Source organism: Macaca thibetana, chromosome 4, assembly GCF_024542745.1.
Source record: "Macaca thibetana thibetana isolate TM-01 chromosome 4, ASM2454274v1, whole genome shotgun sequence".
NCBI lineage: Eukaryota > Metazoa > Chordata > Mammalia > Primates > Cercopithecidae > Macaca > Macaca thibetana.
In genome coordinates, this window is record NC_065581.1 from 40,853,576 (window position 1) to 40,925,664 (window position 72,089).

At 41.5% G+C, this 72,089-nt stretch overlaps 1 pseudogene; it reads left to right on the forward strand.

Moving 5' to 3' along the window:
- The first annotated feature begins 2,747 nt into the window (after positions 1–2,747).
- Positions 2,748–10,515, forward strand: LOC126952808 (tubulin beta chain-like; annotated as a pseudogene).
- Positions 10,516–72,089: the final 61,574 nt, after the last annotated feature.

The window sequence follows — 72,089 nt, forward strand, 5'->3', positions numbered from 1 at the left end:
GGTCAGGAGTTCAAGACCAGCCTGGCCAACATGGTGAAGCCCCATCTCTACTAAAAAGACAAAAATTAGCTGGGCATGGTGGCACACGCCTGTAATCCCAACCACTTGGGAGGCTGAGGCGGGAGAATTGTTTGAATCCAGAGGCAGAGGCTGCAGTGAGCTGAGATCGTGCCACTGCACTCCAGCCTGGGCGATAGAGACCCTGTCCCAAAAAATAAAAAATAAAAATAAAAAACCATATTGACGGTGTGAGATGGTAAGATAGTATCTCATTGTGGTTTTGATTTGCATTTCTCTAATGATCAGTGATATGGAGTTTTTCATATGCTTGTTGGCTTCATGTATGTCTTTTGAGAAGTGTTCTTTCCTTTGCCCACTTATTAATGGATTGTTTGCTTTTTGCTTGTATGTTTCAGTTCCTTGTAGTTTCTGGATATTAGGTCTTTGTCAGATGCATACTTTGCAAATATTTTCTCCCATTCTGTACGTGGCCTGTTTACTCTGTTGATAGTTTCTTTTGCCGTGCAGAGGTTCTTTAGTTTAATTAGGACCCACTTGTCAATTTTTGCTTTTGTTGTAATTGCTTTTGGCATTTTTGTCATGAAATCTTTGCCCATTCTTATGTCCAAAGTGGTGTTTCCTAGGTCCTCAGAGTTTTTATAGTTTTATGTTTCACATTTAGGTCTGTAATCCATCTTGAGTTGATTTTTATATATGGTATAAGGAAGGAGGTTCAGTTTCAATTTTCTGCATGTGGCCAGCCAGTTATTCCAGCACCATTTATTGAATAGGGAGTCCTTTCACCATTGCTTATTTTTGTCAGTTTTGTCAAAGATCAGATTGTTGTAGGTGTGTGGCCTTATTTCTGGGCTCTATATTCCATTCCATTGATCTACGTGTCCATTTTTATATCAATATCATGCTGTTTTGGTTACTGTAGCCCTTTGGCATAGTTTGAAGTCAGATAGCATGATGCTTTGAGCCTTGTCCTTTTTGCTTAGGACTGCCTTGACTATTCAGGCTCCTTTTGGTTCCATATGAATTTTAGAATAGGTTTTTCTAGTTCCGTCAAGAATGTCATTGGTAGATTGATAATAGTATCAAATCTTTAAATTGCTCTGTGCAGTATGGCCATTTCAACAATATGGATTCTTACTGTCCCTGAGCATGAAATGTTCTTCCATTTGTGTCTTCTGATTTCTTTGAACAGTGTTTCATGGTTCTCATTGTAGAGATCTTTCACTTCCCTGGCTAGCTATATTCCTAGGTATTTTATTCTCCTTGTAGCAGTCATCAAAAAGATTTCATTCCTGATTTGGCTCTTGGCTTGGGTGCTGTTAGGGTAACTGAATGCTACTGATTTCTGTACATTGATGTTGTATTCCAAAACTTTAAAGTTGTTTATGTGCTCAAGGAGCTTTTGGGCTGAGACTGTGGGGTTTTCTAGATACAGAATATCATCTGCATATGGGGATAGTTTGATGTCCTTTCTTCCTATTACATTTGGATGCCTTTTATCTTGCCTGATTGCCCTGGCCAGGGCTTCCAATATTTTATATACTTGCAAATGTTGAGATAAATGTCAATATACTTCAGCCTTGTACTATGTATGTATATGCAAAATTTTGTGTTTATTTTGCTCATTATTAAAAGCCTGTGACTTTATGATTATATGGTTTGGAGGACTTAACTCTTATTTGTGGATTTTATATATGTCTTTTCAAATTTTTGCCAAAAGTTCTGCTGTTATTGTTTAAGGAGATTAGTCAGGATGTTGAAATATTAAAATGTTTTTAAAAATTGAGAAAAATGTACAAGAGTAAAGTCATGAAAATACTCTTTTTTGAGACAGTCTTGCTCTGTCACTCAGGCTGGAGTACAGTGGTGCTATCTTGGCTCACTGCAACTTCCACCTCCTGCATTTAAGCAATTATTCTGCCTCAGCCTCCCAAGTAGCTGGCATTATAAGCATGCACGGCCACGCCTGGCTAATGAGCCACCATGCCTGGCCTAAAAATACTTTTAAAATCATGCACTGGAGATGCCTGGAATATTAGGGTAACACAAAACTGATTTTCCATCTGACAATGACTTAAACACTGAATATTGGCACTAAACTTTTAAGAACACTTATTATATTGAATAAAAAAAGAAATATCAATTTAATTAGCTGTTTAGCCACTTCAGTTTTACCTTTTAGGACTCACCTTCCTCACCTATAAATTGAAAATCTTAAATAAGATTTCTAAGGCCAGAAGGAAAGAAGGGTCTGTTTTTCAAAAATTCTTTAATGTCTGAGAAAACCCAGGTTCTCAAAGTCAATCATGTAACTGCTTTACCTTTACTAGCTATAGGTCAGGTCACTAGTTCTCAAAGTTGGCTGAACACTGAAATCACCTGGGGAGTCTTAAGCCAAAATCCAGGAGTGAGATCTGGACATTAGCCAGAAGGTTTAATTGGCTTTGGGTGTGACCTGAACGTTGGGAGTTGGAGTGCTCCAGGTGATTCAAATGTGTAGCAAAATTTGAGAACCACGAGTCTAGGTCATGTATTAAAATCATCTAGGTTGCTTCTTAAAGGTGTAGCTGCTTTCTTCCTCTCAACCTTCCTCTGCCGTGTTCACACCTTGCTGGCTCCAGCCTCTGTGGCACATTCCAGCCCTCTAGCCTGTGACCAACAGAGAAAAAAAAATTACATGTTTTCTTGCCCCATAGATACCTTGAGGTGAACAAAAAAATTAAATTTTAGCCATGAGGGAAATCGTGCGTATCCAGGCCAGTCACTGTGGCAACTAGATCAGTGCCAAATTCTGCGAAGTGATCAGTGATGAACATGGCATCGACCCCACCAGCACCTACCATGGGGACAGCGATCTGCAGCTGGACCGCATCTCTGTGCACTATGATGAAGCCACAGGTGTAAAGTATGTTCCTCATGCCATCCTGGTGGATCTAGAACCTGGGACCATGGACTCTGTTTGCTTAGGTCCTTTTGGCCAGATCTTTAGATGAGACAACTTTGTTTCTGGGCAGTCTGGGGCTGGCAACAACTGGGCCAAAGGCCACTACACAGAAGGGGCTTAGCTGGTTGATTCCATCCTGGATGTGGTACTGTAGTGGGAAATCAGAACTGGAGAGATAGAAAGGGTTACAGGAGGATTTATTAAGGTGTACAATGGCTCAGAGGACTTGCATCCAGAAAGTCTGAGCCCCGAGCAAAGACAGACAGACCCTTTTAAGTGTCTTGAGGTCAGAAAAATGTGAAGCAGGAAGTGGACTTACAGAAGCAAGAACAAAAGTAGTTAATCATGTGACAGGTCTTATATCTTAGAAAAGGTAAACATGTTTTGCAGCTCATGCTTGTCTGCCTTGTGACCTTGCAGCTGCTCAGTAACAAAAACAGGAACTTACAGAACTTACAAAATAAGCAAAGCAGAGATATGGTTAATGTTTCAGAGAGAGGCAGTTAATATTCTTTAACTTAAACTTTGGTTGGTGAGGGGTTGTGGGCGGGCGGGGAGGCATGGGGGGGCTGGCTAACAAAAGCCTGTTTCAGCCTAACTTTAAACAGCAATTTTAGGTAATCATAATAATTTTCTTTCATTCCCCTCTTTGGTGACTTTTATAGATGGATTTTAATAGAAGGCACCACTATCATTTGTTTCTTCCTGGGTTGGCACATATTTTTCCTTGGGTAGAGGCTGATATTTAGTTAAGGCCATTATTTGGGTGGTAGTATGTCTGGCCACAATTGCTTCTACAGTTGACTGTATACTCCTGAATAGAAGAGGCTGAAGACAAGGGAGTACTAAGCATCTGCCAAGGATAAGCATAAACCCTCCTATTAAGGTTTTAAATCCATTGAAAGATGAAAACCATCCTCTGAAAAGGGAGTCTGGAGATCAACCTTTCCAGGTTTGAACTGAAACATGAGCTAATTTCTGCATCCTAGCAGTGATTTCCATGACAGCTTGTCCATTATCATCAATTTCTAGACAGCAATTTGTTAAGTTAAACTTCCCACATACTCCTCCTTCTGAGGCCAGGAGGTAGTTTAGTGCTAACCTATTTTGATAAAGGGCATTTCTCATCTGTGTGGCTTGCACGGCCAGCAAATTCAAGGCCCTTGACGTTTCATTGGTTATAACTTCAAGAACAGCCTGTAACCATATGATACAATTTATCACATAAATGGAGGTATGATACCCCCATGTTTCATCCTCTGCCCAGGTGCCTGGGCCATGGTACTTCATTCTCTCAGGAGGCCATTATTTTTTCTGTCTCCTATATCTATACCCTTTATGTTTGTGTCCTTTTTTGATGTTATGCTTTTAAAAAATATATGGCTCCATGGGCATGTAATGTGGCAAAGGCATAGAGTCAGTAAAAATATTGACCACTTTTCCTTTGGCTGACAGCAGGACCCTTGTTAGAGCCATCAGTTCTGCATTTTGAGCTGAAGTCCTGGTGGGTAGAGGCTGTGCCTCTACCATGGAATCCCATGTCAGTACTGTATACCCAGCTCAACAGACCCTGTCTGAGACAAATCTGCTTCCATCCATGAAGTACTCAGCATCTGGGCCACCAAGGAGGTGGTCTTTTAAGTCGCTTCAGCTGGAGAACACCTCATCTACTACGTCCACATAGTAATACTGAGGTAGGGGGTGTTTTGGTCTATGGGCAGCAGAGTAGCTAGGTTTAGTGTATTTACAGTCTCTATAATGATGTGAGGATTTTCACATAAGAGTCCTTGATATCTAGTCATTCTTGGGTTTGATGATAGCTAATGATGTTCTCTGATCCATTAAGGTGGTAACGGTGTGTGCCACTTGAATAATCAATTTTTGTCCTATGGCCAATTGGTTAGCCTCTTGTGACACCAGAGCTGTGGCGGCTAACGCTTTGAAACAAGGAGGCCAGCCTAGTGACAACAGGTCTAGTTGTTTAGATAAGTATGCCACAGGTCGATGCCACGACCCCATAATTTGAGTTAGGACCCCTATAGCCATTCCTTTCCATTCATGGACATACAGAAAGAAGCCCTTGGTTTGATCTGGCAGTCCCAACCCTGGGGACTGAAACCAGGCCTTTTTGATTTTCTTAAAAGGTTTATTGGTCAGCCTCCCAAAGGAGGGACTCCCTTTTTCCCCTATTTGTGGCTTCATATAGGGGTTTTGCCATAAGTGAGAAGTTTGGAATCCAAATGAGGCAAAAACCTGCTGCTCTTAAAAACTTATTTGACTCCGGGTGGTTGGGGTGAGAAGTGACCACACAGCCCCGCTTTCGTTCACTGTCAAGTTCATGTTTCCCATGACTTATTTCAAAACCTAGATATTTGACTCCTTCTGAACAGATCTGTGCCTTTTTCTTAGATACTTTATATTCTGCTTTCCACAAAAGGCGGAGGAGCTTCTTAGTGCCCTGTAGGCAGTCCACCCAAGTAGGGGCTGCAAGTAGATTGTCTATGCACTGCAGCAGGATGCATTTGTCATTAGTTGGGTCAAAAGTTCTGAGATGTGATGCCAGCACTTCTTCAAAGATTGGAGGGGAATTCTTGAACCCCTGTGGGAGCCTTGTCCGAGTGTGCTGTGTTTCATCCCAGTGAAATATAAACATAGGCTGGCTTATTGGTGCCAGCTAGAGATAAAAGAATGTATTTTTTAGGTCTAAGCAAATAAGCCAGGTTGCACTAGCTGGTGTTTATCCCATTAAGGTGTATGGGTTGGGCACCACTGGGTGGATTATCTCCATAACCCAGTTTATAGCACACAAATTCTGCACTGGCTTGTATTTACCAGACGGCTTCTGAACTGGCAATGAAGGAATGTTCCAAGGTGACCTGCATTTAACTATGATTCCGTGCTTGAAATGCTGGTCTATATGCTTTTGAACACCTCAGATGGCTTCTGTGAAAATTGGGTATTGGTGAACTCGTACTGGGGAGGCTTCCAGTTTTAGCTCTACTAGGACTAGTGCCTGATGTACAGCCAGCCCTGGTGGGTTGTCCTTTGCCCACACTCCAGGTATGTTAGTAGTTAGCCCATATATTTCAAGAGGTTCTGGCAGTCTTGGCTTAAGTGGTACTTCTGCATAGAGTCTCCACTCCTTGGCCTTTGGGAGTGTGAGGGTTAACACCATAGCCTTTGGCTGACTGAAGTTTAAGGATATGATTCCTTGTGGCCCCAAGGAAATTTGTGCCTGTAGTTTTTGGAGTAAGTCTGTTTCTAGCAAGGGGACTGAGCAGTGTGGGAGGTACAGAAAACTTATGCTGACTTCCCATCCTCCAATAACGCACCTCCTGGACAGACAGAAAGGCCTCTTTTTCAGACATTCTGGTTGCCCCAATAATAGTTGTATAATTCTTGGATAGTGGCCCTACAGGTTGGGTCACTACCGAGTATTCAGCTCCTGTATCTACCATAAAGTACATCCATTGGTCCCTGCCTCTACTAAGACCATAGGCTCCTGGGGCTTGAAGAAATGGAGCCTGGTCTGCCTCAGTCCTCATAAGCCTAGCAAAGGCTGCAGGCTATCAGGTGAGCGTCTGGTTTTAGAACACAATGGCTGGCAGCTGGTGGCTCTAGCCATATTCCCTGGTCACAGCTATTTCCTCTGTCTTTCTGTGGACATTCATCCTTCCAGTGTCCGTTTTGCATAGTGCACATTGATCCCTCTCCAGCCTAATCTGGCCTTCAAATCTTGGTCTAGCCTGACCTCTTTCACGACCACGACTGCATCCCCTCATTATGCCAGTTTCTCAACCAGGGCTGCCACCAATAGCTTGACCTTTTTCTTAATCCTCTGCTCAGATTCCTTCTTTTATTGTTACTCACAGTTGACATACACCTTGGTAGCCACCTCTATAAGCGCAGTAGCATTTATGCCTGTGAAACCTTCCCATTTTTGAAGCTTTTGCTTAATGTCACCTTGTGCCTGGCCAACAAATGAGGTATTCACTATGTGCTGATTTTTAACAGCCTCCAGATCAAATAGAGTATAGAGCCAGTATGCCTCACAGAGCCTCTTGTAGAACTGACTTTGGCTTTCATTAGCCTTTTGTAGGGCCTCTGAAATCTTTCCTATTGTCATGGCCTTCTTCCCACCTGCTTTTATTCCATTTAACAGTGCTTCTCGGTACCCTTGCAGGTGTTGGAGCTCCCCTGCCTCATTTGGGTCCCAGTTAGGATCTGTCTCTGGGAACAGCTCCTGGGCATAATGCAGGACATCATTTGTGCCACCTGGCACATTGTTCTCTAACCACCAGAGAGCTGCTTGTGTCACTCTCCAGTGCTCTTCTGTATTAAGCAGTGTCAGAAGGAGCTGCTGGCAGTCTGGCCAGGTGGGGTTATGAGTCAGCAAAATGGACCTCATCAAGTCTGTGAGAGCCTGGGGCATCTCCATATGGGAGGAAGTATGTTGTTTCCAATTTAGGTGGTCTGTCATAGAGAAGGGCTGGTAGATGAAAATCCACTGCCCTCCCCCAACCTGGCCTTGCTCATTATAAGTTCGTGCTCACATCTCACAGAGGAGCATTTGTAAGACTCGGGTGTGGCCAGACTGGAGGTGGCTTGCTACATCACCTTGTTTTCCCTCTTTAGCTTTCATGGGCAGGGATTCAGGCTCTCCCCTGTGGGGTGATGCTGGAGACTTGCTTTCCTCTGAGCCTGATTCCTCAAGGGCCATTTGCTCTGTACCCTGTCCTAGCCCTGACAAGGGCAGGTGCATTGGAACATAACGGGAGGAACCTCTTTCCTCTGGAGGTGCTTGTAGGACTGGCTTTTCCTGGCTCTCCTCTTCCTTTTTCTTTTCTTCTGAGGTCCCTGGCATAATTGGCTTTTCTATCACCTTAAGCTCATCCTGGGCCACTAAGGCTTTACAATAGTTTGCCAAACAAGGTTATAGCCATTCGGGGTGAATCTGGACCACATTTAATCAGGAGTCAATGTATGTAAATTGATCTGGATGCCAAGGCTATCCTCGACTCCACTTACCACCTGAAATACATGGCCAACTGCTTCCCTATCTATTGTTCCTTCAGCTGGCCACCTGCATTAAAAGGCCATTCTAATTCACAGAGAGTTCTCAACCACTGGGGGGTCACTTTAACTCCATAATCTCCTCCAAAACCTTTCTTAAAATTCTTTGACATCCACTCCAATGGAGTAGGTTGACAATTTCCTCCCATTCCTCCCTTTATGATGCGTAGTCACTCAGCCTTTTGTGTCGGACTGATCTGACTGGTTCCTATTATGGGAGTTTCAGGCACCACTTAGCTAGGACAGTACCTTATTCCTGTTACGACTGCTGCAGTCATAAGGCAGCTCCTATCAGCCATATGCAGATCCGCCTAGGCCTGCTCAGTCACATACTTGCTTCAGAGCACACAGTCAACACTAAGATCTGTGCCTCCCCACATCACACGCCGCAATGGTCCCTCCTGGAACTGTCTCTTTCACACACCTTCACACACCTCCTCACTCCCAGTACCTGTTCCTTAATTGGGGTGGCAAGCCACTCTCACCACCTTCAGTTTTTGTTTCCTTTCCTAAGCCAACTTAGCAAGCCTCTCTCATGTCGTGTGTCAGTGGGGGTGTAAGCTTCATCCGAATCGGTGAGCCATCCTCTCCACTCTCAGCCCCTCTGTGTCAAACTAGTAGTTAAACCCTGGGAGGCAATCAGTCTCCCCTTCTGTGTTTATGCGAGGGGTCCCGTCTTGGGGCCCCAAACCTTACTGTGGTTCTGAAGAATGCACACTGCTCCTGGAATCATCCTGCAGCCCCTTTTTTGGTTCTTTTGCACTATCAGGGAAGGGCACCGGGACATGGGAGAGCTGATCTCCCCTCTGGGCTGAAGTTTTCCCGTTGGTGCCTAGGGTCTTGGGTCTGCCCCAGCCCGGGCTCCAATCCCACAGGCAAAGGAGACAAAATTTGCCATCTCCAATCCCGGATGAGCCCCAGAAAATGTACTGGGAAATCAGAACTAGAGAGACCAATAGGGTTACAGGAGGATTAAGGTGTACACTGGCTCAGTGGACTTGCATCCAGGAAGTCTGAGCCCTGAACAGAGAGGGACAGGCCCTTTTAAGTATCTTGAGGTGGGGAAAAGGTGAAGCAGGAATTGGGCTTACAGAAGCCCAAGCAAAAGCAGTTAATCATGTGACAGGTCTTACATCTTAGAAAACATGTTTGCAGCTCACGCTTCTGTCTTGTTACCTTGTGCTACGCGGCAAGAAAAACAGGAACTTACAGAACTTACAAAATATGCAGAGCAGAGACATGGTTAATGTTTCACAGTGAAGCAGTTAATATTCTTTCTTAGCCTCAACATTTTGGGGTTGCGGGGAGGGGCAGTGTGGTTACCAAAAGCCTATTTCAGCTTAAACAGCAATTTTAAGTAATCATAATTTTCTTCTTTCTCTATTTCACTATGGAAGGAGGCAGAGAACTGTGACTGCCTGCAAGTCTTCTAGGTGACCCACTCGCTGAGTGGGCACCCAGGCTCTGGAATGGACACTCTTATCAGCAAGATCTGAGAAGAGTACCCTGATTGCATTGTGAACATCTTCAGTGTTGTGCCTTCACCCAAAACGACACCGTGGTTGAACCCTATAATATCACACTCTGTCTAGTTGAGAGAAAATTCACACAGCACATTTTACATTGACAACGAAGCCCTCTATAACATCTGCTCCCACGCTCGGAAGCAGACCACACCAACCTACAGGGATATGATCCCCCTCATCTCAGCCACCATGAACAGTGTCACCACCTGCCTTTGCTTCCCTGCACAGCTGAATGCTGACCTCTGCAAGTTGGCAGTCAACATGGTCCCTTTCCCACATCTCCATTTCTTTATGCCTAGCTCTTCCCCTCTCACCAGCCATGGAAGCCAGTAGTATTGAGCTCTATCAATGCCTGAGTTTACCCAGCAGATCTTCAATGGCAAGAACATGATGACTGCCTGTGAACCCCACCATGGATGATACTTTCCCATGGCTGCCATCTTCAGTGGTCAGATGTCTATGAAGGAGGTCAATGAGAAAATGCTTAATCTGCAAAAAACAGCAGCAGCTATATTGTGGAATGAATCTCCAACAACATCAAAAACACAGTACATGACATTCCATCTCGTGGTCTGAAAACTTCTGCTGTTTCTATTGGGAACAACATGGCCATCCAGGAGCTCTTCAAGCACATCTCAGATTAGAGAAAGGGGATCAGGTGGGGACAAGAGACCATCTTTGGTCCCTAAGCTTCCAGAAATGTCCTAATCTCCACCTTTTCTTACCCCTGAAAAGGAATTAACATCCCTGACTATGTAGTGGTATATACTGCCATATCAGCCTTTGAGTCAATCCCCAGAGGAGAGGGGAAGCCTCCTCCATCTTTTCTGCAACATCTCATATCTTCTTTCTGCTGTTGCTTCTCCTGCCCCTACACTTGGTTTTATTCTATCCTACATTTGAGATTTCTATGTGTTAAACTTGCTTTTCTTCATATTGAAAAGATGACATTGCCCCAATAGCCAAAAATAAATGGAATTTCTTTAAAAAAAAATAGGTGCAGCTATCTTCTCAGAGACTCAGATTCAGATTCAATGGGTGTGGAATGGAGTCCCCAAATCCACCTTTTAAACAAGTTCCTCCAGCTCTTGGGGCAGGGGATCTCAGAACCACAATTTGAGAAGCATTGTTTGGATGTCAATCTTTGGGCATTCATTTAAGTTTGGTTTCATGTAACTTGCAACATAAGGAACAGATTCTCTAGATTAGGATCCAGCATTGGGAAACTGGGAGGGTGAAGTGCATAAGGAGCCAAGAGAACCTTCCTTCCAAGTATTATGGATTGATATTTGCTTGAGAAATCAGGGTACTTTTAAGACAACAGGCTTAGGAGAAAGAATCCTTCCAAACACATGAAATCCCCTGTAAAAGAGACACTCAGGTCTGAACAATTTAGACATGACCACGGGAGACCAGGGTCAGACCAGAGTATTTAGGGCTCTAGCTTCCTGTTTCTTGATAACCCTGGGTTCTTACATTGGAATATAAGTAAGGTGGTCAGGAACGTCTTGCTGTAAAGTCTCCAGTGCAGTGTCCTTGACTCATATCAGGATACTCAGTGGGTTATGTCCTCCTGCTGGTCTGGTCCAATATAATCACCCAGTGCCCTTCTGTGTCATCTAGGCACTCATTCCATCCAGGCCCTCTAAATAATGGTAGAGAGGGCCAAAGATCTGTGGTTGCATGTAGCAGACACTCCTGGTACCCTGCCCAGACTCTGTCAGCCCCTTCCATTTCAGGGCATGCTGGCCTGACTCCCGTTCACCAGCACCTGCTTCTTAGCCTGAGGACGTCCTCTATCCACCAACAGTGGATTCACACATACACTAGGAGCCCTCAACTATTGACTGATGGGAGTTGGTGTTGGTTCCCTTGCCTCGTATGTGGCATAACTCTGAGGCTTGTTTCCTACTGTGGCTCCCAGAATCCTTCAACAGGATTAATCTCCAGGAGTTACAGTGGTGAGTAAGGTAGCCTTTGTTGACTGCTTCCTTTGTCTCACTCCACAACCAGTTTCCTGCAATCACATCCAAAATAAACTACGTGCACTCAGATCTTAGTCTGAGTTCCTTCACAAAAAGATGCTAAAACAAAAACACTGGGATTGCTAGCTTCTTGTAACTAATCCCCGGTGTTTATAAATCAGCTACTTCTGAATATCTAAATATGATGCTCTTGGGTAGAAATACACATCTTTCATTACAGAGAAGGTTCTGGTGCTGAGATACCTGAACTAAACATCTTTAATTGTCAATAATACTCAAAGGGGTTCTTGATCTTTAGGCTTTATAAAGAGAATGGTTGCTACAAATTGCAAATGATTTATGATATGGATACTCAATCATTTCTGGGACAAGTAGGCATGGATAAATTTAAAGTGGCTGGTAGGCTATTATATTAAGCTAAGTTTACAAACATTTCAAGCTCCAGATGCATGGCATGAACTTTGTATCATCAATTGCTGCATCCCTTACTGGACTCTTTTCTCCTTTCTGGTCTACATTATTTGTTGACCTTCCTCTGGGCCCATGCTGTTTCATACACTATAGAGGCCTGTATTAGATCCTCTCTATTGCAGTAAAGAAAACAGGCATAAAGTAAACTTGGCATATCCAAGTGATTACACACACAAATATATATTGAACACTCAGCTGCTTTTATGATTCTAGTCATATATAATGTGGTAACCACACACCTCTGATTTGGAGCACAACCATTTCCCTTTGATCCACTTTGTGAAAAGAATGGCAGCCCCCAGTCATGTAGCTCTTCTTTTCGGATAAAAAGACAGCTTCCCAGCTACCATTTAGAAATCTTACCTGTTGTGCAGGACATTAGTGAACATTTGCTAGTTGAATAAATGTTCAACCTCTGGGAGGTTCAGTCAGAAGCCGATATGACTCTGGTATCACATAACATGTGGACAACCCACAGGTGGGGTCTTTGGAGATATTCATTGTATTTCCTGTCTTATCTCACAACTAATTGAAAGGGACACCAGGGACATCTCAGTCGAGATCAAGCTATAAACTTTATTGTTGAGGGTGGTGGCCCGAAAAATGTGACTTGGGTCTAAACCATGATCAAATTCCCAAACATCCTCCCTCCCCTCCTACAACCCTGCAAGTCTAACATTATACCCTTAGAGGGGAGATCTGGCCTACAGAGCAGAAGCACATGCCCAGGATCACTGGGTGAGATATACAGCCAGAGCATCTGAGGGACCCTGGCTCAGCTGATTAGTTCTACCCATGGTCAAGGCCATCATAGGATGTGGATGCTGGTTGTAAAGAAGAGAGTGAGGGAAAGCCATTCTGCCTAAGAGCACTGACATGTGTACCTATCCACCAGAGAAGCATGGCCTGTGAATGTCAGATTCTAACCTACTGCATTAACCATTACTCTCCTAAGGAGGAGTGAGGGTGCTAAAGGGTGGTAGATATTCCTGAGCTCTCTTATTCCCACATGGAGGGGGAAAAGAGGTCCCTTCTGTGGACCATGTGTGTAGTTCTTCTGTGGTCATCACCCCTTGGAAACAAGTCCTCTAGTTGGATGGACTTACTAAGTCTCATTCAAATCTTCCCAATTCTCTGCTATGCCATCTCCCTGTTCAGCCCACCATAATGCTGGGATTACCACTAGAGATTTGTCTTAGTCAACTTGAGCTGGCATAACAAAATACTATAGGCTGGGTAGCTTAAACGATGGACATTTATGTCTCAGTTCTGGAGGCTGGGAAGTCCAAAGTCAAGGTGCTAGCAGATTTTCTTCTTGGTGAGGGCCCTATTCGTAACTTACAAAGTCGTTTTTTCCTCATATGGGTGGAAGAGGACTAGTCTCTGTTGTTCTAAGGATAATAATCTCATCACGGGTTCCACCCTCATGACCTCATCTAAATCCAGTTACCTCCAAATACCATCACATTGGGGATTAGGGCTTCAACATAAATTGGGGAGTGGAGGATGCAAGCATGCAGTCCATAATAAATCTCCTGTGCACGTTTTCTCCTCTACATCCTTCTATGTCCAGGAGGCTGACCTTCACAGATTGCATCATCTGGGCTACTGTGCCATCAGTCTCCTGGTTGGGTTAGGCCAGTGGGAGGCAAGGGCAGGAAATCAGAGGTTAGAAGGACGTGGCAGTTGGGGTATCCCTCCCTCTTCCTTCCGTGAATGGTTTTGGCAGTGTCATTCCTCAAGAGCCACAGCTTGTTCGGCGGCCACATTCCTGGCTCCAGGTCCCACCAAGCCCTGGTACACAGCTGTGCTACCTTGACCCTCTGGTCTTGGTGTGGTAAAGGCTCTGTTCTTGCCACTTCCTGGGTGCTACTGTCCCCTTTGTGGTTGGCTTGATCTGCCTACACTTAGAGAAGTAGCTGTTCCCTAAATTTCTTCAATCGAACCCCATAAGTATGCTGTTTCCTGTGGGAACCCTCATCCACCCTGTAAGTATCTCCTTCACACAGCAGCCCAGAGTCACTTTTCTGAAATGCAAATCTGATGTCACACCTCTGATCCACACACACCAGTGTGACTAACTGCCCTCAGGTTAAAATCTAACTCATGCCAGGCCCTGCATAATCTGTTTATTCTCAGATTTCCTCTGGTCATTCTCCCTTTTGTTCTTTTCTGTCTAGCCAGACTAAACTTTAGAGTTGACAAAAACCTCCTCGAGGTTGTTGCTGCAACCTCAAGCTGCATACTGCTTTCTGCCTGAGATACCCCTCTTTTTGTCTTCCACCCTTAATCCCCCCATCATGCCAACCTTTTACCTAGATAGATCTTATTTGTACCTTAGGCCTCAGCTGTGGTGGTGGTGGGGTCACCTCTCCTCACATTAGCAGTCTGGATTAGGGACCTTCCTTTACTTCCCATAGCACCCATTTTGTTTGCCTGCACATCTCAACAAAAAGATTTCCCGGCCTTGAGTGTACTCGTATACCATTCCCATCCCCAGTCTTTGGAGCAATGCCTGGCAGAATAGGAACAAAGGAGTAAGATGGTCATCAAGTAATTACTACATCATTAATTTTCCTGTTTCATGCAGAAATTACCTCCTGCTCAGCCTTTAACTAAGAATTTATATCACTAAGAACCTTATGGAAGAAATATGATACATGAATGTTCAGGCATATTTGGATCCTATCAAAAAGAGATCCTTGCGGTCACAAGTCACCCTTCTCTCAAAACTTAATGCTGGTAAAGGGTGCACATTTGTATTCTAACTGAACCTTGGGTGACTGAGAACCCATCCACATATACGCTCCTCTTTCTGCAAAGATAGAGACAATAGGACCAGTTCTGTCATTATGTGTAACAATCTCAGGTACATAGATTTAGAATATGTTTTAGCTATGATTCTAGTTCATCAAGCATTCAATCATGAATAAACTGCCATTTAGCTATTTTTAATTATATCGTACTTATAAAATACTTCTGCTACTCCTCAAAAATCGAGGTCTTGATAACAGCTTACATATAACAATGCAGTTTTCATCCTATGCCCTTGACTCTTCCTACCTCAGGTAACTACCAATTCTGAAACTTGTGGTTATCATTTTTCTGCTTTTTTATGTAATTTTATGATGCCTATATGTATGCTTAGAAAGTATTTGAATTTTAGTTTTCTAAAAAGTGCATCTTGTTATATATATGAAAATATATATTATATTTATAAATTAACTTTTGGATTTACTTTCACTTTATTTATATTGCTAACGCTCATATGTATTGTTACATGTCACTGTAGTTACTTTACTCTGACGACTGAATAACCTTCTGAGTAAATATACTGCAGTTTAGTCATCCTCCTTCAGGGGACAGGTATTTGGGTTGTTTCCAAAGCCATTGTGAACACTGGTGCTATAAAACAGCCTTGTCCATGTCTTCTATTGTGTATGTATCAGTCAGAATAGGTCATGATATTCTGTAGTAAAAAGCAACCCTCAAAATCTCAGCAGCTTAAATCTACAAAGACTTATTTCTCACTTTTGCTCTATGTCCTTTGTATTCAACAGGAAAGAATGTATTATACGGAATCAAGGACCTAGGCTGACAGAACAGTCACTGTCTGAAAGGTTGACAGTAGCTGCCAGAGGGAAAAAGTTCTGAAGAATCTGGAGTCAACATTTCAGTGCCCTGGCATGGAAGAAACGTGTCACTTCTACTCCCAACTCATGGGTCACAACTAGACCTATGGCTCCACGTAAGCAAAAGGGGCTAGGTTGTACATTTGACAAGAAGAGAGGAGATCAGATATATTTGGAAAAGAATTTGGTGGCATGTCCTCAAACTGAATATTAAAACACTTTATAATCTAACAGTTCTCCTGTATGTGTGTGTGTGTATATATATATACACACACACACATATATATATATATGAAGTATTTCATCAGTTATGGCATTAATGTTGTCTTCTCAAGTTATTGTTCGTAAGATGTAAGAAATCTTACAGAATCACAGCTTTCCCAACTCTTGGCATTGTCAGACTTAAGTTCTTGGCAGTTGAATGGATACCAAAATGCAAGTCAAGATCATAATGAGATGGCATTTTATCACCAATAAAAATCTTTTTATTGGTTTTGTTTTACCTTCAGTAAAATGCCCATTTATGTCTTTTGTCCATTTGCTACTTATTTGTAGGACTTCTTTGCATATTCTGAAAACTATTTGAGTATATATTACAAAAATATCAATTCATAATTTCTCTTAGCTTTTGATAGTTTATAAGTAAATTTTAATGAAGTTTATTAATTTTCCTTCATAGTCAATATTTATGTGTCTTAGGTTTTTCTTAACTCCCAGGCTCAAAAAATAAAGCTTCTTAAACCCTCAGTAGAAAACAGGTGAATTATTCATTCACACGTATGTTTATTGCAGCACTATTCACAATAGCAAAGACTTGGAATCAACCCAAATGTCCATCAGTGACAGACTGGATGAAGAAAATGTGGCATATATACACCATGGAATACTATGCAGCCATAAAAACGGATGAATTCGTGTCCTTTGTAGGGACATGGACGCAGCTGGAAACCATCATTCTCAGCAAACTATCGCAAGAACAGAACACCAAACACCACATGTTCTCACTCGTAGCTGGGAATTGAGCAATGAGATCACTTGGACACAGAAGGGGAACATCACACACCAGGGCCTATGGTGGGGAGGGGGGAGCGGGGAGGGATAGCATTCGGATATACCTATTGTAAATGACGAGTTAATGGGTGTAGCACACCAACTTGGCACATGTATACATATAACAAACCTGCACATTGTGCACACGTACCCTAGAACTTAAAGTATAATAACAATAATAAAAAACAAAAAACTACCTAAAAAAAGCAAAAGAAAGAAAACAGGTCAATTATTAATTCATATGACATTATTGGGTGTGGTGTGAAGTAGGCATTAAATTATTTCTCATAAGGTTAAAATAATCCAGCTATATGAAAAATTCCCTCACCCATGACATCTCACTTTCAGGGTCTGTTTCTGGGACTCCCTATTCTATTGCATTGGTCAATTTGTCTACCCCTGTCAATATCAACCAGTGTAATAGAACATGATGGTTATTTTTTTGATACAGAAATGTACCCTTCCTATTCTTTTATTGGACAATATACTTGGAATATTTACTATTCTATATGAAGTTTGTGACAGTTCTATAAAATTTAAACATTAAACCTTTAATAAACATGCTGTAATTCTCCATTTTTGATATTTCAGATTTAGGGCTTTTTTTTCCCTAGAGGCCTTACATTTTTTGTTGGATTTATTCTTACATCCCTGATATTCTGTACTTGTGTTCTAAACAGAATCTTGATTACGTTTTTAAATTATTTGCTACTAGCATATGGATATACAACCAAATTTGAATATACTATTTGAATGCCATTCTTACAGCCATCTTAATGTGCATTTTTTCTTATAACTTGTCTGTAGATTGAGTTTCTTGAGTTAATTTCTCCTTTCCAATCCTTATGCCTATATATTTGTTTTATTATACTGACTAGGATCTTCAATATAACATTGAATTACAGTAAAAGTTCTTCTCTTGATTTGAAAAAGAATGTTTTTAATGTTGTCTTATATAAGAATTTTTATCACAAATAGTTGTAGAGTATTATTACATTCTTTGTCTTATACATTTTGAGATGATAGTTGTCAAGAAACGAAAAGTTTGGGATTTTACTCAGTAAGTTAGCCTGCTATAGTTTTATAGATGTTGGCAGAAGACATGAGACTCACGGGTACGAGATAAAAGGACTATTGTGGCACAGCAGGCAACATCATGTTCATGTTCACACCGCTTCCCTTTGCCCCTCATGCCCCATGAGAGCAATAAAGGGAAGGCTAGGTGGCTGCTGCACATGTAGTGGATTGTATCACTGCGAGGAATCCTGCATCTTTTAAAATGGGCTAAGAAATAGACCTGTCTAACATTTGCCCTGAAGTGAGACGTATTTATTATATTGAACTGTAAAAAATCTGCCATCTGCTTCAGAAGGAGACACTATCTTTGAAGGCTATTTTCTATACAGTGATCCTTGAAAAGTTAGTTTGGAATAAATGCCATGGGAGCTTCTGCTCACAAGATGTGCAGAAACAAGAGATCTCTGGAGAATTCTCTCAATATTTGGTTTTTTCTATTAATCCGTGGATGTGGCAGATTATGTTTACGAGCTTTCTGATAGTAAAAGATCTTTGTATATCCCCAACAAGCACTTTTATATAAGTTTTAAGATAGCATTTTATATTTCTGTGAAGAACATTATTGATATTTTGACAGGAATTACATTGTATCTGTAGATCGATTTGTGTATTATGAACATTTTAACAATATTAATTCTTCTAATCTATGAACATGAAATATCTTTGTGTCCTCTTAAGTTTCTTGCATCAATGTTTTGTAGTTATAGATGTCTTTCATTCCCTTGGTTAAATTAATTCCTGGCATTTGATATTATTTGTAGCTATTTTAGCTAATGTAAATGGGATTACTTTTTTTTCAGATTACTTGCCACTATCGTAGAAATGGTACTAATTTTTGATTTTGTATCTTGCAACTTTACTGAATTTGTCTATCAATGTTAATATTTTGATGGAGTCTAGGTTTTTCCAAATGTATCTTCAAACAAGAATAATTTGACTTCTTCCCTTTCAATTTGCATGCCCTTCATTTCATTCTCTTGTCCAATTGTTCCAGCTAGGACTTCTAGTAGTATGTTGAACAACTGTGATGAAAATGAGCGTCTTCGTCATGTTCCAGATCTTAGAAGAAACACTTAAGTTTTTCCCCATTCAGTACGATACTAGCTGTGTGGGTCTCACATATATAGGTTTTATTATGTTGATGTATATTCCTTTTATGCCCAGTTTCAAGAACTTATTAGGAAGACATGTTGAATTTTAATCAAATTCTCTTCCAGCATTAATTGAAATGATTATGATTTTTGTCCTCCATTCTGTTGACATGATGTATCACATTTATTGGTATTTGTTGAGCCATCCTTGCAACTCTGGAATAAATCCCACTTGGTCATGAGGAATGATCTTTTTGATGAGTTGAATTTGGTTTGGTAGTATTTTAAGGATTTTTGCATCAATGTTTATCAGGGATATTGACCTTTTTTTTTTTTTTTTGGATGCATCTTTGTTTTTGGTGTCAGGGTAATTCTGGCCTCACAGAATGAGTTTGAAGATACCCTCTCATTTTTGGGATAGTTTGAATAGGATTGATTAGTTCTTTTAAATGTTTGGTAAAATTCAGCAGTGAAGCCATCAGGTTTCAAGCTTTCCTTTGTTGGAAGACTTTATGACAGCTTTAATCTCATTTGTTATTGGTCTGTTCAGGTTTTGGATTTCTGGATGATTCAATCTTTGTAGGTTATATGTTTAGAAATTTATCCATTTCTTCTAAGTTTACTATAGATGCTTCCAGTAGCCTCTAATGATCCTTTGAATTTCTGCACTCTCAGTTGTGATGTCTTTATTTTCATCTGATTTTATTTGGGTCGTCTTTTCAACTTAGTCTGACTAAAGGTTTGTCAGTTTTGCTTCTTTCTACAGCACCAACTTTGTTTCATTGTTCTTTTATATTGTTTTGTTTCAATTTGATTTATTTCAGCTCTCATCCCTATTTCTTCTAATTTGGGGTTTGGTTTACTCTTGCTTCTCATTAAGATGCAGCTTTACGTTTATTTGAAGTTTTTTTTTTTTGATATATGCATTTAATGCTATAAACTTTCTTAGTGCTGCTTTCACTGTCTCATAGGTTTTGATATGTCATTTCATTATTTGTTTCGAGAAACTTCAGTTTTCTTCTTAATCTCTATCCACTCACTGGTCATCCAGAAGTATATTTAATTTCTATGTGTTTGTGTACTTTCTAAAATCTCTTTATTTCTACTTTTATTCCATTGTGGTTAGAGAAATGTCTCAGTCTCACCCAAGGCCCATAGCATGTACTACTTGGTTATGGCTGATTATTCAGGGCCCATGGGCTCTTTACTCAGCACATAATTAACCCTGCCAGGATTGGGCCCTTCTCTTTAAGGCAGTGGGTTGTTTTCTGGCCCAGGGTATGTCTAGTAATGTCATCTGGGAGCTAGGGCCTAGAATGGTGGGGGTCTCATGACTCTACCTTGTGCCCTATCCTACTGTGGCTGAGCTGTATTCAGGTTGCAAGATGAAATACGCTTTACTCTTCCATCTCCTCTCAAGCGAAAGAAGTCTCTTTTGGAGCTGTGAGCTATGCTGTCTGGGGTTGGAAGATAGGGTGACAGAAACACTTTCTTAGCTGCCTGGACTGGTATCTCACTAGGTCACATGCTCCCGAAGTCCACTGGTTCTGAGCCCAACACAGCACTAGGAATTGCTTAGGGGTTGCAGTCCTTGTGACCCAGGCTGCCTTTCAAGTTTCTTTAGAACTCTGGAAGACTGTAGCCCTCCACAGCTAGACTTGCTGAAACTCAAGTTGCAACCATGCGATGAGTAATTCCCCTCTGGCTAAGGTTGGTAAATGCTCCCTCTGTGGGCACCAGCTGAGTTCTGCCTGGTGTCAGCAGTACTGAGTTCCAATGCAAAGTCCCACAATCCTGCATTCTCCCTCTCCCAAGTGCACAGATTCTCCATGCCATGTGGCTGCTGCCAGGGTATAGGGGTAGGGTGCTATGTGCTCTTCCCCACTGTGGCCGAGCTGGTATCTATGTTGCAAGACAAAGTCCCTTTTACTCTTAGAAACTCAAGGCTGTCTTTTCTACTCCCTTCAGTGCCTCTTTTCAGTGATAGGAAGTTAAAACCAGGTACTGTGATCCCTCACCTGATTTTTGGTTCTTATGAAGGTACGTTTTTGTGTAGATGTTAAACTTGGTGTTCCTGTAAGTAGGATGATTAGTGGAGGCTTCTATTTGGCCATCTTGCCTTGCCACTTCTTTTGATCAGTCATGTCGGAGGTGTCTATTGTATTATTCATTTCAACAATCTCACTTTGGCTTATCTTATTGAAGATTTGTTTTTAATTCATGTTTGAGTTTATTCTCTAATTTTGTGAGTTCTTGACCTTTTGAACATTCCTGTTTTTAAAAGGTATCTAATGTTATTACCTTTACTCACAGAGGCTGTAATATATATCACCATTCAGTTATGGATATTTTGTTTATGGACAAATAGATGTACATATTTGAGGAGTACACGTGATATTTTATGTATTCGTATGATGTGTAAAGATCAAATCAGCATAATTGGGATATCTATCACTTCATCTTTTATGTTAGGAGCATCTGAATTATTTTGTATTTTGAAATACATAATAGATTGACAGTCACCCTCTGATCAAACAGTGGATCTTATTTCTTCTAGTTGAATGTTTATTTTTACCCATGAATCAATCTCACTTTCCCCCTTCCTGGCCTCTTTTTAACTACCTATCTATTCTATCTTTATGGGATTCCTTTTTAGCTCCATATATGAGAACACAGTGTTTTTGTGTGTGTGCGCACACACACTTGGCTTATTTCACTAAACATAATTGTTCCCAGTTCTAAGTTGCTAAAAATGACAGAATTTCATTCTTTATGACTTAACAGATTCCAGATTCCATTGTGTATGTATACAACACTTTATCCATTCATCCATTTATGGGCACTTCAATAGATTCCATATTTTGGCTGTTGTGAGTAGTACTGCAACAAACATGGGAGTGCAGACATTGCTCTATACTTATCTCCTTTTTGGATATACTCAGTGGAATTGCTGGATTATACAATAGTTCTACTTGTAGTTTTGAGGAACCTCCAAACAGTTGTGTAGTCGCTGTCTCAATTTATATTCCCACCAACAGCCCATGAGTGTTCCACTTTCTCTACCTCTTCACCAGTATCCATCGTTCCCATGTTTTTCATAAAAGCCATCTTAAAGGGGATGAGATGGTATCACATTGTGGTTTTGGTTTGCATCTATGATTAGTGATGAACATTTTTTCATATGTGATGCCCTTTTGTGTGTCTTGAGAATGATCTATTCTGATGCCCATTTTGAAATCAAATAGAATAGTTTTTCCTACTGAGTTGTCTGAGCTCTTCATATATTCTGGTTACCAATCCCTTATCTATGGGTGGTTTGTGAGTACTTTTTCCCCATTCTGTAGTTTGTCTTTTCACTTTGTTGATTGATTGGCATGCAGAAGCTTTTTAGTTTGATGTAATTTCATTTGTCTTTTTGTCTTGGCTGCCTGTGTTTTTGAGGTCTTACGCAGCTTTTGCCGAGACTGATTTTAGAGTATTTCCCCAGTGTTTTATTTTAGTAGTTTCATAGCTTCAGATCTTAAAGTCTTAGTTTTTTCAAATGTTCAGAATTCAGCAGGGAAGCCAGCAGGTCCTGGGTTTTTCTTTGATGGGGGACTTTATGGCTTCAGTGTCATTATTTGTTATTGGTCTGGTTAGGTTTTCCATTTCTACATGCTTCAATCTTGGCAGGTTGTGTATGTTCAGGAAATTGTCCATTTCTTCTAGGCTTTCCAATTTGTTGGTATACAGTTGTTTGTAATAGTCTCATGATTCTTCGTATTTTGGTAGTCTTATGTCTCCTTTTTTCTGATTTCACTTATTTGGATTTTCTAAGGAAAAGTTTCAATTCTGTCTTTTCAAAAAGTCAATTGTTTCATAGATCTGTGATTTTTAGCTTCACTTTAATTTATTGCTATTTATCTGGGGTAAGATGATCTCATTGTAGTGTTTTATTTCCCTTTAGTGATGTTGAACATTTCTTTTATATTCTTATTGGACATTTGCATATCTTTTGAGATGTTCATGTCCTTTGCCCAGTTTTTAATGGATTGTTTTTCCTGTTTTGAATTTCTTATGTCTTCTGGGTATTAGTCCCCTGTTGGATGCATAGTTTGCAAATATTTTCTCTCACTCAACATCTCTTCACTGTTATCCTTTGCTGTGTAGAAGTTATCGTTTATGTCCCATCTATTTTGTGTTGCCTGTGCTTTTGAGGCCTTAGTCAAATTCTTTGCCTAGACTGATGTCCAGGAGGGTTTACTCTAGGTTTTATTCTAGCGTTTTCACAGTTTGGGTGTTACATTTAAGACTTCAGTCTGTTTTGAGTTGGATTTTGTATATAGCGAGAGATGGTGGTTGTTTCATTCCTCTGCATGTGGCTATCCAATTTTCCCAGCACAATTTATTGAAGAGGGTGTCCTTTCCCCACTGTAAAGTTATTGTCAGCTTTGTCAAAGATCAGATGGCTATAAATATGTAGCTTTATGTCAGGGTTCTGTCTTCTGTTCCAGTCTATTTTTGTACTAGAAGCATGCTATTTTGCTTACTATAGCCACGTAATACATTTTTGAAGTTAAGTAATGTGATGCCTCCCACTTTGTTCATTTTGCTTAAGATTGCATTGGGTATTCAGGCCCTTTTTTTGGTTCCATATGAAACAGGATCTTTTTTTCTAATTCTGTGAAGAATATTTTGAAATATATTCTGTGAGGTCTGCAGATTCCTGTGGGCAATATGGTTGGTTTTAACAATATTAATCCTTCCAATCCATGAGCATGTTTTCCATTTGTTTATGTCACCTTCAATTTCTTGAGTCTTTTGTAGTTTTCTTCATTTTAGGGATCTTTTACTTTCTTTGTTAAGTTTCTAGTTTTTTTTTTTCTCTTTGAGATAGAGTCTCGCTCTGTCACAGGCCAGAGTGCAGTGGCAGGATCTCAGCTCACTGCAACCAGTCTCCTGGGTTCAAGTGATTCTCAGGCCTTAGCCTCCTGAGTAGCTAGGATTACAGAGATACAGTCACCATGCCGGGCTAAGTTTTGCCATTTTTTTAATGGTAAAATCCACAATTATTTTTGCACCAAATGTTTCTAGTAGAGGTGGGGTTTCACCATGTTGGCCAGGCTGGTCTCGAACTCCTGACGAAGTGACCCACTTGCCTTGGCCTTCCAAAGTTCTGAGATTACAGGAGTGAACCACCATCCCTGGCCACTTTTTTTTTTTTTTTTTTTAAGTGTTTTAAATGGGATTGCCTTCTTTCTTTCTCAGCTAGATTGGTGTATAGAAAGGCTACACATTTTTATACGTTGATTTTGTTTTTGTCCTGCAAAATTACTGAATTTATCACATCTAAGTTTAGTGATGTCATTAGGATTTTCTAGATATAAGATCATATAAGCAAAGAGGGACAATTTGAATTCCTCTTTTCCAATTTGGATGCCTTTTATCTTTCCTTACTGCCCTGGTTAGGACTTTCAGTACTATTGAATTGGAGTGGTAAGAATGCACATCCCTTGTCTCATTCCAATTTTTAGAGGAAAGACTCAACTTTTCTCTATTATGTTAGCAGTGGGTTTGTTATATATAGCTTTTATTATTTATTCTATGCCTAGTTTGAGGTTTTTTATGAAGGGATGTTGAATTTTATCAAGTTCTTTTTCTGTGTTTCTTGAGATGATCATATGGTTTCTGTCATTCTGTTGATGTGACATTTATTTGCATATGTTGAACCATCCTTGCATCCCTGGTATAAAAAATCCCACTTGATTATATCTTTTTGATGTGCTATTGGATTCAGTTCACTAGTATTTTTTTTTACAGGTTTTGGCATGGATGTTTGATATGCTTTGGCTGTACCCCCACCCAAATCTCATCTTGAATTCCCACATGTTATGGGAGGGACCTAGTGGGAGGTAACTGAATCATGGGGGCAAGTCTTTCCCCTGCTCTTCTTGTGATAGTGAATAAGTCTCATGAGAGCTGATGGTTTTAAAAAGAAGTCTCCCCCTGCACAAGCTCTCTCTTTGCCTGCTGCCATCCATTTAAGACATGACTTGCTCCTCCTGGCCTTCTGCCATGATTGTGAAGCCTCTCCAGCCATGTGGAACTGTAAGTCCGTTAAACTTCCTTATTTTGTAAGTTGCCCAGTCTCAGGTATGTCTTTATCAGCAGTGTGAAAACAGACAAATACAATGCTCTCAAGGATACTGGACTGTAGTTTTGTGTCCTTGTTTGGTATCAGGGTGCAGTTGCCCTCATAGAACGAGTTAGAAAGAATTTCCTCCTCTTTGGTTTTTTGAATAGTTTCAGAAGCACCGATACTAATTCTTTGTACATTTGGTAGAATTCAGCTGTGAATTCAGGTATGAATTCAGCCAGTACTTGGCATTTCTTTGTTGGAAGACTTATTACTGATTCAATCTCATTACTCATTATTGGTCTGTTCAGGTTTTCTACTTCCTGATTCAGTCATGGTAGGCTGTGTTCTCCAGGTCTCTGATGTTGTGTTTTATATCAGTTGCAATGTTCTTTTCACTTCTGATTTGGGTCTTCTCTCCTTGATTAGTCTAGTTAGTTTAGCAATTTTACCTTTTTAATAGACTGACTTGTTAATAATTTTATGTTTTACAGTCTTCATTTAATTGTTTTCTTCTGTTAGTTTTAGTCTTCATTTGATTCAACTTTTTCTCTTCTGCTATGGGGGTGACAGGGTTGGCTTATTCTTGCTTTTCTACTTCAGGCTGCATTGTTACACTTAGGATCTCCAGCTGAAGCAGGAGAATCACTTGCACTTGGGAGGCAGAGGCTGCAGTGAGCCCAGATCGTGCCACTACACTCCAGCCTGGGCAACAGAGTGAGACTACATCTCCCCCTCCAGCTCCATCCATGTTTCTGCAAGGGACACAATCTTTCTTTTATGGCTACATAATATTCTATGGTATAAATGTACCACGTTTTATTTAGCCTATGACTGATGGGCATTTAGGTTGATTGAATGTCTTTGCTATAGTGAATTTTACTGCAATGAACATACATGTGCATGTGTCGTTATGGTAGAACAATTTATATTCCTTTGGGTACACACCCAGTAATGGGATTTCGGGATCGAGTGGTAGTCCTGTCTTTAGTTCTTTGAGGAACCACCACACCACTTTCCACAATGGTTGAACGAATTGACACTCCCACCAGCAGTGTATAAGCAGTCCCAAAAAATAAAAATAAAAAAAAAATTTTAAAAAGCCATTTTGATGGTGTGAGATGGTAAGATGGTATCTCATTGTAGTTCTGATTTGCATTTCTCTAATGATCAGTGATATGGAGTTTTTCATATGCTTGTTGGCTTCTGTATGTCTTTTGAGAAGTGTTCTTTCCTTTGCCCACTTATTAATGGGATTGTTTGCTTTTTGCTTGTATGTTTCAGTTCCTTGTAGTTTCTGGATATTAGGTCTTTGTCAGATGCATACTTTGCAAATATTTTCTCGCATTCTGTACGTGGCCTGTTTACTCTGTTGATAGTTTCTTTTGCCGTGCAGAGGCTCTTTAGATTAATTAGGACCCACTTGTCAACTTTTGCTTTTGTTGTAATTGCTTTTGGCATTTTTGTCATGAAATCTTTGCCCATTCTTATGTCCAAAGTGGTATTTCCTAGGTTCTCAGAGTTTTTATAGTTTTATGTTTCACATTTAGGTCTGTAATCCATCTTGAGTTGATTTTTATATATGGTATAAGGGAAGGAGGTTCAGTTTCAATTTTCTGCATGTGGCCAGCCAGTTATTCCAGCACCATTTATTGAATAGGGAGTCCTTTCACCATTGCTTATTTTTGTCAGTTTTGTTAAAGATCTGATGGTTGTAGGTGTGTGGCCTTATTTCTGGGCTCTATATTCCATTCCATTGATCTATGTGTCCATTTTTATATCAATATCATGCTGTTTTGGTTACTGTAGCCCTTTGGCATAATTTGAAGTGAGATAGCATGATGCTTTGAGCCTTGTTCTTTTTGCTTAGGACTGCCTTGACTATTCAGGCTCCTTTTGGTTCCATATGAATTTTAGAATATTTTCTAGTTCTGTCAAGAATGTCATTGGTAATAGTATCAAATTACCAATTTGATTGATAATAGTATCAAATCTTTAAATTGCTTTGGGCAGTATGGCCATTTCAACAATATGGATTCTTACTGTCCCTGAGCATGAAATGTTCTTCCATTTGTGTCTTCTGATTTCTGTGAACAGTGTTTCGTGGTTCTCATTGTAGAGATCTTTCACTTCCCTGGCTAGCTATATTCCTAGGTATTTCATTCTAGCTGTTTAGATATGTATGCCACAGGTCGATGCCACGACCCCATAATTTGAGTTAGGACCCCTATAGCCATTCCTTTCCATTCATGGACATACAGAAAGAAGCCCTTGGTTTGATCTGGCAGTCCTAACTCTGGGGACTGAAAGCAGGCCTTTTTGATTTTCTTAAAGGGTTTTTTGGTCAGCCGCCCAAAGGAAGGACTCCCTTTTTCCCCTCTTTGTGGCTTCATATAGGGGTTTTGCCATAAGTGAGAAGTTTGGAATCCAAATGCATCAAAAACCTGCTGCTCTTAAAAACTTATTTGACGCCGGGTGATTGGGGTGAGAAGTGCCCACACAGCCCCGCTTTCGTTCACTGTCAAGTTCACGTTTCCCATGACATATTTCAAAATCTAGATATTTAACTTCTTCTGAACAGATCTGTGTCTTTTATTCTGCTTTCTACAAAAGGTGGAGGAGCTCAGTGCCCTGTAGGCAGTCCACTCAAGTAGGGGCTGCAGCAAATAGATTGTCTATGCACTGCAGCAGGATGCATTTGTCATTAGTTGGGACAAAAGTTCTGAGATGTGATGCCAGCACTTCAAAGATTGGAGGGGAATTCTTGAACCCCTGTGGAAGCCTTGTGCGAGTGTGCTGTGTTTCATCCCAGTGAAATGCAAAGATTAGCTGGCACCAATAAGCCAACTTGAGACAAAAAAAAAAAATTGTATTTTTTAGGTCTAAGCAAATAAGCCAGATTACACTAGCTGGTGTTTGTCCCATTAAGGTGTATGGGTTGGACGCCACTGGGTAGATTGTCTCCATAACCCAGTTTATAGCACACAAATTCTGCACTGGCTGGTATTTACCAGACGGCTTCTGTACTGGCAATAAAGGAATGTTCCAAGGTGACCTGCATTTAACTATGATTCCATGCTTGAAAAGCTGGTCTATATGCTTTTGAACACCTCAGATGGCTTCTATGAAAATTGGGTATTGGTGAACTCGTACTGGGGAGGCTTCCAGTTTTAGCTCTACTAGGACTAGTGCCTGATGTACAGCCAGCCCTGGCGGGTTGTCCCTTGCCCACACTCCAGGTATTTTAGTAGTTCGCTCATATATTTCAAGAGGTTCTGGCAGTCTTGGCTTAAGTGGTACTTCTGCATAGAGTCTCCACTCCTTGGCCTTTGGGAGTGTGAGGGCTAACACCATAGCCTTTGGCTGACTGAAGTTTAAGGATATGATTCCTTGTGGCCCGAAGGAAATTTGTGCCTGTAGTTTTTGGAGTAAGTCTGTTTCTAGCAAGGGGACTGAGCAGTGTGGGAGGTACAGAAAACTTATGCTGACTTCCCATCCTCCAATAACGCACCTCCTGGACAGACAAGAAGGCCTCTTTTTCAGAGATTCCGGTTGCCCCAATAATAGTTGTATAATTCTTGGATAGTGGCCCTACAGGTTGGGTCACTACCAAGTATTCAACTCCTGTATCTACCATAAAGTCCATCCATTGGTCCCTGCCTCTATACTGAGACCATAGGCTCCTGGGGCCTGAAGAGATGGAGCCTGGTCTGCCTCAGTCCTCATAGCCTGCAGCCTTTGCTAGGCTTATCAGGTGAGCGTCTGGTTTTAGAACACAATGACTGGCAGCTGGTGGCTCTAGCCATATTCCCTGGTCACAGCTATTTCCTCTATCTTTCTGTGGACATTCATCCTTCCAGTGTCCGTTTTGCATAGTGCACATTGATCCCTCTCCAGCCTAATCTGGCCTTCAAATCTTGGTCTAGCCTGACCTCTTTCACGACCACGACTGCGTCCCCTCATTATGCCAGTTTCTCAACCAGGGCTGCCACCAATAGCTTGACCTTTTTCTTAATCCTCTGCTCAGATTCCTTCTTTTCTTGTTGCTCACAGTTGACATACGCCTTGGTAGCCACCTCTATAAAAGCTCAGTAGCATTTATGCCTGTGAAACCTTCCCATTTTTGAAGCTTTTGCTTAATGTCACCTTGTGCCTGGCCAACAAATGAGGTATTCACTATGTGCTGATTTTTAACAGCCTCCAGATCAAATAGAGTATAGAGCCAGTATGCCTCGCAGAGCCTCTTGTAGAACTGACTTTGGCTTTCATTAGCCTTTTGTAGGGCCTCTGAAATCTTTCCTATTGTCATGGCCTTCTTCCCACCTGCTTTTATTCCATTTAACAGTGCTTCTCAGTACCCTTGCAGGTGTTGGAGCTCCCCTGCCTCATTTGGGTCCCAGTTAGGATCTGTCTCTGGGAACAGCTCCTGGGCATAACGCCGGACATCATTTGTGCCACCTGGCACATTGTTCTCTAACCACCAGAGAGCTGCTTGTGTCACTCTCCAGTGCTCTTCTGTATTAAGCAGTGTCAGAAGGAGCTGCTGGCAGTCTGGCCAGGTGGGGTAATGAGTCAGCAAAATGGACCTCATCAAGTCTATGAGAGCCTGGGGCATCTCCATATGGGAGGAAGTATGTTGTTTCCAATTTAGGTGGTCTGTCAGAGAAGGGCTAGTAGATGAAAATCCACTGCCCTCCCTCAACCTGGCCTTGCTCATTATAAGTTCGTGCTCACGTCTCACAGAGGGGCATTTGTAAGACTCGGGTGCTGCCAGACTGGAGGTGGCTTGCTGCATCACCTTATTTTCCCTCTTTAGCTTTCATGGGCAGGGATTCAGGCTCTCCCCTGTGGGGTGATGCTGGAGACTTGCTTTCCTCTGAGCCTGATTCCTCAAGGGCCATTTGCTCTGTACCCTGTCCTAGCCCTGACAAGGGCAGGTGTATTGGAACATAACGGGAGGAACCTCTTTCCTCTGGAGGTGCTTGTAGGACTGGCTTTTCCTGGCTCCCCTGTTACTTTTTCTTTTCTTCTGAGGTCCCTGGCATAATTGGCTTTTCTATCACCTGAAGATGATATCACCTGGGCCACTAAGGCTTTACAATAGTTTGCCAAACAAGGCTATAGCCATTTGGGGCGAATCTGGACCACATTTAATCAGGAGTCAACGTATGTAAATTGATCTGGATGCCAAGGCTATCCTCGACTCCACTTACCACCCAAAATACATGGCCCACTGCTTCCCTATCTATTGTTCCTTCAGCTGGCCACCTGCATTAAAAGGCCATTCTAATTCACAGAGAGTTCTCAACCACTGGGGGGTCACTTTAACTCCATAATCTCCTCCAAAACCTTTCTTAAAATTCTTTGACATCCACTCCAATGGAGTAGGTTGACAATTTCCTCCCATTCCTCCCTTTATGATGCGTAGTCACTCAGCCTTTTGTGTCGGACTGATCTGACTGGTTCCTATTATGGGAGTTTCAGGCACCACTTAGCTAGGACAGTACATTATTCCTGTTACGACTGCTGCAGTCATAAGGCAGCTCCTATCAGCCATATGCAGATCCGCCTAGGCCTGCTCAGTCACACACTTGCTTCGGGGCACACAGTCAACACTAAGATCTGTGCCTCCCCACATCACACGCCACAATGGTCCCTCCTGGAACTGTCTCTTTCACACACTTTCACACACCTCCTCACTCCCAGTACCTGTTCCTTAATTGGGGTGGCAAGCCACTCTCACCACCTTCAGTTTTTGTTTCCTTTCCTAAGCCAACTTAGCAAGCCTCTCTCATGTCGTGTGTCAGTGGGGGTGTAAGCTTCATCCGAATCGGTGAGCCATCCTCTCCACTCTCAGCCCCTCTGTGTCAAACTAGTAGTTAAACCCTGGGAGGCAATCAGTCTCCCCTTCTGTGTTTATGCGAGGGGTCCCGTCTTGGGGCCCCAAACCTTACTGTGGTTCTGAAGAATGCACACTGCTCCTGGAATCATCCTGCAGCCCCTTTTTTGGTTTTGTTGCACTATCAGGGAAGGGCACCGGGACATGGGAGAGTTGATCTCCTCTCTGGGCTGAAGTTTTCCCGTTGGTGCCTAGGGTCTTGGGTCTGCCCCAGCCCGGGCTCCAATCCCACAGGCAAAGGAGACAAAATTTGCCATCTCCAATCCCGGATGAGCCCCCAGAAAATGTACTGGGAAATCAGAACTAGAGAGACCAATAGGGTTACAGGAGGATTAAGGTGTACACTGGCTCAGTGGACTTGCATCCAGGAAGTCTGAGCCCTGAACAGAGAGGGACAGGCCCTTTTAAGCATCTTGAGGCAGGAAAAAGGTGAAACAGGAAGTGGGCTTACAGAAGCCCAAACAAAAGCAGTTAATCATGTGACAGGTCTTACATCTTAGAAAACATGTTTGTAGCCTGCGCTTATCTGTCTTGTTACCTTGTGCTACGCGGCAAGAAAAACAGGAACTTACAGAACTTACAAAACATGTAGAACAGAGACATGGCTAATGTTTCACAGTGAAGCAGTTAATATTCTTTCTTAGCCTCAACATTTTGGGGTTGCGGGGAGGGGCAGTGTGGTTACCAAAAGCCTATTTCAGCTTAAACAGCAATTTTAGGTAATCATAATTTTTTTTCTTTCTCTATTTCACTATGGAAGGAGGCAGAGAACTGTGACTGCCTGCAAGTCCTCTAGGTGACCCACTTGCTGAGTAGGGGCCCAGGCTCTGGAATGGACACTCTCATCAGCAAGATCTGAGAAGAGTACCCTGATTGCATTGTGAACATCTTCAGTGTTGTGCCTTCACCCAAAACGACACCGTGTTGAACCCTACAATATCACCCTCTGTCTAGTTGAGAGAATATTCACACAGCACATTTTACATTGACAACAAAGCCTCTATAACGTCTGCTTCCGCACTCTGAAGCGGACCACACCAGCCTACAGGGATATGATCCCCCTCATCTCAGCCACCATGAACAGTGTCACTACCTGCCTTTGCTTCCCTGCACAGGTAAATGCTGACCTCTGAAAGTTGGCAGACAACATGGTCCCTTTCCCACATCTCCATTTCTTTATGCCTAGCTCTTCCCCTCTCACCAGCCATGGAAGCCAGTAGTATTGAGCTCTATCAACGCCTGAGTTTACACAGCAGATCTTCAATGGCAAGAACATGATGACTGCCTGTGAACCCCGCCATGGATGATACTTTCCCATGGCTGCCATCTTCAGTGGTCAGATGTCCATGAAGCAGGTCAATGAGAAAACGCTTAATCTGCAAAAAAGAACAGCAGCTATATTGTGGAATGAATCTCCAACAACATCAAAAACACAGTACATGGCATCCCATCTCGTGGTCTGAAAACTTCTGCTGTTTCTATTGGGAACAACATGGCCATCCAGGAGCTCTTCAAGTACATCTCAGATTAGAGAAAGGGGATCAGGTGGAGACAAGAGACCATCCTTGGTCCCTAAGCCTCCAGAAATGTCCTAATCCCCACCTTTTCTTACCCCTGAAAAGGAATTAACATCCCTGACTATGTAGTGGTATATACTGCCATATCAGCCTTTGAGTCAATCCCCAGAAGAGAGGGGAACCCTCCTCCATCTTTTCTGCAACATCTCATCTTTCTGCTGTTGCTTGTCCCACCCCTACACTTGGTTTTGTTCTATCCTACATTTGAGATTTCTACGTGTTAAACTTGCTTTTTCTCACATTGAAAAGATGACATTGCCCCAATAGCCAAAAATAAATGGGATTTCTTAAAAAGAAAATATAGGTGCAGCTATCCTGTCAGAGACTCAGATTCAGTTTCAATGGGTGTGGAATGGAGTCCCCAAATCCACCTTTTAAACAAGTTCCTCCAGCTCTTGGGGCAGGGGATCTCAGAACCACAATTTGAGAAGCATTGTTTGGATGTCAATCTTTGGGCATTCATTTAAGTTTGGTTTCACGTAACTTGCAACATAAGGAACAGATTCTCTAGATTAGGATCCAGCATTGGGAAACTGGGAGGGTGAAGTGCCTAAGGAGCCAAGAGGACCTTCCTTCCAAGTATTATGGATTGAGATTTGCTTGAGAAATCAGGGCACTTTTAAGACAACAGGCTTAGGAGAAAGAATCCTTCCAAACACATGAAATCCCCTGTAAAAGAGACACTCAGGTCTGAACTGTTTAGACATGATCACGGGAGACCAGGGTCAGACCAGAGTATTTAGGGCTCTAGCTTCCTGTTTCTTGATAACCCTGAGTTCTTACATTGGAATATAAGTAAGGTGCTCAGGAACATGTTGCTGTAAAGTCTCTAGTGCAGTGTCCTTGACTCATATCAGGATACTCAGTGGGTTATGTCCTCCTGCTGGTCTGGTCCAATATAATGACCCAGTGCCCTTCTGTGTCATCCAGGGCACTCATTCCATCCAGGCCCTCTAAATAATGGTAGAGAGGGCCAAAGGTCTGTGGTTGCGTGTAGCAGACACTGCTGGTACCCTGCCCAGGCTCTGTCAGCCCCTTCCATTTCAGGGCATGCTGGCCTGACTCCCGTTCACCAGCACCTGCTTCTAAGCCTGAGGACTTCCTCTATCCTCCAACAGTGGATTCACACATACACTAGGAGTCCTCATCTATTGACTGATGGGAGTTGGTGTTGGCTCCCTTGCCTCGTGTGTGGCATAACTCTGAGGCTTGTTTCCTACTGTGGCTCCCAGAATCCTTCAACAGGGTTAAGCTCCAGGAGCTACAGTGGTGAGTAAGGTAGCCTTTGTTGGCTGCTTCCTTTGTCTCACTCCCCAACCAGTTTCCTGGGATCACATCCAAAATAAACTACGTGCACTCAGATCTTAGTCTGAGTTCCTTCACAAAAAGATGCGAAAACAAAAACATTGGGATTGCTAGCTTCTTGTAACTAATCCCCGGTGTTTATAAATCAGCTACTTCTGAATATTTAAATGTGATGCTCTTGGATAGAAATACACATCTTTCATTACAGAGAAGGTTCTGGTGCTGAGACACCTGAACTAAACATCTTTAAATTGTCAATAATACTCAAAGGGGTTCTTGATCTTTAGGCTTTATAAAGAAAATGGTTGTTACAAATTGCAAATGATTTATGATATGGATACTCAATCATTTCTGGGACAAGTAGGCATGGATAAATTTAAAGTGGCTGGTAGGCTATTATATTAAGCTAAGTTTACAAACATTTCAAGCTCCAGATGCATGGCATGAACTTTGTATCATCAATTGCTGCATCCCTTACTGGACTCTTTTCTCCTTTCTGGTCTACATTATTTGTTGACCTTCCTCTGGGCCCATGCTCTTCCATACCCTATAGAGGCCTGTATTAGATCCTCTTTATTTGCAGTAAAGAAAACAGGCATAAAGTAAACTTGGCATATCCAAGTGATTACACACACAAATATATATTGAACACTCAGCTGCTTTTATGATTCTAGTCATATATAATGTGGTAACCACACTCCTGATTTGGAGCACAACCATTTCCCTTTGATCCACTTTGTGAAAAGAATGGCAGCCCCCAGTCATGTAGCTCTTCTTTTCGGATAAAAAGACAGCTTCCCAGCTACCATTTAGAAATCTTACCTGTTGTGCAGGACATTAGTGAACATTTGCTGGTTGAACAAATGTTCCACCTCTGGGAGGTTCAGTCAGAAGCTGACATGACTCTGGTGTCACATAACATGTGTGACATCCCACAGGTGGGGTCTTTGGAGATATTCATTGTATTTCCTGTCTTATGTCACAACTAATTGAAAGGGTCACCAGGGACATCTCAGTCGAGATCAAGCTATAAACTTTATTGTTGAGGCTGGTGGCCCGAAAAATGTGACTTGGGTCTAAACCATGATCAAATTCCCAAACATCCTCCCTCCCCTCCTACAACCCTGCAAGTCTAACATTACACCCTTAGAGGGGAGATCTGGCCTACAGAGCAGAAGCACATGCCCAGGATCACTGGGTGAGATATACAGCCAGAGCATCTGAGGGACCCTGGCTCAGCTGATTAGTTCTACCCATGGTCAAGGCCATCATAGGATGTGGATGCTGGTTGTAAAGAAGAGAGTGAGGGAAAGCCATTCTGCCTAAAAGCACTGACATGTGTACCTATCCACCAGAGAAGCATGGCCTGTGAATGTCAGATTCTAACCTACTGCATTAACCATTACTCTCCTAAGGAGGAGTGAGGGTGCTAAAGGGTGGTAGATATTCCTGAAGATCTTATTCCCACAAGGAGGGGGAAAAGAGGTCCCTTCTGTGGACCATGTGTGTAGTTCTTCTGTGGTCATCACCCCTTGGAAACAAGCCCTCTAGTTGGATGGACTTACTAGGTCTCATTCAAATCTTCCCAATTCTCTGCTATGCCATCTCCCTGTTCAGCCCACCATAATGCTGGAATTACCACTAGAGATTTGTCTTAGTCAACTTGAGCTGGCATAACAAAATACTATAGGCTGGGTAGCTTAAACGATGGACATTTATGTCTCAGTTCTGGAGGCTGGGAAGTCCAAAGTCAGGGTGCTAGCAGATTCTCTTCCTGGTGAGAGCCCTATTTCTAACTTACAAAGTTGCTTTTTCCTCATATGGGTGGAAGAGACTAGTCTCTTGTTCTAAGGATAATAATCTCATCACGGGTTCCACCCTCATGACCTCATCTAAATCCAATTACCTCCAAATACCATCACATTGGGGATTAGGGCTTCAACATAAATTGGGGAGTGGAGGATGCAAACATGCAGTCCATAATAAACCTCCTGTGCACGTTTTCTCCTCTACATTCTCCTGTGTCCGGGAGGCTGACCTTTACTGATTGTATCACCTGGGCTACTGTGCCATCAGTATTCTGGTTGGGTTAGGCCAGTGGGAGGCAAGGGCAGGAAATCAGAGGTTAGAAGGACGTGGCAGTTGGGGTATCCCTCCCTCTTCCTTCCGTGAATGGTTTTGGCAGTGTCATTCCTCAAGAGCCACAGCTTGTTCGGTGGTCACTTTCCTGGCTCCAGGTCCTACCAAACCCTGGTACACAGCTGTGCTACCTTGACCCTCTGGTCTTGGTGTGGTAAAGGCTCTGTTCTTGCCACTTCCTGGGTGCTGCTGTCCCCTTTGTGGTTGGCTTGATCTGCCTACACTTAGAGAAGTAGCTGTTCCCTAAATTTCTTCAATCGAACCCCATAAGTATGCTGTTTCCTGTGGGAACCCTCATCCACCCTCTAAGTATCTCCTTCACAGCAGCACAGAGTCACTTTTCTGAAATGAAAATCTGATGTCACACCTCTGATCCACACACACCAGTGTGACTAACTGCCCTCTGGTTAAAATCCAACTCATGCCAGGCCCTGCATAATCTGTTTATTCTCAGATTTCCTCTGGTCATTCTCCCCTTTGTTTTCTGTCCAGCTAGACTAAACTTTAGAGTTGACCAAAACCTCCTCTTTTTGTCTTCCACCCTTAATCCCCCCATCATGCCATCCTTTTACCTGGATAGATCTTATTTGTACCTTAGGCCTCAGCTGTGGTGGTGGTGGGGTCACCTCTCCTCACATTAGCAGTCTGGTTTAGGGACCTTCCTTTACTTCCCATAAAACCCATTTTGTTTGCCTGCACATCCCAACAAACAGATTTCCCGGCCTTGAGAATACTCGTGTACCATTCCCATCCCCAGTCTTTGGAGCAATGCCTGGCAGAATAGGAACAAAGGAGTAAGATGGTCATCAAGTAATTACTACATTATTAATTTTCCTGTTTCATGCAGAAATTACCTCCTGCTCAGCCTTTAACTAAGAATTTATATCACTAAGAACCTTATAGAAGAAATATGATACATGAATGTTCAGGCAGATTTGGATCCTATCAAAAAGAGATCCTTTCGGTCCAAGTCACCCTTCTCTCAAAACTTAATGCTGGTAAAGGGTGCACATTTGTGTTCTAACTGAACCTTGGGTGACTGAGAACCCATCCACATATACGCTCCTCTTTCTGCAAAGATAGAGACAATAGGACCAGTTCTGTCATTATGTATAACAATCTCAGGTACATAGATTTAGAATATGAATTAGCTATGATTCTAGTTCATCAAGCATTCAATCGTGAATAAACTGCCATTTAGCTATTTTTAATTATATCATACTTATAAAATACTTCTGCTACTCCTCAAAAATCGAGATCTTGATAACAGCTTACATATAACAATGCAGTTTTCATCCTATGCCCTTGACTCTTCCTACCTCAGGTAACTACCATTCTGAAACTTGTGGTTATCATTTTTCTGCTTTTTAATATAATTTTATGATGCCTATATGTATTCTTAGAGAGTATTTGAATTTTATTTTTCTAAAAAGTGCATCTTGTTATATATATGAAAATATATATTTATAAATTAACTTTTGGATTTACTTTCACTTTATTTATATTGCTAACGCTCATATGTATTGTTACATGTCACTGTAGTTATTTTACTCTGACGACTGAATAACCTACTGAGTAAATATACTGCAGTTTAGTCATCCTCCTTCAGGGGACAGGTATTTGGGTTGTTTCCAAAGCCATTGTGAACACTGGTGCTATAAAACAGCCTTGTCCATGTCTTCTATTGTGTATGTATCAGTCAGAATAGGTCATGGTATTCTGTAGTAAAAAGCAACCCTCAAAATCTCAGCAGCTTAAATCTACAAAGACTTATTTCTCACTTTTGCTCTATGTCCTTTGTATTCAACAGGAAAGAATGTATTATACGGAATCAAGGACCTAGGCTGACAGAACAGTCACTGTCTGAAAGGTTGACAGTAGCTGCCAGAGGGAAAGTTCTGAAGAATCTGGAGTCAACATTTCAGTGCCCTGGCATGGAAGAAACGTGTCACTTCTAACCCCAACTCATGGGTCACAACTAGACCTATGGCTCCACCTAAGCAAAAGGGGCTAGGTTGTACATTTGACGAGAAGAGAGAAGATATAATTGGAAAAGAATTTGGTGGCATGTCTTCAAACTGAATATTAAAACACTTTATAATCTAACAGTTCTTCTCCTCTATATATATGTGTGTGTGTGTGTGTATATATATATGAAGTATTTCATCAGTTATGTTATTAATGTTATCTTCTCAAGTTATTGTTCATAAGATGTAAGAAATCTTACAGAATCACAGCTTTCCCAACTCTTGGCATCGTCAGACTTCAGTTATTGCCAGTTGAATGGATATCAAAATGCAAGTCAAGATCACAATGAGATGGCATTTTATCACCAATAAAAATCTCGTATTTTATTGGTTTTGTTTTACCTTCATTAAAATGCCCATTTATGTCTTTTGCACATTTGCTGCTTATTTGTAGGACTTCTTTGCATATTCTGAAAACTTTTTTTAGTATGTATTGCAAAAATATCAATTCATAATTTCTCTTAGCTTTTGATAGTTCATAAAGTGAATTTTAATGAAGTTTATTAATTTTCCTTCATAGTCAATATTTATGTGTCTTAGGTTTTTCTTAACTCCCAGGCTCAAAAAATAAAGCTTCTTAAACCATCAATAGAAAACAGGTGAATTATTAATTCATGTGACATTATTAGGTGTCGTGTGAGGTAGGCATTAAATTGTTTCTCATAAGGTTAAAATAATCCAGCTATATGAAAAATTCCCTCACCCATGACATCTCACTTTCAGAGTCTGTTTCTGGGACTCCCTATTCTTTTGCATGGGTCAATTTTTCCACCCCTGTCAAGATCAACCAGTGTAATATAGCATGATGGTTATTTCTTTGATACAGAAATGTACCCTTCCTATTCTTTTATTGGACAATATACTTGGAATATTTACTATTCTATATGAAGTTTGTGACAGTATTGAGTTCTATAAAAATTTAAACATTAAGCCTTTAATAAACATGCTGTAATTCTCCATTTTTGATATTTCAGAGTTAGGGCTTTTTTTTTTCCCTATAGAGGTCTTACATTTTTTGTTGGATTTATTCTTACATCCCTGATATTCTGTACTTGTGTTCTAAACAGAATCTTGATTACACTTTTAAATTATTTGCTTCTAGCATATGGATATACAACCAAATGTGAATATACTATTTGAATGCCATTCTTATAGCCATCTTAATGTGCATTTTTTTTCTTATAACTTGTCTGTAGATTGAGTTTCTTATGAGTTAATTTCTCCTTTCCAATCCTTATGCCTATATTTTTGTTTTTTTATACTAACTAGGATCTTCAAGACAACACTGAATCACAGTAAAAATTCTCTTGATTTGAAAAAAGAATGCTTTTAATGTTGTCTTATGTAAGAATTTTTATTACAAATAGTTGTAGAGTATTATTACATTCTTTATCTTATACATTTTGAGATGATAGTTGTGAAGAAATGAAGTTTGAGATTTTACTCTACTTAGTAAGTTAGCCTGCCATAGTTTTATAGAGGTTGGCAGAAGACATGAGACTCACGAGATAAAAGGACTATTGTGGCACAGCAGGCAACATCATGTTCATGTTCACACCGCTTCCCTTTGCCCCTCATGCCCCATGAGAGCAATAAAGGGAAGGCTAGGTGGCTGCTGCACATGTAGTGGATTGTATCACTGCGAGGAATCCTGCATCTTTTAAAATGGGCTAAGAAATAGACCTGTCTAACATTTGCCCTGAAGTGAGACGTATTTATTATATCGAACTGTAAAAAATCTGCCATCTGCTTCAGAAGGAGACACTATCTTTGAAGGCTATTTTCTATACAGTGATCCTTGAAAAGTTAGTTTGGAATAAATGCCATGGGAGCTTCTGCTCACAAGATGTGCAGAAACAAGAGATCTATGGAGAACTCTCAATATTTAGTTTTTGTATTAATCCGTGGATGTGGCAGATTATGTTTACGAGCTTTCTGATAGTAAAAGATCTTTGTATATCCCCAACAAGCACTTTTATATACTCTTGGATTTAATTTACTAACGTTACAATTTTTGCATCTATGTTTATAAGGGTAATATGCCTACATTTTGTTTTTGCGTAATGTTTTTCACTAGATTTGGCATCAGGACTGGTAAATACTGCCTCTTTCCTATTGCATTATAAGATAGAATATGTTCCTTGACAATTTGAGAGAATTTGTCAGTAAAACCACACAGGTTTTTATTAGAGAGATTTTTTCAACTCCTTTTAATGGAAATATGAACTTTTAAATTTTTTATCCGTTCTAAGTTGTCTTTTCCTAGGAATTAACCCTTTTTATCTAAATTTTCAGAGTTGTCAGCATATAATCAATGGTATTTATGTATTGTATTTTGATCTTCTACTGTGTAACTATGTCCCCTATTTTATGTATGTTGTCTTTTTAAAAATTTTAATTTTTGTGGGTATATAGTAGGTATACGTATTTATGGGGTATATGAGCTGTTTAGATACAGGCATACAATGCATAATCACACAGTAAATGGGGTATTCATCACCTCAAGCATTTAACCTGTGTTACAATCAAATTGTACTTATTTTTAAGTATACACAAATTGACCATAATCACCCTGCTGTTCTATCAAATACTAGACCTTATTCTATTTTTTTAAATCCATGAATCATCCTCACTTCCCCATCCTATACTTCAACCTATGGTAACCATCATTCTACTGTCTCTATGGATGATTCAATTGTTTTAATATTTAGCTCCCATAAATAAATGAGAACATTAACACAATGACCCCTAATTCCAACCATGTTGCTGCAAATGACAGGATCTCATTTTGATGGCTGACTAGTACTCCATTGTGTATATGTACGTTTTCTTTATCCACTTGTCTGTTGGTCACTTAAGCTGGTTCCTAACCTTGACTATTATGAACAGTGCTGCAATAAACATGGTAGTGCACATCTTTCTTCAATATACTGTTTTCCTTTCTTTTGGATATATATATCTAGCAGTGGTATTGCTGGATCGTATGGTAGCTGTAGTTTTAGTCTGGGAAACCTCCCAACTATTTTCCATAGTGGTTGTACTAATCTAAATTTCCATCAACAGTGCCCGAGGGTTCCTTTCTCTCCACATCCTTGCCAGCATTTGTTAAAGATAACGAGATTATCTCATTGTAGTTTTGATTTGCATTTCTGATGATCAATGACATTGAGCACCTTTTCATATACCCATTTGCCATTTGTATGTCTTGAGAAATGTCTGTTCAGATCTTTTACCCATTTTAAAAGTGGATTATTGGGGTTTTTCCCTTTTAGAGTTGTTTGAGCTCCTTATATATTCTGGCTGTTAATCCCTTGTTGGATGTATGGTTTATAAATGTTTTCTCTCATTCTGTGGGTTGTCTCCTGTTTCCCTTGCCATGCTCGAGTCTTAACTTGATGTGGTCCCATTTGTCCATTTTTGCTTTGGTTGCCTGTGCTTGTGGGGTATTGCTCAAGAAATCTTTGCCCCACCCAATATCCTAGAGTTTCCCCCAAATGTTTTTTGTTAGTTTTGGTTTGAGGTCTTAGAGTCTTTAATACATTTTGATTTGGTTTTTATATATGGCAAGAGATACAAATCTAATTTCATTCTTCTGTGTATGGATATTCAGTTTTCCCAGCACTGTTTACTGAAGAGACTGTCTTTTCCCCAATGTGTGTTCTTGGCACCTTTGTCAAATTGAGTTCACTGTAGATATATGGATTTGTTTCTGGATTCTCTATTCTGTTCCATTAGTCTATGTGTTTGTTTTTATGCCACTACCATGCTGTTTTAGTTACTATGGCTCTGTAGTATAATCTGAAGTCAGATAATGTGATTCTTTCCTCCAAGTTTGTTCTTTTTGCTCAGGGTATCTTTGGCTATTCTGGGTCTCTTCTGGTTCCATATAAGTTTTAAGATTGTATTTTATAATGCCATCCCCATCAAGCTACCACTGAGTTTCTTCACAGAATTGGAAAAAACTGCTTTAAAGTTCATATGGAACCAAAAAAGACCCCACATCTCCAAGACAATCCTAAGTCAAAAGAACAAAGCTGGAGGCATCACGCTACCTGACTTCAAACTATACTACAAGGCTACAGTAACCAAAACAGCATGGTATTGGTACCAAAACAGAGATATAGACCAATGGAACAGAACAGAGTCCTCAGAAATAATACCACACATCTACAGCCATCTGATCTTTGACAAACCTGAGAGAAACAAGAAATGGGGAAAGGATTCCCTATTTAATAAATGGTGCTGGGAAAATTGGCTAGCCATAAGTAGAAAGCTGAAACTGGATCCTTTCCTTACTCATACGAAAATTAATTCAAGATGGATTAGAGACTTAAATGTTAGAACTAATACCATAAAAATCCTAGAAGAAAACCTAGGTGGTACCATTCAGGACATAGGCATGGGCAAAGACTTCATGTCTAAAACACCAAAAGCAACGGCAGCAAAAGCCAAAATTGGCAAATGGGATCTCATTAAACTAAAGAGCTTCTGCACAGCAAAAGAAACTATCATCAGAGTGAACAGGCAACCTACAGAGTGGGAGAAAATTTTTGCAATCTACTCATCTGACAAAGGGCTAATATCCAGAACCTACAAAGAACTCAAACAAATTTACAAGAAAAAAACAAACAGCCCCATCAAAAAGTGGGCAAAGGATATGAACAGACATTTCTCAAAATAAGACATTCATACAGCCAACAGACACATGAAAAAATGCTCATCATCACTGGCCAGAGAAATGCAAATCAAAACCACAATGAGATACCATCTCACACCAGTTAGAATGGCGATCATTAAAAAGTCAGGAAACAACAGGTGCTGGAGAGGATGTGGAGAAATAGGAACACTTTTACACTGTTGGTGGGATTGTAAACTAGTTCAACCATTATGGAAAACAGTACGGCAATTCCTCAAAGATCTAGAACTAGATGTACCATATGACCCAGCCATCCCATTACTGGGTATGTACCCAAAGGATTGTAAATCATGCTGCTATAAAGACACATGCACACGTATGTTCATTGCAGCACTATTCACAATAGCAAATACTTGGAATCAACCCAAATGTCCATCAGTGACAGACTGGATTAAGAAAATGTGGCACATATACACCATGGAATACTATGCAGCCATAAAAAAGGATGAGTTTGTGTCCTTTGTAGGGACATGGATACAGCTGGAAACCATCATTCTTAGCAAACTATCACAAGAACAGAAAACCAGACACTGCATGTTCTCACTCATAGGTGGGAACTGAACAATGAGATCACTTGGACTCGGGAAGGGGAACATCACACACCGGGGCCTATCATGGGGAGAGGGGAGTGGGGAGGGATTGCATTGGGAGTTATACTTGATGTAAATGACGAGTTGATGGGTGCTGACGAGTTGATGGGTGCAGCACACCAACATGGCACAAGTATACATATGTAACAAACCTGCACGTTATGCACATGTACCCTAGAACTTAAAGTATAATAAAAAAAAAGATTGTATTTTATATTTCTGTGAAGAACATTATTGGTATTTTGACAGGAATTGCGTTGAATCTGTAGATTGATTTGTGTATTATGAACATTTTAACAATATTAATTCTTCTAATCCACGAACATGAAATATATTTGTGTCCTCTTACATTTCTTGCATCAATGTTTTGTAGTTATAGATCTTTCATTCCCTTGGTTAAATTAATTCCTAGGCATTTATTTTTATTTGTAGCTGTTGTAAATGGGATTTACTTTGATTTTTTTCAGATTACTTGCTACTGTCATAAAAAAATGGTACTAATTTTTGATTTTGTATCTTGTAACTTTACTGAATTTATCAATGCTAATAGTTTGATGGAGTCTCTAGGTTTTTCCAAATGTATCTTCAAACAAGAATAATTTGACTTCTTCCCTTTCAGTTTGCATGCCCTTCATTTCATTCTCTTGTCCAATTGTTCCAGCTAGGACTTCTAGTACTATGTTGAACAACTGTGATGAAAATGGGCATCTTCATGTTTTGGATCTTAGAAGAAATACTTAAGTTTTTCCCCATTCAGTATGATACTAGCTGTGTGGGTCTCACATATATAGGTTTTATTATGTTGATGTATATTCCTTTTATACCCAGTTTCAAGAATTTATTAGGAAGACGTGTTGAATTTTAATCAAATACTCTTCCAGCATTAATTGAAATGATTATGATTTTTGTCCTCCATTCTGTTGACATGATGTATCATATTTATTGGTATTTGTTGAGCCATCCTTGCAACTCTGGAATAAATCCCACTTGGTCATGAGGAATGATCTTTTTGATGAGTTGAATTTGGTTTGGTAGTATTTTAAGGATTTTTGCATCAATGTTTATCAGGGATATTGACTTTTTTTTTTTGGATGCATCTTTGGTTTTGGTGTCAGGGTAATTCTGGCCTCACAGAATGAGTTTGAAGATACCCTCTCATTTTGGGGATAGTTTGAATAGGATTGATTAGTTCTTTTAAATGTTTGGTAAAATTCAGCAGTGAAGTCATCAAGTTTTCAAGCTTTCCTTTGTTGGAAGACTTTATGACAGCTTTAATCTCATTTGTTATTGGTCTGTTCAGGTTTTGGATTTCTGGATGATTCAGTCTTTGTAGGTTATATGTTTAGAAATTTATCCATTTCTTCTAAGTTTACTATAGATGCTTCCAGTAGCCTCTAATGATCCTTTGAATTTCTGCACTCTCAGTTGCGATGTCTTTATCTTCATCTGATTTTATTTGGGTCGTCTTTTTAACTTATTCTGACTAAAGGTTTGTCAATTTTGTTTCTTTCCACAACACCAACTTTGTTTCATTGTTCTTTTATATTGTTTTGTTTCAATTTGATTTATTTCAGCTCTCATCCCTATTTCTTCTAATTTGGGATTTGGTTTGCTCTTGCTTTTTCCATTAAGATGGAACTATAAGTTTATTTGAAGTTTTTTTTTTTTTTGATGTATGCATTTAATGCTATAAACTTAGTGCTGCTTTCACTGTCTCATAGGTTGATACGTCATTTCATTATTTGTTTCGAGAAACTTCAGTTTTCTTCTTAATCTCTATCCACTCACTGGTCATCCAGAAGTATATTTAATTTCTATGTGTTTGTGTACTTTCTAAAATTTCTTTATTTCTACTTTTATTCCATTGTGGTTAGAGAAATGTCTCAGTCTCACCCAAGGCCCATAGCATGTACTATTTGGTTATGGCTGATTATTCAGGGCCCATGGGCTCTTTACTCAGCACATAATTAACCCTGCCAGGATTGGGCCCTTCTCTTTAAGGCAGTGGGTTGTTTTCTGGCCCAGGGTATGTCTAGTAATGTCATCTGGGAGCTAGGGCCTAGAATGGTGGGGGTCTCATGACTCTACCTTGTGCCCTATCCTACTGTGGCTGAGCTGTATTCAGGTTGCAAGATGAAATACGCTTTACTCTTCCATCTCCTCTCAAGCGAAAGAAGTCTCTTTTGGAGCTGTGAGCTATGCTGTCTGGGGTTGGGAGACAGGGTGACAGAAACACTTTCTTAGCTGCCTGGACTGGTATCTCACTAGGTCACATGCTCCCGAAGTCCACTGGTTCTGAGCCCAACACAGCACTAGGAATTGCCTAGGGGTTGCAGTCCTTGTGATAGGATAGAAGATAGGAAGAAGTGTTTGCTCCTTAAAATGCAAGGCCATCAACACAAGGCTACATAAATCATGATCAAGTGAATATGACACTGAAGGCAACTAATAAAGCTCAAGTAACCAATCTTCCCAAAATGAGGATCCATTAGTTGCCTGAAAATATTCGTAATTGTTTTAAGGAAGCTTAGTGAGCTGCAAGAGAAAAGACAACTCAATAAAATCAGGAAAATACTTGAACAAAATGAGAAGTTCAATAAGTAGAAATCATTTTTAAAACCAAATAAAAATTCTGGAGCCGGAGGATACAATGGATAAAATGAAATGCAAGAGGGAGCCTGAACAAAATTGATCAAGCAGAAGCAAGTGTCTGAATTTGAAGACTGGTAATATAAAATTATCCAGTCAGGAGAAAAAAAGTGTATAGGATTTATGGGACAACATATAGAGAACCAATGTATGTTTTAGGGGAGTTCAAAAGGGAGAAGAGAAGGGGGGCAAAAAGCTTTAATAAAATGGTTGAAAACTTCCCAAATGTGGAAAGGAATATGGTCATTCATACCTGTGAAGTTTGAAACATAACCCCAAAAGATTACATAGACATTATAGTTATCAAAAGTGAAAGACAAAAGTTTTGAAGTCAGCAAGAAAATAAGTGAATCATCTCATACAAGGAAGATCTCATAAAGCTATCAGCAAATTTCTTAGAATACTTCCAGGCCAGGAGTGATATATATTCTAAGAGCTGAAAGAAAAGAAAAAAGAACTGTCAACCAAGACTACTACACCTGGCAAAGCTGTCCTTTAAAAACGGAGAGATAAGGACTCTTAAAAAATCTGAGGGCATTTACAGTCAATTGATCTTTGATGTTATAGTCAGGTGTCAGGACTACACGATGGAAAATGAGTAGTATTTTAAATGATTTTGGGAAAACAAGATTCACATTTAGAAGAATGTAAATAAACCATTTTCTCAAACCATAAAAAAACCCAAAATGAATTAAAGACCTACAAACTTGAAAATACTAGAGGAAAGCAAGGGGAAAAGCTCAGTGACATTAGTCTGTAGAATAATTTTTTGGGAGGCCAAGATATCAAAAGCACAGACCATAAAAAGATAGACAAGTATGATTGCATGAAACTAAAAGGCTTCTGAACAGCAAAGGAAACAGTAAAAAGCAGCAGTACTGGTAGTTAAGAGGAAGTTTTCTAGAAAATTCCTTAGTTGGTGCCCTATTTTTCTGCAGTTTCTCATGAGCACAGGGCTTCTGCACTGCCCTGGTTTTAATCGTGAGGATGCTGCACATTTGTCATGAAACAGATGCTCTTATTTGTGCTCCTCTATTCTCCCACGGCATGCACACATCGATGGTCCCTCCCTTCTGCCCTTTAGAGTTTCATCACTTTTGATATTTTCCTGCGTTTTTATGTAGTATTAATCTTATAGGAAGGAATGAACACCAGTTAGTTTAGCCCCTTGGTAGACCCTGTTGGTTTCTCATCTCTTCCTTCCAAACCTATATGAGAGGGCTAGTTATTACTCAACTTCAGATGGGAGAAATTAAGGCTTGTGGGGTTCAGTGACCAGCCCAAAGGCCACAATGTCCTTCACACTCAGACTGTCCTACTTAAGTCTGAGTCAGTCCTCCCTTACATTCTGCCTGCAAAGGTCTTGAGCACCTCCCTTCTAGTTTTCTACCCATCCCCCAAGATAAAGAAACGATGATTTTGCGGGGAACCACATTCCCATCAAGCCCCTGACGTGGCTATCAAGATGATATCCCTTTTCACACAGTTTTAACTACATGTCCCAAGAAGGACAAATGGAGTACAGAGTTACCACCATGGGGCTCTGCCCCAGATAGGTTTCCAAAGAAATACGTGTATCAGTCCAAGCCAGATAAGTGTGGAACCAAGACAGGAAGGATTAAGTAACTATTTGATGAATTCAAACTGATCTTGGTCTTCACTGCATGACCTCTCCTATCCATAGAGAATCCTCAAGCTAATCCTCCTTAATTCAGTATCTTACATCCTAACATTTTTCGGTCTTCTTCTCTTCCCTTTTCAAAAATTTTGTCAGTCCCAGTTTCCATCTTTGTGATTTAAGGGAACATCTGTGCTGCCAGGAATAATAGATACTAGGTTAATAGTGTTCCCCTCTTCATCATACGTACTTTATCAGGTGTTATCTGGTCAAAAGACTTTCAAAATTCCTTAAGAGTGGTACAAATATTAAGAGGTAGATAGGTAGATAACTGAGAAGGTACACATTTAAATATATATTTTTTTTAATCTTGGATTCTTAAATGCTACTAGCATGGAAGAGACGGCCTAAGAATTGGGGTTAGGAGGAAGGGCCTCTGGGGCCTTCAGCATGCCTGCAGGAACAAGTCTGAGTGCAGGCGAGAAAAGGCGAGAACTAGAGAGATGATGTGGCCTCCCCATTTCCAGACCCCAAGGCTGCTCAGTCCCATATTGCACAAACCTTCAGGCTTTTCAGGTCTGCCTGTACTCCTTGAGACTCCAGGAAGGAAGGAGGAGGAGGGCTCATAGATCTACACCACGGCTTTGAGCAGCTTACTCAGACTTTTTGGGTCGGCCATCAGCTGCATGGGGTGTCCAACCTCACAATGGCTTTCCCGGTAGTTCCCCAAATCCTCTACATCTGACTGAAGTGGGAACAGAGAGGTAGGTGTTGGAAAGTCACTGAATGGGGTATCTCCTTTTATTCTCCTACCCCCACTGGCAGCTGTGTCAAAACTCCAGTCATTCCCAGAATGTGGCAGGAATCCAAATACCACTGAGCGTACACAGATGCTGTTCCTTCTACCTAAAGCTTATCTAAACAACACCTCCTAAATTCATTTCAGCTATCATCTGTGAAGTCTTCTAGTAATCTCTTTCTGACCAGCTTTCCAAGAGTGGGAGCTAACTATTCTTTCCTACTACAGGTATCTGTAAAACTAAGATGTAGAACACCTGTCCTATTGTATGGCCTTTGGTAACTGCTTCACTTTCTAAGCAGAATTTCTTAAACACAAGGAATCTCCCTTCATCTCTCAATCCCCAATGCCTAGCATGGTAGCATTCTCTAAGTGCATTCATAGGGTATTTCTCCAGGCGGCCTGTAGGTTACAACTCTTTCAGGGTCCCCTTTCCTCATTCCATCAGGCCTAAGGGTGATCACAGCTTCACTGTTGCTAATCAGTTCAGCACACCTCACCCTTGCTTTGTGTAAAGGGTTGCCTTATAAATAAACCTCCAATTCTCCTAGTATGTGGGAGCTATCTGTCAGTTGAAACTTTGACTAATACTTACCATAGTTGTAATATAGCTAACTTATAAAATAGGTGTTATAGTTATAATAGTTTATATAATAGTTAAAGTATACTTAAAATATAGTTACACAGATTTTTAATGTTTTATTCCTATAACATTTCTTCTGAAAAATAGTTAGGGGGCCTGTGATCAGACATAGCACAGAAAGTAAGATGACAGAAGCAGCCACTTGGCCCGTTAAGGGTGTTAGGCTCTACTCCCGGGGGGCAACCATCCATTTCTGGTGGTAGGTAGCTATACATCAGGTCTGGCTCCAGAACCCATCAACCATGGGGTTGGCCCATCTGCATCCATGGTTTGACGGTACCCACCAGGATCTGGCTCAACTGTGGCAGAAGCCCCATTCAGGCTGTGTATGGCAAGAGCATCAAACAGTAGCCATGGCCCAGGTCACCCACCCTGAGTGCTCGGTCAGCGAGGGCACGTGAGGGAGAGGAACAGGATCTGCTAACTGTGGGCTCCAGGTAGGTGCCTTCCTCTGAGATCTCATCTGTGGGGAAACTGCAGCCACCCAAAGGGTGCTTGTTAAATATTTAAACTTCATTTGCAAGAGAAGTAGGAAAGATGCAATTAGGTTTTACAGGAAAATATGCTTCTGAGGAGAGAGAGTTCCTTCTGTATCTGGAGAGACCATTCTCTCCCTTCCAAGTCCCTCCACCGGGCAGCATCTTCTGAGAGACTTAATTGCCCCTTAACATGCATCTGCAGGTAGTCTGGGTAGGACACCGGCTGGAGATGTAACAAGATCTGACAGGAACGAGGCGGGGAGTGGAGAAGGAGTGGAGCATAGCGGCTGAGACTTGAAGAAATAGGCTCTTGCAGTTTGGGTGGATTATATACAATGGGAAATACTGGTTGGTATTCATTAGTGTTTTACAGTTTATGAAACACTTTCATATTCATTCTTATCAGACCTTCATCGGATCTGGGAAGTCAGATGAGCCGTTATAAATTAAGCATGCTGAGAGTTTTGAGAGCATTTCCCTGAAGTTACAGACTGCAATCCAAGTCTGATGACACACCTTTCTGTGCTCTAGGTCACACCTCTGGTGGCCTGCCTCAGTCCTCCCAGCCCACCTTTACTCCAGCCACAGCTGTCATACCAGCTCCAGCACTGGCACCGCACATCTCACGTTCTGCTGCCAAGGGCCTTCTCTCACTCGGGGCTTTTGCAGGCACAGCTGAAAGCCGCACAAGCAATGAGCAGTTAATGTCCAATGAGGTGACTTGACCAACGAGGAAAGGGAGCCAGGAAATAAAATATTCCCCTCTTCTGACCCTTGAACAGACAATTCTGGGCTGGTGGTGGGACTGCTATAACTCCTAGAGAATCCCTGCGAAAGCATACCTCCCTTGCCCACGGTGGTAACAAGCTTGCTACACCACACACACTTATTTTGGATGCCCCTCCTTCCTGGTTTCACTTAATTTGTTTCCAAACTCAGTTTCATGGAATCACTCTGCATTGAACCTACACCAGCCCTCACGTCAGGCTTTCATGCGTGTCTTTCATGCGTAGACCACAGTTCCTTCTACCAGGTTAAGTGGCAGGGGTAGGAGAAGGACTGATACAGATGCTTTGTCAGTTACTACTTGTGTTCATTTCCAGTGGCTGCTAGAGTAAATCGCCACAAAATGAGTGGCTTAAAATAATTTATTCCATCAGTGTTGAGACCAGAAGTCCGAGATTAAGGGATGGCCAGGGCCATGTTTCCTCAAAGCTTTAGGGAGGATTCTTTCCTTGCCTCTTCCAGCTTCTGATGACTCCGGGTGTACCCCAGCTTGTTGTGGAATAACTCCAAGCTCTGCCTCCACTTTCACATGGTCTTTTGTGTGTCACATCTCACTTTTCTTATAAGGCTGCTTGTCATCAAATTTAGGGTCCATCCTAAATTCAGGATAATATCATTAATTTTCAAAGATTCCATATCCAAAAGGTCACATTCACAGCATTCTGGGGGTTAGGACTTTTACACACATTTTTAGGGGGCTATTCAACTTGTTGTCTATATTATACTACTTCTTTGTACAAAATATGAAAATAGACAAGCACTTTGAGCTGAGAGTCTCAGGATCTGAAAACCTAGAATAAAAGGTAGGTGAAAAGAAGGTGTGAGCCCAAAGACAGTGCTAGAGGAAGACAAGACAGCTGGAACAGGGTGGAGATGTGACCAAAATCAGAAGTTGAGAAGCAGCCTGGTATGCCCAAAGTGTGCATACCTCACCTGGAACCTGAGACCAGGGCCTGCAAAAGTAGGAGCAAGGCACCAACAAACTGGCCCTTAAAGCTCTCAAGGGTACATAGGTCCCATCCAGGTCACTCTGCACCTTCATGAAAGAGCAGAGTGCACAAACCTAGGAGTGTGGACTAGATTGCTGTGAGTGGAAGCAGACCACTGCTAGGAGGCTGACAAGTTCAAGCCCAAAAGAAGAAACAGGTATCTTCCTCTGGACTAAATGGTGGTATAGAAAAAGCTAAGCTCCTGGTTTTATTTTTCTAGAGAGAAAAAAGGAATATAAGATTGAGAGCCTGAGTAGAAGGGAAAGAAATGGAGACAGAACAGACTATGAGCATTGGCATTCTAAGAGTTGGGCACTGTGGTAGGAGCTGTCCCAAATCTAATTAAAGATGTGTAAGAATACAACTAGAAATTTAAGTTGCACACATTAATTATAGACACATATACTGTTATATACTTTATAGGACTCAGAAAAGCATGAATTTTGCCTGTAATTAAGCCAAACAAAAAAGCCAGTTATATTTAGTGTTTGCAAAAATGGATTTGTACTCTCATGTTTATAATTCATCACATTTTGTATTTTCCCATGTCAAAGTACATTTCAACATTTTTTCATGGCCATAGAGCATTCTGTTGTATTAAGCTACCATAATTTAACTATACTGCTGAGCATTTAAGTTCTATTTCTATATTTTTCTATTATAAGAACTGCAATGAGTTTTTATATACTTGCTTAATGACATGAGACAAATTCTCAGTAGAATTTGCTGAGTTAAAGGAGGTATGTGTATTTGTTCCCTTCAAGTCTAATTCTCTTTTATTGGGGTAAAATTTACATATAGAGAAATGCATAGATCTTCAGAGTACAACCTAATGAATTTTAACAACTGTATATGCCTGTTTAACCACCACTCAATATATAAACTACAGCCACGTGTAGCTTAACGATGGGGATTTGTTCTGAGAAATGCATTAGGTGATTTAGTCATTGTGCAAACAGTGTACTTAAACCTAAATGGTATAAGCCTACTACATACCTGGGCTACATGGCACAGCTTATTGCTCTTGGACTACAAACCTATACAGCACATTACTGAATATTGTAGGCAATTGTAACATAATGGTAAGTATTTGTATATTTAAATGAATCTAAAACATAGAAAAAGATATGGTATCAATCTTACAGGACCAACTCATTTGGTCCATCATCGACCAAAACATGTGGTGCTTGACTTTCTGCCACCCAAGAAACCTCCCTCACACTTAGTAGTTATTTTCTATTCTGACACCTTATAGGCAAATCCTATTCTAATTTCTATCACAACAGGTTTTGCCTGTCCTTGAACTTTACACAGAATCACGGCTTCTCTTTCATGCGTGGCTTTTACTGGAAAAAAAGTTGAGATTCATCTATGTTATCACATGTATCAGTTTCTTCTCACTATGATTTGAATGTGTCCTCCAAAGTTTGTGTTGGAGACAATCCCCAATGCAACAGTGCTGAGAGGTAGGACCCTTAAGAGGTGATTAGGTTATGAAGACTCTGCCTTTTTGAATGCATTAATGCCATTATCATGGAATAGAGTTGGTTATCACTGGATTGTGTTTCTGATGAAAAGGATGAGTTTGGACCCCTTCCTAATGCTCCCTCCCCTCCCATCTCCCTTCCATGTTCTTGCCATACAGTTCTGGAGGCTGGGAAGTCTCTAACGTTACCCAGTCTCAGGTATGCTGTTATGAATGAAATGGACTGGCAATTTATTACTTAGTTCGTATTACTGTATTATGTGTATTATGTTTTTATTCCTTGCAGGGAAGACACAGCTTGCCTTCTGTTATTTTCTACATTGTATGACTGTATCACAGTTTGTGACCCTACTCCACAATCTTGGCTTACAGGCTTACAGAGGGTAGTAGAAAATCTCGAGTCCTGGAATGACAGTCTAAAGGGCTCTTCGATGATCAGAATTTTTGTGTCCTCCCAAAATTCATGTTAAACCCTAATTATCAAGTTGTTAGTAGGTAGGGCCTTTGGTAGGTGATTAGATCATGAGGGTGGAGCCTTCATGTATGAGATTTTTGCCCTTACAAGAGAACCCCAGCCCCAGACAGCTGCCTCACCTCTTCTACCAGCAAGAAAGTATATCTAAGCCAGAAAATGGGATGTCAGACAGCAAATATGCTGGTGCCTTAATCTTGAACTTCGCAGCCTCCAGAATTATGATAAATGCATTTGTTTATAAGCTATTTAGTCTGAGGTATTGTTATATCAGACTGAATAGACTCAAAATTGGTGCTGAAAAGTAGGATGGGTGCCCCTGCAACAAATAACTAAAATGTAGAGGCAGCTTTGGAGCTAGATAGTGGGTAAAGACAGGAAGAGTTGAGGTCCATGTTAGAGAAAGCCTGCATTGCCATGAACAGACTGTAAAAGGCGATTCTGGTAGGGGCTTGTAAGGAGTAGGAGGGCTATACAGAAAGGCTCAATCTTCTTAGAGAATACTTATGTGCTCATGAACAGAATTCTGATAGAAATATGAATGTTAAAGGCCATTCTGATGAGGTATGAGATGCAGAAAATGTTATTGGAAACTGGAGGAAAAGCGATCAGTCACAAAGAACTTGACTGAATTATATTTATCTTCTAGTGTTTTGTGGAAGGTAGAACTTGTGAACAATGAAATAGGATATTTGGCTGAAGAAATTTCTAAGCAAAGTGTTGAAGGTGTGACTTGGATTCTCTTGAATGCTTAAAGATGAAATTTGTAATCAAAAGGAAAGCAGAACTTAAGTTTGGAAAATTATCAGGAATGAGAAAGCATGTTTAGGAGAAAACAAGGGGATGACTATCTGATAAAGAGGTCAGTCAGTAACCTGAAGAGAAGCCAGGACTTACTGTCCCAGGAAATGGAAGATAAGACCTGAAGACAATTCAGAAATTAGGGTACCACCAAATCACAGGCCCAGAATGCAAGGGTCTATGGGCCAGGATGATTTTAAAGGAGGGGCTGCTATAGTGGTGCCACCTCACATCACAGGCTCCACTCCCCGAGCTCCATTGCCACATGCGTTGGTCATGGTAGGTGCAGTGTGCACGGTACCAGGAAAAGCTATAGAGGTATGGCAGCCTCTACCTAAGATTGCCAAGGATGCCCCAGAGAACTGTGGGGTAGGGCCTGTCATAGAAAGCCCCTACCAGGGCAATGCCCAGCAGAGTCATGGGGGCAAGCCATTTCTAAGACCACAAAACTGGTAGAGCTACTGGTGTGCAATTCCAGCCTAGAAGAACCAGTCACACACTATAACCCACAAGAGCTGTGGCATGGGCTGTACCTAGCAAAGTCATGAGGGTGGTGCCACCAAAGGACCTGAGGGTCCAACTCCCACCTCAGTGGGTCTAGAGGTGGGACATCAAGTTAGAGAAAGATTCTGGAGCCTTAAGATTTGTTGTTTGCCCTGTTGAGCTTTGGACTTGCTTGGACCCCAATACCCTTTTCTTCCCTATTTCTTTATTTTAAAATGGAAATGTCTATCCTCTGTCCATCCCTCCAGTGTGTTTTGGGAGCATATAACATGTTTGACTTCATAGGTCACAGCTGGAGAGCAATTTGCTCTAAGATGAATGATTCCTTGAGTCTCACCCATATCTGATTTAGATAATATTTAGATGAGACTTTGAACTTTAACTTTGAAGTTGATACCAGAATGAGTTATGAATTTTGTCACTATTGAGATGAAATAAATTTTTAATATGAGAAGGACAAGTTTTAGAGGGCCAGGAGTGGGATACTATCATCTATTTCCCCCAAATTTGTATGTTGACACCCAATCACCAATGTGATATTAGAAGGTAGAGCCCTTTGGGAGGTGATTAGGTCATGAGGATGGAGCCTTCATGAATGGGATTAATGCTCTTATAAAAGAGACCCCAGAAAATCTACCTTGCCATTTCCATCATGTGATGATACAGTGAGAAGGCATCATCTATGAACCAGGAAGTAGTCCCCTACCATTATCTTGATCTTGAACATTCCAGCCTCAAGAACTGTGAGAAATACATTTATACACCATTCTGCCTATGATATTCTGGTACAGCAGTTTGAACACGTTAAGATTCCTATGTATTTGCCCCTGAAAACAAGTTAGAGATGATGATACCCAAAGGAAGAGGTATTCATTCATGGTCATACAGTTCTATAGGATCTGACTCTCCTTGGCAGCCTTGAGTCAGAAATAGCCCACTTACAACAGTAAGATGGGAAGGGAGTAGAGGAGAGAACTGAATATAAGGGTTAGGCTTCTAGATAATAGAATTTCCCCCTGCCTGGTGATTTAACAACTCCAATACTCCAGGGGGCAGTAACTCTGGAGGAGGTTGGTTAATTATTGCCAGGCTGAGGAATCAAGTTTCCCCAAGACCCCGGTTTTCTGGGCTGCATTTCATACCAATTAAAAATGTAATCCAATGGGACCCCTTACCCAGCAAGTTAACTTCATGGACTTTGATGAACTGATGCTTTTAATAGACTTGTATTTTGGTGAACTCTGCCACAGCTGTAACTCCTCCTCCTCAATCAGGTCAGCAAGACCAGATCTAAGGGACATGGGCCACTGGCACAAGGTGGAACAGAGCAGTGAGGGTGGAGTAAAGTAGGGAGTTAGAAAAAGCACTTTCTGGGGTCTCATTTTTTTGACCAACTGTTTATGCTTAGCAGCAACTGACTGGGAGTCAGTTATGCTGTAAGATTTCATTCAGTTAATTGGGTTTTAAATGCCAGACACTGGGGATAGATTTTTCAGGAGCTAGGAGTTTAAAGGGGGAAAAAGCCTCTGGTGCCCCCACATAGCCTCCCCCACATAGCCTCTAATACACATATTTGTGTCCTAGACTATGCCTTATTTCTATACTTTACAACTGTACCTATGAACTAAAGCCTTATGTCTAGAATGTTTTGGTTAATCCCTTGCCCCTCCCAGGAACATTTCTACTTTAAGTTATGATCCAGTCACAGAACCCAAATAGAGAGGTGGAATAAGAGACAAATGGGGCTAATGGAGACAAACCACCACCATGTGTTGAGAGTCACATGGTATTTAAGAAATGGCTTGGGTGATACACTAGTTAGGATTTGACTCCTGCTTCTCAACATAAAACATACTTTGGCAAAAGTGCCACAGTGGACAAAATTCTAAGATGCACTATTTTCTTGACTTATGATTTCTAATGTAATCTTAACAAGTATTTATGGTATAGCAGTGATACCAGCACTATGGGGGTGGAAGAGGGTATACAGAAGGAATAGAAACTCTGGCTAAAAGAATCACCATTTCTAGTCTGAAGGATGGCCCTATAAAATATAGACTATTTGGTTGCCTTAATTTCAGATGGAGCCCTTTCTAGAAATTATTTCACAGTTTAAAGCCCATGCAGACATCAGGAGTTTGGGTTGATAAGACTGGGGTAGCTCATGGAATTCCAGATGTCAGACTAAGTAGCTTTAACACTGGCCCCTATTTTCTGAATCAAAAAATCAGGGACCTAGGGTTTGAAGTATTATGTTCACTCCTACAACAACTTCAGTCCATTCCTTTTTGTCACAAGACTGGTTCAGGCACAAAAGCAGGTCTGACCAACCACCTCATCGGGGATAAGATTATGATGGAGACTATCCAGGTGTCCCCCATTTGGTGGTAGGGAGGGGTTGGAGGTTTTAGACAAGTCTCTATATAAGGGATCTAGTAGATTGTGCAAAGATGATCTTGGAGAAAAGACATTGGAACATCTTCATCCTTGCTAATAGAAGAAATGGTAGCTCGAGTGCCCTGAGCTTTCTGGAGCTAGGCAAAGACAGCTCTTTGCTGTAGGTAGGGAACACTAAATGCAAAATGACAGGCTACAACAACAAAAAAAAAAAAAAAGAAAAGAAAAAGTGACCCTAATTAATTTTATACAGTCATTCAGGTGTGTGGTGAATATTCCTATTGTGATGGTTAATATTAAGTGTCAGCTTGCTTGAAGGATGCAAAGTATTGTTTCTGGGTGTGTCTGTGAGAGTGCCAGAGGAGATTTACATTTGAGTCAGTGGACTGTGAGGCAGACCCACCCTCAGTCTTGGTGGGCCCCAATCAGCTGCCAGCACTGCTAGAAAAAGCAGGTGGAAGGTGGTGGAATGAGTGGCCTTGCTGAGTCTTCCGGCCTTCATCTTTCTTCCATGCTGGATACTTCCCTTCCCTTGAACATCGGACTCCAGGTTCTTTGGCTTTTGGACTTACACCAGTGGTTTGCCAAGGAGTTTCGGGCCTTCAACCACAGACTAAAGGCTGCACTGTTGGCTTCTCTGCTTTTGATGTTTCGGGACTTGGACTGAGCCACTACAGGCTTCCTTGTTCAACTTGCAGATGGCCTAATCCCTGGGACTTCACCTTGTGATTGTGTGAGTTGATTCTCCTCAATACACTCCCTTTCATATATGCATTTATCTTATTAGTTCTGTCTCTCTGGAGAACCTAATATACCTATTTTTGTACTAGACTGCCTCCCTCCAACCACCCTGAATGTGCTGTTCCTTGAATGCACCCTACTCTCCCTTCCAAACAAGGCAGCTTGTGAAGGAAGAAAGCATGGTTTTAACAAGTATTTATGGTATAGCAGTGTAGTGGTCCATCCTAGGGGTGGGAAGGCTGGGAGGTAAAGCAGCATAAATAGGAAGATGAGAGAACCCCCCCTGCACCTTCCCAATAAAATTTGCTGCCCATTCCACTCAGTAGCTTCCATAATAGTTCACTGGGCCAGGCATTTTCCACAAGCTCTGCCTCATGCTCCAAATGTCAGAACTGTAATTACTTCTCCCCTCCAAGGACCCTGACATTTACAGAGCCCAGCTATGAGCTCGAACTCACCTCCAGCAGCCAAGATGGCTCCCAGGAGTCCCTCCACTCAAACATGCATTTTCTGAGCACAAACATGGATCACATTTATCAAAACATCTTGCTTGTCACTAGGGACTAAAGATAAGAGTCCTGCCCTTGAGGGAGCTTATAGTCTTACATTGAAGTTTGCCATCTCAGCCTGCTTTGTGGTTCTCTTTTCTATCAAAATTTCACCATTCCTACTAGATCCCACAAAGATTCACCAGAGCTCTACTGAAATGGGACATGAGGGCATCGATGCTAAAGATTCACCTTGTACCCCAAGAATTATCTGTATTCCTTTCTAGGGCAAAACAGTAAACTCCTTGTCCCCATATATATTTTACTCTCAGGTCCTCAAGGTATACGCTTCAGCAAAGTTGATCATCTTTTCTTCCCATGACAATTATTGCTGTGAAGTTATTTAAGTTGGGGATGAATTACAAACACAGAAGTCACAGGAGTCTAGTAATCCAGGCAAAGAACTAAGGGAGATGTCCTAAAGGAACTCTAAATTTAAGGAATCCTATCACACCCTTAGCACCTCCCCATCTATGTCATGTATCTCCACCTTGCCATCTGCCTTGCTCCTTTCCTATCTACAATGGCACCTCAAAAGTCCCACCTCTTATTAAAGGTCCTGTCCAACTCAGAGGTAGGAGGTGGAGCGGTACTTCCATGTACCAATGAACAGAAAGCTAATGGGACTGATACAAAAGTGATGACACTGGATATAATTTAATACAGTAGTAGCAGTTTATAAATATTTACCTATTAAACTGGTCACCATTTTCAAATTAAAAATTCAAAGTTTCCCTTGTGAACATTGCTTATGACTCTCCTCTGCTCCTTCTTACCAGCTCAGTTCCACTGAACGGCCATGTGTCTGGCATCAGTGGTTACACACAGAGGGAAGAGCCCTGCGAAACAGGCCTATCACATCACCTGAGGGACGAGCACATTCCCCGCCTCCACCAAAACAATGACATTCTAAATACCCTAGGGTTATCTGCTGTGTATTCATGGAAGGAAATAATGAGGGGCAGGGGATGTAAAGAATCCTTCAACACTATGAAATCTCAGCCAGGCCCAGATTGAAGTGGCAGTGAGCCATCCTAGGTTTTTCTGCCTGAACTTCAACCTCAGCCCTACTCAAAAATTGTGATTTTGCCACTCAAGGAGTTTTGCTTCTATCAAGACAGGAGCAATTAACATGCCTTCTGAATTTGAATCAAGAGATGGAATTAGTTTGTGGACAGAGATAATGAACTGAGTCAATATTAATAAAGCAAGTAAACTGCAGAAATGGGTACCTGATATATGAAAAGGTCAGTAGCCACAAGACATTGATAAGAACCTCTAGCAAAGATGTAGTTTATCTCAGTTTCCCTCAAATCTTCCCAATAGGTTGTATCCTCCCTTGCAGGGGCATGGAGAAATCATTGCATAAAAGTAGGCATATTTTGTTCAAGTTGACATTTGAATAAAGTAAAAGTAGGTAGGGTTTTGCTAAACTTTGAGATGGGATCTCACAACGTTGCCCAGGCTGGACTTAACTCCTGGACTTAAAGGATCCTCCCACCTGAGCCTCCCAAGTAGTTAAGACTACAGTCATGCACCACTGTGCCTGGCAAATCTTGTGTTTCACTTGGTTGTATTTTGTTTTGTTTTTGAGAAAGCATCTTGCTATGTTGATCAGGATGGTCTCAAATTCCTGGGCTCAAGCGGTCTTCCCTTCTCAGCCTCTGGAATAGCTGGGATTACAGGCCTGCACCACCATGATGCCAAGAACTTTGCTAAGCCTTTAACCAAGAACACCCCTCCCTACTGATCCTGTGGGTAGAGGGGAAGGCAGGACTGTCTGACAACATGAAAACTCTCCTCAAATGGGCGGTGGTGGACACCCACACAGCAGCTCCCCTTCAAATGGACTTCACAGGGACACAGACGCCACTCTCACCTTAAGAATCCAGAAAAGTCAATTTATCTAAGACTAAGAGGTGGGTATTTCAGGATAAGGTGATTAAGAATACCTTGCCTCCTTGCAGCAATCTATGCCCTGGTTCTGAGACTTGAGTCTTCAGCAAATAGCCAAATGGACCCTTGGCAGCTTTCCTTAGAACAGGTCCCCAGTCCCAAATCCCATGACCCCACTATGGCAGTTTGAGGGCTGCACTGCTCCTCCTTGAGATCTTTGGAGACAAAGTGTAGGTGTGCACACAGAGAAGGTGGCCTGGTATTCAACAATCTAGTAATAGGGCTCATAAGGGATTGACACAGCCAGGGTCTTAGTTTATGTTCCCTCAGAAAGGATTCAATGCAGGTTTATTTGGGAGATGCAGAGGAACTGGTAGGGACATAGGAAGTGATACAGTGAAGGGAAGGAGGCCAATAAAGCTACAGAGAGCAAGGGCAACAGGAACTTCCTTTTGGAGACCCTAGGTACTGGTGCAGAGTTAATGTCTCAGAATTATCTCCCCCAGGTCGTGTGTATGTCTGTGTAAGAGGAAGTTGGGGTTCTGTTCGTGCCAGTCACTGGTTGAGGGCAGCTCTAAGGTAATGTCAATTGCCTTACAATTTCAGAAAAAAGCTGTCAGAGATGTAGGTGCTGACAAAAGTCAGCCCTGAACACTCTAAAGGTCCAAGGAAAATAGGAGGGTCACTAACAGATTCTGTGTAGCCAGGTGTGTGTGTATGTATATATGTGTATGTATACACACAAATATGTAGGTGTATATGTATGTATGTATGTATGTGCACACACACACACTTATACATCCAGAAGAGTCCCAGAAGCAGGGCTGGTAAAGGCAAGGTCAAGGCCTATTGCAAAAACAGGGGTCTACAGGACTTGCATGGGTCCTTTAACTCTTCCCCATACTTAGTCAATGATGCAAGAAATTCTTCTGAGAACATAACTCATTTTATAATAAGTAGTAATTGCAAAATGGTTTCACTAGTCACTTCAACACAAACAAATCCATTCCTCTCATGAATCCTCCAACATGAGAATTATCCTCCGATGCAGGTTAAATAGCAAGCTTTCTCCTGGTGCATTTACAGTGATTTAATCTGTGCAGGTTCAAGAACTTGTCTAGGGTGGGCACGGCTATGTGCAGAACCTCAATTTATAATAAATTTCCTGGAATGTAATTTGTTTTTTCTTAGATTTGAAGGAGGTCAAAACATTTTTCATACCTATTATCTACCTCACTACTCCTAATGAAAATCTCTGATTGGGCAATGAGATACAACAAGGTTTTAACAGAAGAAATTTGGAAACAAAACTGAGTTTTTGGTCAGAACAAGGTTCACCTGAAGTCTAGTGGGTCTGAAAAACAAGATTAGTACACATCCCTCACAGGGTTTCAGGTGACCTTAGAACCTTATCTGACTACCCATCAGAGATTGTCTCAAAACCCTTTACAGCAGCCCAGCCAAGCAATGAGCCTGCAGCAGCTGCTGCTCAGTACATGAGAGTCCGTTGACTCCTAGGGCATCCACTATTATTCAGACAGTCCTTCGAATGGCCAGTGTGTCTCCCTGTAACTTCTAGTTCCTGGGGCATATAGTCCAACTTATATCCCTCTCCTGCAAGCCACATGGGATGACAGTGACTACCACTTGATGACCATTTACTGTGTGCTAGACATTCTACCAACATGGTACTGTAGTCCTCTCAGCACCCTTAGGAAATAGTTGTGAATCCCCATTTTATATATTAACAAGCTGATGATTGGAGTGGAAATCATGAAAGTTGCCCAAAATGCTCTTAGCTTGTAAGTAGTTAGGCTAAATTCTAACCCAAGATTGACTTGAAGGCCATATGATTGCTTCCATGACCATCCAGCTTCTTCTGAAAGCTTCAATTTCTTGAGCTCTTTCTTATAAGCCACTTTTCCTGCCAGCTTACATTTCTCCTTCAATCCCATCTATCTGTTTTGCTTAATGTACTTCACCTCCAGAAGTCTTTCTTGGACTATATCCTATCTAGAATTATTATCTGGACTGTTATCTTATCCAACTACCTTTGAAAGTATTAGCCTGCCTCCTATATTGGCTCTGAAATTCCCTATCATAAAGGGACCATTATCTCCCAATACCTTTCTGTTGTTCTTACCCTGGGATGGGATGTTAATTTCGGCACCAAGACAATAGTTTTATCAGATTCCGAGCAAGTAAGCAACATTAGATTTAGATCAGCATCTGTCAAAATCAAGTTAGCATGTATTGTGAATCGATTGATTCAGTGAAATCAAGATCCCCACAATTCAGTAATTCAGTCAGGGTACATTATATTCCAGATACTTCCTGTGCCACTTCTTGGCTTGTAATGTATTGTATTCTGAAATTCCACGGAATGTCTGTTCCTCCTAAGGGCCAACATCAGATGTGGCATTGTCATCCACAGAAAACCGATAGATTTGGTGGATAGTTGTCCTCAGGCTTGGGCACCAAAAAGGACCTCACTTGAATCCATTAGTATCTTGAATCCAAGAGGGCCATCATATGCACCATGTCTTAATCCATTTTCTGTAACTGTAACAATACTTAAGATTAGAATAATTTACAAAGAAAATTCTTATGATTCTGGAGCTGAGACGTCTAGGGCTGAGGGGCTGCATCTGGCAAAGGTCTTCTTTCTACATCATCCCATAGCAGAAGGCAGCACATGGTGAAAGGGCTTGTGAGAGAAGGCCAAACTGGCTTATGACAGACCCAGTCACGACCCATTCCCTTCAATAATAACCCAATCCATTAATCCGTGAACTGATTAATGTATCCATGAGGGCGGAGACCTCACAACTCAGTCACCTCCCAGAGGTCCCAACTCCCAACACTGCTGCATTGGAGACCAAATTGCCAACAAATGAACGTTTTGGGGGACACATTCAGACCATGGCATACCACCAGTTTCAGCTACTTGCCCCAGTGAGGTGAGTAAGCCTCTGCCTGTGCCCCACTCAGGCTCCTCAGGGAGCAGGACACTCACAGGGGCTCTTCCCTCATTTTCTAATCTTGCTTGATCCACTCAATCACCTGTAGGGCAGCACTCTTGACCACACTGTTGATAGCAGAAGGCCAAAGGAGTGGTGGTTATTGTGCCCAAGGCAGAGATTTCCATTGAATCATTCCATTCCAATGACTCAGGATTCATGTCAAATGAGTTCTTGGGGATTTATTAGTCTCAGTCAGGATATCAAGAATGTGGCATTCCCATCTTATAGATGAAAATTGGGCAGAGTCATTCTGCTTTCAAACCACAAAGTCATACAGCAAGTAGCAAAGTGAGCCATTGGAATCAGCTATCTAAGCCAGATCTAGGGCTTCCTCAGGCCACCTCAAGTCTGAGTGTCCAGTGTTTTAAATTGAGTTTTGACAGAGGAGCCCCAAGCTCAAGATTTGAGCAAGTTATTTAGAGAGGAGCCAAGGAAAGGCAGGGAAGAAGTGAGACAAAGGGAAGATAGTCAACAATTGGTGTGTTAGCAAGCTCATTACCACCAAGGACAACTGGAACATACCTTTACAGGGGAATTCTGAGAGCCAGTACAGGACAGAGTTGTTGCCATGGAAGGAAGAGGCAGCTGGGGTATTCATACGTCAACTTCTGTAAAAGTCACTGGCTGAGAGTTTCTCTCAGTGGTGTTAGTTCCCTAGCCTTCTGGCCTGCCATGTGCTAGATTTCAATAGCTAGAGAAAGCTCTCAGGGGAAGAGTCATAGGTGCTAGTCAGTATTGAGCAAGGGGGCACTGAAGTGGTAAGAATGAATGGATGTGGGCAGGCCACCAACACTGTCTTACTTAAATGAGTTTCTCACCCCTAATGCCAAAACTGAAGTGCATCACAACATGTTTATCAAAAGGTGTTAAGATACCCAAGCTTCAGAGCTCTGGAATCTCCAATCAGGTGGGATCCTAAGACTCTGGCCCTAATATCTGTGGGGACGGGCTTAGCTCAGTCCTGAGGTGGCATCTGCAGATGTGTGTTCACCAAGGTAGAGCATCTGTTACAAATCTGGGGGCCAAGAAGCTTTTTTTCCTCTGGAGTTGATTCTTAGCATGAGTCTACGTCAAGATTTGGCAAACTACAGAAAGTGCCAAACCTTAAGTATTCAGGATTTGAGGGCCAAGTGGTCAACTAGTCAATTCTTCTGTTGTAGCTTGCCTCAGCTGCCATGAACAACGAACAATACTGGGAAAACCAGGATGGGTTGGTCATCTGAACTAAGAGTGTGTGAATCAGTCACTGTGGAAGCAGATGATCCAGTCCCAGTCAAGCCTGCAGATGAAACTTCTCAGATACCCTGTCCCAGATGCCCAACCCACAGAAACCATCAGGTCATAAATGTTTATTTTAAGGCACTAAGTTTTAGGGTAATTTGCTATGCAGCAATAGGTAAATACAAGCACATAAGAGACCAGCCTTTTAGCCAGCCCTTGGGAATGAGCTTTGATAGGGATACACACACTTGAAGAGAAAGTTAAAGCTCTGTACCCCTGTGTCCCACTTGCTCCAGATAAACGCTCCATCTTTCCTCACTCTACCTTGGAAGGCTGAGCTGTGTGAATGGCATCAGTTGGGCCCCCTGCCCTGTCTCCTGGCTGTTTTCAGTTCATGGGGAAACTGGAAAGAATACCAGGGAAGGGCGGGAAGGGCAGGAGGGTCACCTCAAGCTGCCTGTACCCTTGATAAAAGGTCACTGTTCCACTCAAGGCTGTATTTTCTTCTGAACTGGCTCCCTGGGTTCTGGTGACCTCCCCAGCTGGACACCCCAATACCTTTAGGCTCAGGTGTGGTAACAACTTCATTGATGTTTTTGATCATTCTTTGTGCTATGGTCTGAATATTTGTGTTCTTCCAAATTCATGTTGAAATCCTAACCCTCAAGACAGTGTTAGGTGGTATAAAGCCTTTGGGAAGTGATTAGGTCATGGGAGTAAAGTTATCATGAATGGGATTAGTGCCTTTATAAAAGAGACCCCAGAGAGCTCCCTCACCCCTGCTGTCATTTGAAGACACAGCAAAAGGTGTCATCTATGAACCAGGTCCTCACCAGATACCGGATATACCAGAACATTGATCTTGGACCTCCCAGCCTCCAGGACTGTGTGAAATAGACCTCTCTTTGTAAGCCACATAGTTAATGATATTGATATAGAAGCTCAGATGGACTAAGACAGTTCTTCTATCCCTGACCTATATAGCTTCAAAGTTAGCTCTTTTGGAAGTCAACATTTTTGGAATGATTCAAATTTGATTGAGCCATCAGTTCCCTATCAGGGCCCCGTTGACAGATGATCCCAAGAGCTGAGTGGCTGAGGAGCTCTGCCAGCCTCAGGGTCAGCAGCATCCCTTGGCAGACAGCTTCCTCTAGTGCCTCCAGAGGCAGGAGGATTTGGGAGTTGGTTCCAACTTAACAGATAGGTGCCTCTAGGAATGGAAAAGATAGCCTTAGAACCAGCATTTTAGGCCACCCAATGATCCCCTGGCATCAATGTGCCTGAAAATAGCCCCTGCCAGTGGGCTATGCCCCAAGAGTGGCATATGGTACAGCAAACTGCAGGTTTTGTGAAAGAGTAGCCTCAGGGGCAATATCTAGGCCACAGAGGCTTGGAATCCTCAGCTAGGCAGGATCCCGATTCTCTGGGGAAATCTGGCTCTGGACTTAGAGCTCAGTCCTAGTGGTATCTGGGAATGTCTGGTTACCCAGGCACATTTCTGATTACCCTCCCAACTATAGCTGGGCAAAATTAGGCGATGCAAGCCTCATCTTTCCAGACTGCAGCTCAAGGAGACAAGTGACATAGTGCTCAGGTAGCTGTATACTGGGTGGTTGGGAACAAAAGCAAATAGGCCCTCAGTCTCATCCTGTCACACAGCATAGCCTTTAATAACTGCCTGCAGATGGGGGAAGTTGGGGAAAGGCTACAGGAGCCCTGAGGTGACTGTAGCTTCTCCTGAGCTCAGTACACAGCCATTCCTTTTCTGTGGGGCTATGATAGGAAGCAGGGGGATGGTGAGAGCAACCTGATCAGAAGGGCTCAGGCTGACAGCATAATCTAGCTCCTCCAAAGCAGAACCACCATCCAGATGATCACAGAGGGGAACCAGGGGCCAAGAGAGGGAAAGCACTCTCCTATTTAGGGAATGACAGTTTTGCTGACACTCAGTTACTAGCGTGTATCTAATTATCCAGATTCTTAATGTACTTCCTGCTGTACAATCACTAGTCCCATGCCTAAGGAAGATACCTATAGTAGGCTTATGTGTCCTCAATCTGAGTCTGGCTGTCTTAGGGAGGAGGGGACACCAAGGATGTGCCAAAGAGGCTGAGTGTAGGTTCAAGCTGAACTTCTGAAACAAACTCAAATCGCACCTTACAGACTAATAGAAACTACAGTGATCCATCACAGAACCCCACTGTCTCATGCAGGAGTAGCTCCTATTCCATCTTATTAGGGATTCAGGGGCTGTCATCCTTTCCATTCATAATCTGAGGTCTGTACATATTGGTCAGAGAGCAGCCCCATCCTATAGGCAACCAGAGCCACAACTGGGAAAGTGTTTTAAACACAGAGATATGCCACCTAGATCCATCTTGAATCCATCCCTTCCTTGGGCAGTTTGTGCCCAGTGACAGAGGGGTAAGGTGTAGAGACCTGCTCATTTTGGCCCAAAACTGGAGGGCAGGAGTGGCTGCAGAGTTCCCTACAGGGGTCAGCTGAGGCTCTGTTGAGTTTGTATTATTACTCAACTTCTATTCCCCTTTCTACTTCCTCCCCGCTTTCATAGGCATTGACCTCTAATCAACACCTTGCACCCTAAAGTCTGTCCTGGAGTCTCCCCCTGTGATGGGGAGAAACTTAACATATGGAAGAGTTGCATCCTTTAAATCCAAGAAAATCTGGATGAAATGCGGCATTACACAAGAGGGCCCGAGGGGACTCAGAACAAATGGCACAGTGCTGACAACTGACTATGCCTTAAGCTTGTGTCAGTCCAACAGCTCCCTAGCTCCGGCCTGAGGAGCACAGCGGCTCCCTACCACCTTGGTGCAGAGGGGACTGTTCCCTGCAAAAAGGGCAAGGTTACCTTTCTCCTGGAACAAGTTGCATTCGCCACCTTCCTGTGCTGCTAGCCAGCTCCCTTCACTAGAACCCTGTTGTGAGGCACTCAGGCATGTCCTCAGGAGCCTCATGTTGCTCTTCTCCCTGGAAGGATGCTCCTGTCACTGAACTGTTTAATCATCCCACTTAGAGCTGCATCATTTGGCACCATTGTAGTTTTCCTTGACAGCACTCAGGGGAGTCTCACACAGGGCCAACACGCACATAGGCCACTGGAGACAGCACCAGCCATGCGCAGAGAGCCTTGCACACGGCTATGTGACAGGCATGCACATTTGATAATCATAGCTCCCCAGGTTCCTACATATGTCCCCAAGTGATCCAGGCCCTCAGATTGAAGGACATCAGGTTAACTTCCTCTCTTCCTTTAAAGAGTTAAAACAGTTGAGCACAGGAGTGGCAGCTAAGTGTAGACTTGCTGATTATTCCATGTTTTTCCCCTAGAACCATCCCGTCTTGCTCTGCACACAGGAGGCTAACCTGTGTGATTGTATCACTCATCTCTTGCTGTTATAGGTTGGACAGTTTGGGATGTGAGGTGTTTATTAGGTATTGACACCTGTGAGAGGAAGGGGAAGAAGCAGGATTAAGCAGAGAAAGCGATCTGACTGCTATGCAGGCCCAAAAAAGCTTTGGCCAGCTTGGTGGAGAGCTCCAAAGCAAGTATTTTCCATTTGTTCTCTGTGTGGGTGACACAGCTGGGCTTTTGCCACCACACCTCTCAGTCACTGGTGGCTTCATGACCTTGAGTAAGCAGCTTCCTGTACCTGGGCAGCAAGCCTGTTCTTGTTGGGCATCTTAGTGGCACAGCTGTGTCTTCTATGCTTGCCCTGTGGCTTTTAGTGAACTCAGCCCCTAGAAGGCACTCACAAGGAGCCAAGGATGAGGAGAACAGGATGGAGTATTATTCTCTGATTCTCTGTTCCTTTCCCTACAAGGCCATCTTTGGCAGTGTTGTGCCCCCTTACCAAAAGCTTTCGCTGCTGCTGGGTGATCTAGCCCTCATGGCTGAAGCTTGTACTGGGTTCTAGTAACAGCTTCTCCTGTACACCCCTCCAGGTCCTGGTGGCAGTAAGTACTCTTGTTATTCTGTTGGTGTTTCACCATTGTTAGTTTCCTTCGCCCTGCCTTTACTTCTTTAAAGGGTCCCTTTATTAAATACTCTAAGCCTATTAAGTATACCATCTTTTCTCCTAGGACCCAATAGGACCAGTAATCAAATAGTTTTGTTCTCCCTGCTGTTTCTCCCCTGTCCCGTATTCCTTACAATATCCAAACTTTTCTACAAGTCAGATAGGGGTTTAGGGAAAAACCTATTTTTCTACTATGAAAAGTTATGTATAACAGAATACCTTTTTTTGAACCCTGAGAAGCTATAAGCTGCTGTTTGCATAGAGAAATGCAATACGTACTTTGGGTCTTAGGAACAGCCCGAAAACAGATCCTAGAAAGAGACCTTGAGGTGAAGATAAGTACAAATGATTAAGGAAAGGTTGCCAGGAGAATCTAGTAAGGAAGTCACAAAAGCAGGGCAGGGAAAAGAAAGCCAGTCAAGCAGGGACATGATTCAGGCAAGGTCCCAGGGACCAGCTGCAGCCTGATCCCACAGGAGGGCTCTGCACCCAAAGTCAGAGGCATAATTTTCACTCCAGTCACTGGCCTAGGACTGCTCCAGGAAGACAAGCTCCCAGAGATGTCTGGCTGTCTCTACGTACAGATGAGGTGGTCCCATTCCTGAGGTCAGTCCTCCCAAGAGGCGGCACAAATGCAGGCTATTGGAAGTGAAAACACAAAGCCAGGAAGAGATGCACAGGAAAGGTAACAAGGAATTGAAGTGACAGCAAGATGGCAGAATAGAAAACACTGGCTTATTCCCCCATCATGGAAACACAAAGTATACAGGTCAGAGCAGCTTTGTGAGAACTCTAGAAACCAATTTAGAAGCTGCAGCAATCAAGCTCATGTTCAACCCAAGAAACCACACTCAATGATAGGAAATTACTCAGCATTTTTGCTCAACCTTGCTTTACCACATCTGTCTGTGGGTGGTTAGAAGAAAGCTGCCCAAATCCTGGCCCCTTCCTTGGCACATAAAGAATGGAACTTGCCAAGTTCGGACTTGTCTGTGAAAAACCTGAAGGACTAGTTTCTGTGTCACCTGACTGAGCACTGACAGGAGTGGCAGCATAGTTTGAATATCAGGTTGGAAGCCCCTGAAAGCAGTGGCAGGTTCTGTAGCATGAGATTCAGTGGGCTTCAGACCCATGGGCTCCTAAGGACGAGAGATTCTGGGAAGAGAGGCACAATAGAACAAAGCTCCTGAGAAGTAGGGGTGAGACTCTTAACACGTTAAAGGTAAATGTGCATATACAGTGAGAAACATGCCAAAAGTCAAAGCTCCTAATTATATGAAGCAAACACTGACAAAATTACAGAAATAGACAACTTCACAACCACAAATTAACACCCTACTTTCAATAGTGGATATAACAACCAGACAGGACCAACAGAGAAATAGGTCCTGAACACCACTACAGACAAGTTGTACCCAACAGACATGTACATAACACACTTCTCAGCAGCATACACATTTTTCTGAAGTGCATATGGAACATTCTTTGTGATATATTAGTCCACAAAACAAGTCTTAATAGACTCAGGAGGATTGAATTATACAAATTATCTTTTCTGATCACAATGGAATAAAACTAGAAAACAATAAAAACTAGAAATTAAATATACGCCTTAATCAAAAAAGAAATCACAAGGGACGATAGAAAATCTTGATAAACAAAGACAGAGAATATATCAAAACCCATGGGATGCAATGAAAGCAATGCTGAAAGGGAAATTTATAGCTGTAAACATTTAAGACAGGTCTCAAATCAACAACGTAACTTCACAACTTAAACCAGAAACGTTACAGACTAAATCTAAAAGCAAGCAGACAAAAAAGAAAAGGTAAACTTACAGTCAAAGAATATTTAGGAATAAACCTAGGAAGTGAAAGACTGACACACTGAAAACAAAACACTGATGAAAGATGGTGACACGAAGACATTCCATATTTGTGGACTGGAGTGTTATTAGTGACAATACTATCCAAATTTATCTACAAATTTAGTGTCACCTCCATCACAATCTCAATTTTTTTTTTTGTAGAAAGTTTTAACCAAATTTATATGGAATTTCAAGGGACCCAGAAAAGCCAGAACAATTTTGAAAAATAACAAGGTTGGAAGTCTTATACCTTCCTGACTTCAAAGTTATAAAGCTACCATAATCTAGATGCTGAGATACTGCCATAAAGTCATAGACTAACAGAAGAGAAGAGTACCCCGGAAGTAAATTCTATCAATTATGGTCATTTGACAAGGATGCCAAAACCATTCAATGGGGGAAAGAACAGCCTCTTAAATGGTACTGAGTAAACTAGATATCCCCATGCAAAAGAAAAGTTGGAACTTTACCTTATAAGGCTTATCACATATATAAACAGTCAACTGATCAAATACTTACATAAAACTACAGAACTTAGAAAACGAATGTGACATTTAATTTGGCAACGGTTTCTTGGATATGACAAAAGCACAGGCTGAAGTAAAAACAGATACATTGGAGTAAAAGTTACAAACGCCCCTGCAAAGATCACAATGAATACAGTGAGGAGGCAGCCTGTGGGATGGGAGAAAGTATTTGCAAGTCATATCTTACAAGGGATTAATATCCAGAATATATGCCAGGTACTCTTGCAATTTAGCTGCAACTAAAAAAGTGGGTAGAGGACTCATCTAAGGGATGTCTATTCAAATGGTGAAAAAGCACATGAAGAGACGCTCAACACCACTAATCATTGGGGAAGTGCAAATCCAAGTCACAGTGAAATATCCCCTAACACTCATTAGGATGGCTACCATGGAAAAAAACCTACAAAATAAGGAATGCTGAGGATGTGGAGAAATTGGAAGCCTTTTTGGTGGGAATATACAATAGTACAGGCACTATGAAAAAGAGTGCTGTATTTTGTCAAAATTAGAGTTATATGAACCAGAAATTCTACTTCTGGGTATATAACCAAAAGAGGTGAAATCAGGGCCTCAGATGTTTGTATGTCCATGTTCATAGCAGCATTATTCGCAATAGCCAACAGGTAGAAGCAACCCAAGTGCCCACAGATGAACAAAGTGTATGCACATACAATGGAATAGTGTTCAGCCTTAAAAAGAAAACTGGCTCATGTCACAACACGAATGAGCCTTGAGGACATTACACTAGGCAAAATAAGCCCATCACAAACTGACATAATGTATTATTCAACTTATGAGGTACCTACAATAGTCACATTTATAAAGATGAAATGATTCTTGCAGGAGCTGAGGGGAAGGTACAAAAGGGGTATAAGTTTCAGTTTGGGAAGATGTAAACGTGAACGTCTTCAATAATGAACTGTATTCTTAAAGTGGTTAAGATAATGTGTACTTTACCTCAATTTAAAAGAAATTGGAGGGTCTAGATCAAGCATGGAATGTCCACTATACTTAGGAGAAACTTCTTGTAAAACACCTTTTAGAATAAGATTAAGGATGAATAATCAACTGTTAGTTACACTGGGATTCATGTGTAACACAATAATCTGCAATGAGGACTTAGCAAAACTACTACCTCTTATATCTTGGTGTGCAGAGTTGAGAGATAAGGGTGAGCTATTTGGAAGTCTCTGGACTTCTTACAATGTCACTATTGGTTCTCTAGGTTAAAAGGGGAAAGAGTCCCTGAAATAGGATTCCCCAGAGAAAGGGAATTTCAGGCTGATAGTCTGGGGTCAAAATAACATTTAATGAATGGTGGGTTCTCTTTTGAACATGAACATTGTATTTTAGAAATGCTGAACAGGGGAACTGAATTTTAATCAGCT